Source organism: Platichthys flesus, chromosome 10 (genome assembly GCF_949316205.1).
Source record: "Platichthys flesus chromosome 10, fPlaFle2.1, whole genome shotgun sequence".
In the NCBI taxonomy this organism is placed as follows: Eukaryota; Metazoa; Chordata; class Actinopteri; order Pleuronectiformes; family Pleuronectidae; genus Platichthys; species Platichthys flesus.
In genome coordinates, this window is record NC_084954.1 from 14,123,722 (window position 1) to 14,195,810 (window position 72,089).

The 72,089-nt window shown below is 44.4% G+C and overlaps 1 protein-coding gene across 2 annotated transcripts; it reads left to right on the plus strand.

Moving 5' to 3' along the window:
• Window positions 1-24,075: 24,075 nt before the first annotated feature.
• LOC133961441 (bcl-2-modifying factor-like) lies at window positions 24,076-37,742 on the plus strand. Of its 2 annotated transcripts, none has more exons than XM_062396544.1 (4): window positions 24,076-24,215; window positions 26,317-26,513; window positions 27,120-27,325; window positions 32,262-37,742. In XM_062396544.1, exons 2-4 carry the CDS (start codon window positions 26,342-26,344, stop codon window positions 32,376-32,378), a joined length of 495 nt encoding a protein of 164 aa, XP_062252528.1. In that variant the 5' UTR covers window positions 24,076-24,215; window positions 26,317-26,341; the 3' UTR covers window positions 32,379-37,742. The 2 variants fall into 2 exon arrangements, with proteins under 2 accessions (XP_062252528.1, XP_062252529.1); XM_062396545.1 differs by having other exon boundaries at window positions 26,333-26,513.
• Window positions 37,743-72,089: the final 34,347 nt, after the last annotated feature.

Consider the following 72,089-nt stretch of genomic DNA (forward strand, 5'->3'; position numbering starts at 1 on the left):
TTGTGGAGGAACCGTGGAGGCCGGTGCACGCCTGGAACCAGCTTATGATTGTAATTCAGAGATACACCAGGAGGCTGAATACCAGTGCACATGCATCTGACTTGGGCAATTACATTTTTTTGCAATAATTAGATGAATTAAGCTATTGAGAGCTGGAGAAAACAGCATGTTAACACATCTGGTCCCAATTCAGTGGATGCAGACAGAGTGTGTGGTTGTGTTAATTTACTCTCCTGTGTTAAGTGGACTATCACTAGCTCATCACGACACACAGCAGTGAAGCAGAGGTGTGGGAAAGAATTTGAGTTTTTAAATTGTACTCAACCTATAGTGCTGGTTACAGGGCACACACATTAAGCCCTACACACACCACACACACACACACACACACACACTGACAGATCCTTATGAAAATCATGAGCGTAGACAGAGAAGCAGGGAGCTTCAGCTGATGTCACTTCCCACTAATCCTTTAAGTCTAAGAAGAACCTGGTGAACAGCAGCGAGAGGAGGCCCATGAATCAATCAGGATGTTGGAACAGCAGGAGAACACAGCCTGACATAGTCGCAAGTATGTTCCAGATTAACCTCTGCCACCGCCTCAGTCGATACCTCTGCTGGGATGGAAGCACTTCATGGAGCCGTCTGGCGACTGGATGTGACGCTTTGGCTGTAAACACAGACACTGGTTGTTACAGGAGCCGCTGAGGAACAGGAGGGATCTCACCGCACCTCACTGGTCTCTGGATGACTGAAATTCCCCGCACAGAGTTGCGAAAAGTTCACACAATGATTTTTTTCAGAGACGTTATTACCGACTGTCGGATCCTGCACATGAGTCAAATCCATCTTTCATGGCATGTATCGAATGGGCACATTCAAAGAAGCATACTTGGAAGATTTATGTGCTTCAAATGAACACTCATCAAGCCTGAATCGTGTGGTTTGTCCACTACGCTTTGATGAGGGGCCGGACCGCATATCAGGACAATGCACGAATCGCTTAGAGGAGCCACATCCTCATGTTCTGGGACTTTCACAAATGACAAGCCGGAGACATTAAAATGAGCCATGGTGGAAATGAAAAAAAAAAAAAAAAAAAAAACATCCTGTGCAGTTCCAGGAAACAAATCTTTCTGGTGGTCTCTCACATTAAAGTGCCACTGACCCAAATGCAAACACAGATACAAACAAGATTTGATTAGGCCTGGCACGAGAGTTGGTTCTTCCCACATTTGTCTCCGAATGTATTCGGAGACAAATGAATGTATTCTCACACAGAATGTATTCTCACACTTGAATGTGTCAACGAGAGCCCTGCAGGGTGATTCAGGGCTCCCTGAGGAGTGCCACAGGAAACAGACAGAGACGATCGAGCTTGGGCAACAGTGTAGCCTGACTGAAATCAGATCCCCGTGGGCTGCGTAGCCTACTATATGCATGCCAGAAACATACTGAATACACATGTACACATGTACTGCTGAAACACAAAGGCATACACTCATAGGCTAAACAACACAAGATGACTCTTCCTTTGGGATTTAGCACAAGAGGGGAAAAGGGGCTCATTTTCTCCTCATTAGTCTCATAATGGTTCATGTTAAATAACTCAGAACTAACTATTAAAACATTATAAACTACTTTGAGGCCTTGGTGAACACTTTACTTGGCCACATGGGGCAACAGAAACAAGCTGTAATCACAACAATGGGATGTTTCATCCTGAACTTACTGTTGCTCATTACTTCTGTGAAGATTTTTTCACCCGTTTGATGGATTGTTACGAGGATTACGCAAATACTACTAAAAGGATTAAAGCCAAACTTGGCAGAGGGATGGTGCCTGAGAAATACCTATTATACTATCCTTGTGGATGCAAGTTTATTGGTGGATACAGGATTTGTTTCCACTTTGTTCAACTATGTTTTTAAATAAATTGGCAAATTGGAAAGCAGATCATTTCATTAGGGATTATGCCCTATCTCACCATGTTCAAAACATTCCTCGATCTGCCCGTTTTTCCAGGCCACAAATTTTCTTGAAATTTGGTTGAATCCTTTTTGCTTAATCCTGCTGACTTGGAAATGGACAAACAAGCGCGGTTGAAAACATACATATATATATATATGTATATACATTTTCATAAATTGTCGATTGTTTTAAATAAAAGCTGGATGAATTGGAAAGAAATCCCCAAATCTGGGCTCATGTTTATTCCTCAAGTTTTGGTATCAGACTGGAGATCCTATCTGTTGCCACTATAGACGGTTTACACTGCATATGCTTTTCAACAAACTGAGTTCTTTATTTATTACCTGTGACGATGTCGGTAATTCTGCGGCGTTAAACCAGCGGGTGAATCGGTCTCTGCAGTAAACTCTACATCACTGCGGTGCAGGCCAGCACCATTTGTGTGAAGCAAATACCGCAACTTCATCGAGTGTGAATTTTAAAGGCCACGTTGCAGCCAAGTTGAAAGTTGTAGCAACCTACACTCAGTGTGAATGGATCCAGACGGCTTTAACCTCTTTCATGTCTGTAAAGTGTGGGATCAAGATGGTGGTTATGAGGTTCGTTTAAAGGCTGCTTGAATGAGGAAATACTCCACCATGAGATGCAGTGTCATCTAAGGAAGAAGGCCCATGTAATGAGCATGCATTCCACAGTCTTACTCATAAATTACTGCTGAGAACTTCTAGGAACTGTTAAATCCCACTTTTCTTGCTGCCACTGAAGTCTACTATGCTGGTGTTTTTATTCCAACAGTGCATAGCAACAAACATAATAAATACCTATCTTTTTTTTCTGTTATTATTGAATTTGCGAGTGATTGTGATAAATTCGGACATATTCGGCGGACAGATGTGCGAGGGCTTGTATCAGGCCTTCAGCCTCACATCGCTGAGTGATGACGAGCTCCCGAGGTCATGACGGACGGAGAGAGAACCCCCGTTTCGTGACATGAATGAGAACGATCCGTCCTGCTGTTGGACATGACGTGCGAAGGCGAGACAAGCAACTGCCAGGGAGGAGGATCTCAAATTCCACAGGTCACTTTTCATGACCTCTAATTCTCACCGCATCGTCTACCCACCTGATGAAAGACGTTGTCGAGCAGCGATTGCAGAATTCCAGGCAAGACAGTTCATCTCAGTCAATGGGCCACGTACATGCGCCTGCAGCCATCTGGCTACCCCTCACCAATTACAGTTGTTTGAAGAGTTTCCCAAGTCACGGCCGGTAACCTGAAAGCACCTTGGCTCTGTTTCCCCCCTCTTCACTACCTGTTTCCCTGCAGGAAGGGGGCCTCCCATTCGTGCTCCCTAAAAAAGTAACAGAGTTTGCCTGACACGCTGCAACCGCCCATCATAAATCTGCACACTTAACCACGGGCCCCCGAATCTATCAGCCTGAGTGCTTTGAGTCCGGGGGCCACATCGTGACATGCAAGGAGGTGGAGAGGGGAGTGTGTGTGTGTGTGGGGGGGGGTTGCTCACAGGTGCCCCTGCGCCGAGACTTATGGCCGGTGCACCCCCCCTCTGTAGTCACGCAAACGCTGCCCTGCGCCTGGACCTCAGCCTGGTTTTACTGCAGCCTGCGGGGAAACCAGACGCTACAAAGGCCCCGGGTCCACATCAATTTCACGAGCAAAGTTACTAGGAAATAAATCATTTTGAGTATTTATGAAAAAGGAGACGGGAAAGGGAGCCCCCCCCCCCCCCCCCCCCGAAAAAAGTCAAAACAAGGGAGCAGGGTCCAATTAGAGTTATTTTGCATTGTCACTAAGAAAGGTCAACTTCTGATCCTCATGTTCACTCCATGTTTATAGAATGCAGTTATAGAGAACGCTGTATATTATTATTAAGTCAAATAAAAACCTAGGTGCACGGGTAGTTAAATCTGACTAATCATATTTCTTCCAGACACGCGAGGCTCCGGGAACAAGACCTCAGGCTTTATAGGTCATTTGAGATCAGCAATTTGGCTTTTTACAGGGCAGGATTCAGTCCAGACACTGTTTAGTAAAACACACGCGAACGCCGATGTCTCTTTTCCTGCACCCTAAATATGCTGATCATTAAAACCCAACCTATTCACACTTAACACCGTGATTAGGACCAGTGTTATTATTATTATTAGTGCTGCTCTACTAGAGGCTAATGATCTCCCATCTGGAAACTGAACTTTTGAAGAATGGTTTATTTGCTCAGGCCATAGTTAAATTCTCTTTTGAAAGTATACAGCGTCACAAGGAGCACGAAGTGGTGAAATCCACTCGCCGTCATTACAGTATCACAGAGAGACTTTTCATGACGTTGTTCTGTTTCACAAAATGATGCATGATGTGTCTGTCCAAGCGCTACTTAAAACAAACAAGTGTTTTATCAGGTTACATCCACTAAAGCAAACCAGAGGCGGATCCAGGGGCAAGTTCAGGGGGGGGGGGACTGGCCCCAGCTGAAATTGGATTGGCCGCTGAAATACCCCTATCGTATCAGTATTTTTTATGAGACTAACAGTTATTTCAATACACTTCAAATATTAATCATAATAATACAATTAATTGCGAATTTTCGATTTCTTAAGCTGTTTTGAATTACTCAATGTGTGAAGTTGGACATTTAATTGGCCCCTCTGCATTAAGTGTGGCCCCTTTGTGGCCCCTGATTTATGGCCGCTGAAGCACACATATCTTCACATGTTAAGATTTTATTCTGGTGGCCACATTTCACTCAGGACAGTTTTATTGGACAGAGTTTAAATTCTTCCTCACCCTTCTCATTGTTACTCAAATGTTCCCAGAAGCTTCAACACAATGGCTTCCTTTCATGCAGTTTTTAGAGGTGTCAAGATTCATGACTTTAAAACAGCAAAATGACTTGACCTTATTGATTACTTACTTACCAAAAAAATATTTTTTTAACTATGTGAACATGCGACGTAATACACTATCAAAATAGAGTATTGGGTTCAGATATTTGATAATTTATGTAGTGGAGTAAAAGTAAAAGTTACTCAGGTAAAGTACAGATACATACAAAAATATACTTAAGTAACCCAGATGAATGAATAAAAAGCAGTTATGTTGATCTTAGCTGTAATAAACGTGTGTGTATGTGTGCGTGTGTGTGTGTGTGTGTATGTACCGGCCTCCTGAAATCGACACGTTTTTCTCCACAGTGTATTTCACAATCACTACTCTGATTTGTAATCACAGCTTTTATAGTTTACAGATGAAGTGTCAGCGGCTTACATAGTGCGCTCTTACATACCGACACACTCAGGTATATCATAGCCGCCTGCTGTGCTCTACATGAAGGCCCCTTTTTTCCCCCCCAGATGTGCATGGCAGTAATTACCCCAGTTTTCGACTGGCACGCTTTGGTCATTTGGAAGATTATTCAGACATAGATAAATAAACCGGCCCGGGTCGACATGAGTTCTGCATGAGGGGAGGATACAGTGTGGTGTCCAATTAAGGTGCTGTAAGTTTTAAAAAGCTGTATCACTCCAAAACACACTGCGAGTTATAATCCTGAACACATTTCACCAGAATAACAACTTTGACAACCTTCTATGGTCAGGTGTAACATTTAATTGACAGCACTAGGCCAAATAGTATGAAGTATGAATAAAAATGGTTAATGTGAGATTGAATCTGTTTTGAATTGAGAACATCAAATCAGGTAGAAATGCATATTGCATAGCAACACACACTCAAAAACACATGATTCCAAGTGATTCCTCACTACGAATGTTGGAGAAACGTTTCAGCTTCTATAAATGTGAGTAAAGACTCCAGTCAGATATCAGACTAGTGCCCTCAGGCTTCTTATCTCTTCGGGTAGTCATGAGCTCATTTCTTGTCAGCCAGTTAAGGCGCAGGGGCACAGGGGGTGCTGCTCTGTGTAGGCACGGGATAATGATCTGCAGGCACGCACAGTGCGAGCTGCCGGGTTCGGCCCCCAACGCTGCACAGTGCGTGCGGGGGGACAAGACTTCCTTTCACCTCTTTTTTTTTTTTGCTCTCCGAGTTTTGCCATCTTCGGTTCATATGACAACCACATCAGTCATAACAGCGGCGTGTTTTTCTTCCCAAACATTTACACGCTGCATTCCGGTGCATGACTGCAGCTCGGACTGCCCGAGAGGAGCGTGATGTAGTCCGGGTGAATCACAACATTGTAATCTGGGCTGGTTTTACTGCGAGGGAGACTGAGCCTTTAGTCATCAGCGCAAATGACTTCCAGGACACCGCTCCATCTTCCCCTGGCACAGCTGGACTCGGTTCAGACTTTTGTTTTTCTCAATGAAGACAATTCAGATTAGTGTAGTGATTCAGAGGCACGCGGAGCAGAGGCAGGGAGCTGAATGACCTCAGCTCATTCAGGAGAGGCTTCTTGACTTTGTGAAATGAAATGCTGCCCCCTTGTGGCTGTTGGTTCTGCCTCTGTTATAACGAGCATGCACAATATAAACACCTTTTTAATGAGTATGGTGACGAACTGTGAGGGTTTGTTCTCTTTAACAATTTTGCTGGAATTTTAATAAAAGATAAATAAGGAGAATCCCTGCAGAAATAAAATTGTTTAGTTACCGACATTTTGTTATTAGACCTTTATTTTGTTTTTACTGACTGAAAAGGTGTCAGGCAGCTTAAAAATATTTAAAGAACATTTTTACATGGTACTTTTACCTTTCCATGACCTACAAGAAGCAATCATTCCCTTTACATTAGAATAGAAAAGACAAAAGATGTATTCTTAATTTTAAAGATAGTTGTCCTACTTGTTAATATATCTAATTTAACTTTTCATTTTTATGAATGTTTATGGTATGTGAGATTTCTGTTCCTCTTACGATTCACACACACTGTTGAGAGTGTTTTACCAACTCAGGGTGATCTGTTATGGATTTATAATATTATCTATATTTAAGTAATTTGTTTTAAGGAAAGAAAGAGAGAGCGAGAGAAAGAGAGAGAGACAGAGAGAGAGAGAGAGAGAGAGAGAAATAAAAAGCTGCAATAGATTTTCTGAATAGAATTTGTGTATGAAACAATTTGACAGTGTGATTGAGTTCCACAGCACTGTTTCAGAATAATTCACTTTTCGACCAATAGGGGGCAATCTTTCCCTGCTGTATAACTATGACCTCTTTAATCAGGACAATCTGTGAAACAGTTTTAACTATTTTTGCTTAACAAAGAACAAGAAGAATTCATTGGAGTCAGTCAGACGGTTTGAATTTGACCGTTCCCTATTTTCAGAGTTGACAGAGCAAAGAGTTTGAGGATTATACAAGACCTTGTGAAGTTAGGACCTGGTGCAGTGATCAGCACATTATCTTGCTTTTACACAGTTTATCTCGGTGCTGCAGCTGAAATCTGTCTGAACAACAGGCTATAAACTCATGTTGAGGGTCAAGGACAGGCGATGTCGTACCTCGTTAAACCCTGTGAGACAAACTGTGATTTGATAATATGGGTTATACAATGTGTATGTTTTTTCTCTCAAGGGTTGAAGTCTGGCTTATAATTGAATAACTGCTCCTGCATCTGTTTTGTTTCCCATTCAGGTCCACTGACCTTGTGATGGAAAAATAATGTCAAATCCACACTGACATATTTAAATACATTTAAAGAGCAATCCTTTGAAAACATTTAGAATTTCATTTGACGTGTTTTTTGGAAAACACACATCAAACTCTTTGGCACGGACAAACAGTGTTTTTTTCAGTCTGCAGATCAGCAAATAAAAAAATATATTACCAGAACAAAAATGAAAACTATAACATACATGTCTGTAGAACAGATGTTAAACTATGTTGAGAATTGTTGATTCATAACAAGTTGCTGTTAAACTTAAACACTCAAGCTTTCGGATGTGTGGAACAGATCAGAATCAACGTCTTCACAACAAACATCCAGCGACACTTCATATCAGTTTGTAACATCATTCTAATCTATTCTATTTTTATATGTCACCTAACAGCAGAGTGGCTCCTTCTACCTGATTGAGATTTTATCAATGCAGGCAACAGTGTTAAATAAGAATAACCACACCACTTTCATATCAGTGTGGTTAATATAAGGCTGCTATTATGTTACCTTATCATAAAGAATGGAAACAAGAGGAAGCAGCTAATCTGACAGAAGTGTTTATCAAACCTCTAAAAACAACATTTTAAATTCTAATCCTGAATATGAATCAAGAGTCCTTTAGTCTTCCAAACACATGCAGTAGGTCTCACTTTTCATGCATTTTCAGTGTTGCTTGTTTGTTTCGACTCAAACTCCCCAGAAGCATAATGCTAAATCATCTCGTCGGCTTTTGTAACTCAGATGGTACAAAACATGAATTGGTATATTTTCATTGCTAATACAGTTTGTGTTTATGAACTGATATTATGGATCCAAGAACTTATATTAGGTCAAAGGTCGAATCAGCATCAGTGTTAATAAGAAAAATGAAGGCATGAATGAATTGAATGATATGAACACTGTGGAAAATGTGTAGCTGTGTGATACTGCCCCCTGGTGAAACCCTGATGGTCGCTGCTGCCAGTTTAATTTAACCCAGGTTTATACATCAGGCTCCTTTATTTATTTATTTTACGGTGTTTGTGATCACAAAACCATCATCTGATTGGTTCAAACATTAAAATTCAACCCCCAGAACACGAGAGAGCAGTAAAAAGTAGCAGTGTGGATGAAAAGCCGTACAGCTGACTGTAAATTGACGGATGACAGAGCCTTTCGAGGAATAACTCCAGCTCCTCTGTGGTTGTTAACAGGTTGATAATGCCATTAGGGCCGGCCTGCTTTAGCCGACTGAGGCTATTACCACCCCACCAGCAGCACTAAACACATTTAAGACCTGATCGCAGGCTGGATAGGCCGGGTTTGATTCATTGATGGAGTTTTTATTGACAGATTGGAGTTAACTCAACGTATTGAGCCGTGTGGTCAGCCCGGTGATGTCATACACATCCTCATTAATGCCTGCTCTGCCCCCTTGTTTGTTTTCAACGCTCCATCAAATGGACAAGTGAGAGAACAAGTGCCCCTCTCCATTAGCCAATCACGTGCCTGGTTTATCATGTGCAAATTAGACCGCCATTGAGATAGTGGTGCTTGAGGATCTGTGTGATGCTTTTTAAGCTTTGGAGCTATTCCTCAATAAATAAATCAGTCTGATCCGCCGGAGGGTCAAAGATAATTAAAGGAGTTTCTCCGCTCTGCGCTGTGAGGTTGTTATTGTTGTTTACCGGCACAGTTTTCTTGGCAGTTAGTTGCTGCGGGGACAGTGCCGAGGGCTCGGTGCTGTATGGCGGATGAATATTTGATGGCCCTTAATGGAGCCTTCGCCCCGGTGCCACAGCTTTGTTTTTCCCTCCACGCGCAGCAGAGCACCGCGGTCGGAGCGGTGCGGTTGGCATCCATTTTGGCGCTTCCCTGGTGAATTTGGTTGCCGTGCCACATGACAGCTGCCTGTGATTTCATCAGACCGGTTGGCCGGGGAAAAGATTGCCCGGCAACAACTGCCTGCGATGTTGAAGGTCCACGGTAGAACACGATGTACCAAAAACCCACACCCATGCCCAGCCTCGCGTGCAGCTGCATCCCTCGCCACGGGCGAGAACTTGCCATCGCCAAGGTCGGCAAATCACCTGTCATTAATAACGGAGACAGAGGGCCGAGTGTTACACCTCATCCCACATACATCTGGATACGTGTGTCAATATTTATGTCCGCTGGGTAAAAAACATTGTCTGCGTCAATCCCATTGAGAAGATTAAGATCTTAACTTTCGGAGCGACGTGACCCCGCCTGTCTTTCCAATTAGAAAAGTGACAGTGAGGCTGAGCAGCCACGCGTATTCTCAGTGACCTCATCCGCGATCCATAACTAACTGACAGAGAGTTACCGCCCCCTTATGTTTCAATATTGTCTTGGTAATGTAAATGGATCTTGTAATCAAAGTGTTTTGGAGTCTTGAGACTTTAATGTGCACGGGTGTGAGGAAAAGGAGGAGCGTGCGCGGCCTTCAGCTGGAATGTGGCATATCAGAGGACATGTGTGTGTGTTTGGTGTATGTTCAAGGCACCTGTTTGTGCTGTTTTTGAGCTTGTACACACACACACACACACACATACACACACAGAATCACAGCTGCCCCTCATACTGCACAGCTATTTTTTGCTCCATCAGCCACAGACTTTGGGGGACGGAAGGGTCAACAGCGCACTTTCTCCTTGGGTGAATAACACAAACACACACCGGCAGGAATGTGCAGCGACCACACATCAAAGCAGATCTCTGTTGTGGTATCTGTGTGTGTACACTAAAGTGTCAGTGAGTGTGTGTGACTCTCTCTTCACCTTGATTCACGTCTTGTAAGCCGGCACAACCGTGACTGATGTGGCAGAGCGCTGAGCTCACCGATTGCTTTACAGCCTCGGTATAAAACCTGATCGGCACGCGGCTAAACTATGTCACATCGCAGATATAAATCAGTTAACCGCAGCTTGTCTGGCTCTTCAGTTACCGATCTACAACCACAGCACCTGCCTGTGCTCGCAGCGTGCGATTTGCTCTGCGTCAGATCGAGTGTGAAGACAAAATATGAGAGAGGACGTAAATCACGAACTGTGAACAGCCAAAGAAAAGAAAAGCGCTCGGATTTCTCCCATTAATGTTTCATCACTTCTCTTTAACAAGGTCACAGGTGGTGGCACCTTATACTGGCCAGAGCTGTGCCTCCCCGGACCTCCACCACTCAACCAACCCAACAAACAAAAACATGGACAAGCACTGCGACTGTCTTACGTGGAAGATCTTTGTGGTCACTATCCTAGAATTACAGTTTACTCACTCAAGGTCACCTTGTCCAGTGGAGCCATCTCTGTTATTTAAGATCTTTACAGGCTGCAGTGCTGGATATGACGATAAGAAAAAAACTGAATAAAGATAAATCACATCTTCAATCTTTTTTTAATGACTTGCTCCAGATGAGACGTCTCTCATTGTGTTGACAAGAAACACACAAGAGGGGCAACAGTATCTGGCTAATTTTGAGAACACTCATGAACCCGTCTCTTAGATCACCCAACCACCAGATTTTTAAGCATTATGACATTACTTGTCTGAGGCCTGTCCCCTAGGCGTCTCGCCATGACATCAGCGTCTGCACCAAGGTGGGAGGGGGGTGTCTTTCTCTTTCCCATGACTCACTAACTTACCCCTTCCTGCGGGTCAGCGACCCCAGCACGGTAACCTTATCCTGGACCTCAGGCTCGGCACACAGGCAGGCCGGCCTGAGGGAGGGGGGGGAGCCGGGAGGAGATGCGGTGACACTGAGACAAGGTGAGGAGGGAAAAGAAGAAGAGAGGGGAGAGGGGAGGAGAGTAGGATAATTAGAAGCTAATCTGATATCAGGAGGTCACACTGATGCGTAAAGGGACAAGGAGGAACCAGATTAGAAACCCAGGACTCGATGGGGGGCAACTAGGAGATGAGTGTGAAAAGAGGGGAATAAAGGTGCAGGAATGTGGAAGTGCAGCTGATGATGGGTCATTGGCAGGTCTGTGAGTGGAAGAGAAGTGAGAAAGACAAACAACTTATATTAACATAAATAATTGCTAGGGGCAATAGGTCAACTTTTTGTTTCCTTAAAGTTGTACCTGTATGTGAAAACATCCGATTGGCTTTAAGAAAAATAAAGAGAGTAAAAGGGCACATACCTCGGCCAAGGCTAACGCTCGATCCAACCAAGTTGAATAATGGGATGAAGAAATTCCTGCACCGGCTGATTTGTCTGGATCAAAAATTGCCAATGAACGGATTCTCTCTTGGCTCATGTTCCGTCTTTCTACCAAGTATTGTGAAAAACTGTTCAGTAGTGTTTGCTTAGTCTACAAACAGTAGGTCCCAGCACATCCCCTCATTCTGTCTCTCAAGTCCCCCTGAGGTAAGTCAGAGGATCTCTCTTTGGGAAACGCCAACACTTACTCTTTAATTATGAACTGATGATGTCATCACATAGGCGTCGGGTTACACACGCAGGGTGTGATTGAATTGATGGATTCTTTGCGGTGAGGTGCCTCCTTAAAAAGCCGGCATTATGAGCTCTTTGTGGTTTGTCGCTGTCTTTCAAATGAGCCGTCTCCTCCTGACTGTTATGATAATAGCAGTAACATTGACTGGAGGTGCCACCGCTGCCAGGCAGGAGGTGGCATGACATCATCGTCTTTGTATTGTGGTAACGGTTTGGCAGCCGTCTGCGATCCGTCTGAAAAGCTGCCAGCTTCTCGGTTGGTCTGTCTGCCCATTATTTGACAGGAGCTGTCACACTGTTGTTTCAATATTTTTTCCCTTTTTACTCCAAACTTCATTCACAATACCCACATTACTGATTTCAATACGTACACAGTTATGCAGATGGAGCTTCACGAGGTGCACTCATAGTGTTTAAAAAGGCATTTTAAAACAGGCTAGTTAGCTGTGACTGATGGAGAGCGTAATTAATGGTGACATCAGTCGGAAAAAAGCAACAACAGGAGCTGAAATATGAAATAAATGTGTAAATAATTAATAAATAAAATACAACCGATCCCATTTTGATAGAATTTAAGACTGATTCCAACGAAGTGTGTCTCTTTGTCTCTGTCTCCACCTCTCGCCTGAGTATCACGGAGGATTTGATGCTGTTGTGAACGCGTCTGTGCAGAGAACCTCCAGCTGTGTCGTGCACGTGTTGAAAGGCAGACTACGGGTAAACTCCAGAGCCAATTCTCTGGATTTTACCCGGAGGTCATGTCTGAAAATGGGTTACAAAACCACAAGGGCATTGGGAGAAGGCATACCTCCACCAAGGCTGATCAGCCACTTTATCATCCTATTGCGTATGTAATGTAAAGAGATCAGAAACATATACCATATCCACAGCATCATTTAAAAGACAAACATCCATTCTCTGATACGGTGAAATAATAAAGAATAAAGAGCTTCCCACAGGATCTGTTACTGGTAAAGGACTTTTGAAAGACTTTTAAATTTCCTGTTTGTTTGGGTCCGCCCCCTTTTTAGAATCCTCTCCAAAAGTGAATGGGTTCTTCCACTGCCTATTCCTCACCCAGTTCATTCTTTTTTTGTGTTATCCTGCTGACCAACATAGACAAACAGCAATGAAAACATAACCCCCTTGCTGGAGCTAATTACAGATTTGGTTGATCCTGATGATGATGGTAACGTGACCCTCGCCCCCCCCCTGCCCCCCCACATTGATCACTACTGTATAAAAGCTTTCCTCCCGGTTGATTCCCTGCGGCGAGGGACATTTAAATACTGATCCCAGCTTGACCTCAGAGGGCTCCCTTTGTTCAGGTTGACGTGGTCATTCCTGGGCTGCAGTGTCCTCAGCTGCAGGTGGCCAGGAGCTCCCTGCTGAGAGCTGGAGAATCCCAGAGTCAGCACATTAGCTTGTCAAAAGGAGCAGATTAGGAAGCCAGGAAGGGTAGGAGGGAGAGAGAGGGAGAGAGAGAGAGGGTGAGGGAGGGAGGGAGGGAAAGGGAGCGGGACCCCCCTGCACCCACACTTACCAGCCCCCTGACCGCTCCTGCTTTACGGCTGTGAACATTCATGTTTGTTGTAGCAGCTAATATCATTCCAGATGTTGAACAACACAAACCCAACAAGATTCATTTATACATTAGGCACTAGGTGGTTGAGGCCTGTGGGACCTCCTTGGCTTGTTGTTTCTTATATGCTCTGGCACTTGTCAAAGATTGTTAGCTTTAAGTTAATGTATGCTCAGACCCATGTTTACAGTGGCGCTGCATTTTTTACACTGTATGATTGAGCTCCCAGGAAGTTTAAATTAATATTCAAAGGAAACGTCAAGGAGTTCATAAAGCAGTCTTCAACAAAAAAAAACAGGGGTATTTAGAGACTAATTTCTGAGAGCAGCTGAGTGGAAATAAACAAACATGGCCCTCCATCGAGCTCGCCCAAGCCGCACCAGCAGAGACAGTGGGGGCGAGGCTCGAGGTGGGAGTCGAGAGAAAAGCTTCACAGCTCCATTTGCCTGGTCTGAGAAAATCAATAAATCTGCTTTCATGTGAGCTTCACGGGAAAGAACGACCCAGAAAACACTCGCACAGGTTCATTAGTGATTGTTCTTCATAGCAGGGAGGAGGCTGACAGAAGTTGCCTGTAGGCAAAGTGAAAAGGGCAAAGAAACACAGAGATGATTTTTTTATTGTAGAGCCTATTGGCGCTGTACTGTACATTTCCACGTGGGAAATGCCGACATAAAATATGCATGTTAATCCATAAGTCCTTTCCCATGAATATTTAACAAGCCAGCCACACTGAGGGATATAACATTAGGCTTTACTTCGTTTAATAACAATGTAGAGGTCCTAAGTGCTAAGCCGATGTCTCATTCTCTGATTATCGGAGGCATTCTGATCAATAAATCATAGCGTCTGACAAACTGCAACAAAAGGCATGAATTCTAAGTCAGCTCAGCTGAGACCAAACTTTGTTGGCTACCTGACTCAAAACATGAAAGAATAGAGAGTCCAGGGAGGAGAATATTGATCGAGAGCCACAGAGGTGTAGAGAGTTCAGGTGTGTGTGAATATGGATCTGTGCATCCACAGTTTGTCGGGACAGATGTGGAGGGTTATGTGGAGGTTACAGTTTCAGCCTCACAGCAGCTGTGGAGGAATCTGAAGGTTACAATCCTTTGTTATTTCATGAATGGACCTCTCCAAAACAAACTGGACCTCAGGTTGAAGCAGCAACTGACGGAGGCTTTTGATTAATAAGGCTAGAGAGGAGAATGTCAAAAAGTGAGGATTAGAAAACCTTCAAGTTGCTACATCTGGCCTTCTGTTTGATTTTCATTATCTGAATCCTCTCCCACTTGAAAGGGGACCCTTCCCCTCCATTAATAATTGACATTTTATTACTTATCCCCCACCCCTCATTGTGGCAGGCGTGCGCTTTGATGTGAGCCGCGTTGTTTTTATCAGCGCCGTGCTCCGTATTGATCGCCGGGCAGATAGCAGCGCCATCAAAGGGGTTTCCTCACGGGGCCAGTCAGGACCTGGTCAACTCATACCCCTGGAATGTGGTCCGGCTCGCTCTCAATCGCGTCTCCTCTCGCTTCTCACTCGGTTCCTCCTGTCAGTGCGTCCTGCTTATCTGGGTTAAATATTCACAAAGAATAACAGAGACGCTGAAATGACATCATCTGAAGTGGAACAGGGGGGGTGGGTTCAGTCGGAGGGCTCGTTGCCAAAGGGGGGTTCCACCAAAGGAAGCTGTCACTGCTGCAGACTGGGTCTTCTCCCATTTATCTGTGCATGTCTCTCGTTCTGTATGATGATCTCATTCATAATGCTCATTACGCTTCTCTGGAGACGCTCAAGTGTGGACAGGAGGTAAACAATGTATATTTCAGTACAGTCCCGTAGTGCATGAGAAATTATCCTCTTTAGTGGATTGGGATGCGCTGGGATTAGGTTTATTATCGTACCGCACCAACTCACCCAAGCAACAGCTAGAAAACAAAGCACAGTAGCCAAACGTGAACAGTGCGGTAAAAGTGCTTGGGAGACTGATAAGCACCTTCCCTCTGAGATGGATTATAATTCCAGGGGGATTTAAATAATCCCTTCCATATGGGCAAACACAGAATTACTTTGTTTATTCTGACTCTCTCTCTCACGCGTCTAAATACATTTCATACGTTTATATTCAGTCGCCGCCTTCGAGGCCGCCCGCCATTGATTGTTACTTGACACTCGGAGACCAATCGTCGAAAGCACTTACAATAAAACACAGAGCGCCGCCATAATGAGCATATCCAATTTATTTGAACATGAAATTGCATGGTCCATTTTCACTGGTGAACACTTAGAGACCATTAGCAGCAGCAGCGTAAAAGCCGGGCGTCTTTCCGTCATCAATATCCCATGAGTGGAATGCTACTTGTGCCGCCCCAGCCCGGTGAAACTCTCTGCTGTTGTTGTTGTTGTTGTTGATGACTCGTCCAGGCTGACTGACGGTACCTTTGTTTTCCGCGGATTAGCCAATCTGACCTCATCATGGTCCATGAGGGGGGGTCACGTAATGCTGCCTGGAGGTCACGACGCTCATGTGACCCCCCCTCCCATCTACTGTCTGCTGCCTCGATGACAGGCCATCACGGACCTCCAGACCGAGACTAGAGAGTGGACGTAGTGACCGCACCCTATTCAAACACACACACTCTCCTCGGTAAACGCACAGATACATATACACACACACTCTCAGACCTGTGTAAATTTTTAATGGAACATACATTAAGGAGCTGATAAATGATGTTTCTCCCACAGCTAATATTTCAAGAGGCCGTGTATCAGATCAGGATTGAATGATTGATTTTCTATCAGGCGTCATTTCTTCAATGAATAATTCAGGGTTAGGGCTTGTGACACCTTCAGCATATTCTGTTACACATCTTTTCATCATCGGGTTCAGTTAGATTTTTGAAAAATGTATTAAAAAATGATAAAAACAAGTCTTTGATGGAATGAGAGAGGATTTGAATCTGCTTGCGCGTGCCGTGTTTGTTGTTTCACTACTTTACATGTGTATGTGAGTTGATGTGTATCCACATATGTTTCTGCAACGTGCCGTGGGGATTTGGTGGCGTAAGTGTACGTGCCTGTTGATGACTTTCTCTCTTGGCCTCCTGTCTGTGAGGAGAAATGAGAGACGGCGTGAGTCTGAGGTCACACACCGATTACTTGCCCCCACATGGGGTCAAATTACTCTTAAATGTGTTGTTTACACTTCTACCACCACCTCCAGGCTCTGGACCAAGTGCAGACAACTCTCAGGACTGCGTTTAGCTGTGGACGCCGAGCTCCACAACGTGACATGAGGAGAATGTGATGTAACGACGTGTGATGTAAAGACATGTAATCAACACGCTAAACACCAAGACGTCAATGGAAAAAAAATCCCGCACATGTTTCTTCTGGCAAGCACAAATTGTAAATGTTTGCTAATCACTGGAATCTGATTACCAAAGTTAAGAATTGTAGGAATTATTTAAGATGCTTTGAGAAATGCACATTTTACAGAGATTGTCCAAAGGCACTGTTTGTGAGAAAGCAAATGTCCAAAGCAGTTGCTTGACACAATCTCCCAATAAAACTCTAGAATCTCCAAGTGAGCCCCTTTGAGCAGTAAAACTGAATATTCACACCGAGCGAGTGGAATGCGTCGATGATGTTTCTTACACGTGACAGACGCAAAACATCAATGACTACAAATTTCATCAAAGAAGTCACCTTGGAAATTCAACAAGATTCGATAGCTTTTAACGATAAGGGCCGACGCCGGTGTCAACACACGCAAATTCTTACATCACGACCTGCAGGCGTCCTCACCTCAATGTTCCGAAGATTTTCCTGTTGTTGTGAAGGCGTCTGACCCGTATAACCTCTTGCTGGGAAATCCATATGTGAGAAGCAACCTCTGGAGAAAGTAATTTGCCATGTCATGTCTTTACGGTTTCAATGCTGAGTCATGTGTGGCCCACTGTTTGTGTGGTTTTGAATTAATTAATGTGTCTGAGCTCAGTTTTCACCACCAGATTGATAAAATCATAAAGGGAGAGATCACTCACGAGATATTCGATTTATTTGTCTATTCACAGCTTGATGAAAGAGGAGAGTGTTGTGTTTTTTGCTTAATAGCTCCTGCATCTTTCAGGAGCGTCTCCAGTTTCAGCTGGCCGGCATCCTAGAGCTTGACGAACGAGTGCTGAATAATTATCCGCACCAGCGTTAAGTACAAATTGCACCGACGGGCTCTTGAAAGGAGACGCTGAGGCACATCAGATACAGTAACTCTCTAGTTGGCTGCTAACGTGCACACACTCTGCTTGTGCACACACACACACACACACGAGGGAACACTGAACGCACACATGGAGGCGAAATCAAATGCAAAACTCGACCCTGATTACCCTGAAACTGTCCCCGACTGAGGAGCATGAGTCACCATATTCAAGTTTCACCTGCATGACCATGACATGTGCCGGTGCTTTGGGCAGACCAAAGTCAAATTTGATGTCCGACATCAGACCGCTTATCACCTGAAGAGTGCATGTGACATCATGGTGAGCTGATAACCCAGCAACAAACCGGCGGTTGTTGTGAGGATAAAGGATTAGCCCCTGCTTGCTTTTGCTGCTCTTTGAACCAGAAAACTCTGAAAAGAAAAGGATCTCACATGAAAGGACGCGACACGCTGAGAAAGCACAGAGTTTGGGGCGCTACCGCTCATCAAAGAGGTTGAGTCACTCCAAGGGAAGACGCCCATTGACGGGACGCCGCCGTACGCCTCGCTGCTAAATGTGTCTCTAGCAGGTTTGTTTGGGTGTGAGATTTTCTTTTGTGTCTGCAGCCTATATATTGACTGTGTCTGTCTGGCATATCAGGTGAAGTCTCTCCCTCCCTCCTATATTGTTGACTGATAATGACGTGTGATTAAAAATGAATGCTAAGTGTTTGGTGGCTGGAGCCCAGAGCTGAAACCAGATCCAGCCGAGCTCGTATAGGCAGCATGATTAGTAGCTGATGATAGATGCCATTAGTGGTGCTTCTCCAAAGGCCTCCGAGCTGGACCTCCACGCAGCAGCGGGCGGCCTGTGAGCCATCCACAGTTAATTAAGTCACAAATAAATAAATCCTGATGCAGCCGTGATGATAGTTCTGCGTCTTTTAAAAGCCAGAGCGCTGATTGTAATCTGCTTAATAGTTTCATGATCGGCGGCGATTAAATATTAAGCCATTCTTTGATCTCCTTTTTTATTACCTCTGGGGATTTCGTGCTGAAAGTACGACGAAAAATCCTGCAGAAAACAATATCAGCATTTCAAAGCGCTGCCGCACCAGTGTGACACCTTTAACAGAGCAGAGAAAAGCCCTTTGTGCACGCTGGATGTGCTTCATTGGGTTTCGAAGCCTCTTTGGATTCACAACCCTGGTGTGAGATTGACTCATTCGTGGTGAGTGGTCTCCAAGTCTTCATCCTCCGTGCACAGGCTGTGGACACCGCTGTGCTGCATCACTTCAGAGGGAGAGTCATGTCCACAGCTGTTAGGACATGCCTGCTTTGAGGTGCTGTGTGCTTTAATGTGTGGAGCAGATTAAACAGGGCGCCTTCTTTATTGTGTGTGTTGTGTGTGTGTGTGTGTGTGTGTGAGGGCTTGATAAGTGGTCAGCTCTCCCACACAGTTATCCAATCTAGTGTGTGTGTGACTGTGTGTGTGTGTGTGTGTGTGTGTGTGTGTGTGTTTGTGCATGAGTTTTACTGCCGGAAAACTCCAGCTTGACACTCCGGTCAGTCTCATTAAGTTCTGCCCAGATTCTTCTCCAGACAACTCCTGCCTAAGAGTCGCCGTCGGGCAAAAAAATAATCTGGAAATATATAGAGCCAGGCTTTTTCCATTTTAATTGATTCTTCTCGCTTCACATGAAAGCATTACCTGCTGTCTACGAGGCTTCAATGCATCTCAGTGATTAATATAAACCACAATGCATCAAGCAGCGCTGTGCTACTGAACGTGAGGGCGTCAGTTTGCCTGCAGTGAGGATCAAACGGCGGTTGGTTCAGCAAAGGGTCAGTGTGTATGTGGGGCAGCTACACACACGCCGACAAAACTTTCAAGTCTCAGACTCCCTCGTTTCCCACTGAGAGGAACGAAAGAAACACGTCTAAGCTACATGCACTGTGTCGGCTGAGTCAGCTGCCATGGTTTCCAGGGTTTGACAGTAAATTCACACAAGAACAAGTGACCCCCTTACAGGACTTATGTGAAACAAAATTCATTATCTTGGTCACGGATACGTTTAGTGTCAAAAGGAATTTTCAGGATTAAACAGCTGCATTAAAGGATACGACTGGCAATATGCAACGTAACAATTTTTCAATCTGTTATTGCTTAAACCCAAGGCTACTTCCCTTAATAATTAACCTTTTTTTCTTCACAAATATTTCTGTATATTGTTAGACACAAAACTAATAATTTCACAAATAAAGTGCCTGCGTTGTGAACATGTGATTAGCACTGTCGCCTCACTGCAAGAAGGTTCTCTGTTCAAATCCTGGTTGGTCCAGTGTATTTCTGTGTGGAGTTTGCATGTCCTCCCTAGGTCTGCACAGGGTTTCTCTTCTTCTCTCTTCCTTTCAAAGACATGCAGATTGGGGTCAGGTTAATTTATATATGTTGGCCCTGTAGTAACCTAGTGGCAGTGGTATAGTGGCAACCTGTCCAGGGTGTACCCCACCTCTCACCCTAGCTGCTTTCAGAGATGCTCTGAACTCTGGAGATTCTCCACATCTTCTGTGGAGGAGTTGCACGTGTGAACACAAATGTCCGAGTGAGAGCATCTGGACCTTTTGAATTCGCAGACAGTCAGGAGAATGCAATGTGAGGCCACAGCCGGAGTTCACTCTGCTGGATTCACAGTGAGCAAGTAGGGAGGTTGATGCTGCTTCGTAACAGATGCCGAATCAAAAAAAAAGAAAAGAAATATCTCCAGGTGGAAAAGCGATGAAACAGACAGAAAAGACACAGATGAAGAAGTATGTTAGGGTTTGAAACTGTGATCTCGTTATACGTCACTTCCTGGAAAAGCAACCTGCGGATAAAGTCCGGACACAATTCTCTGGACTTTATCTGTCCATCTTATCCGTCTGAAAACAGACCCAGTGTCAGCTCGGATTGGCTCTAATACAGAGGGGGAATAATGCATATCAGTGTTTGTGTACACAGAGGATCAGCATATTGTCGATCTCTTTAAGTTTTTGTTTTGACAGAAGTAGAAAATATAGCATATAGTGTTATGTTTTCATGACAATCAGAGTGAGGGTGTCAATAACCAGACTCCTGAAAACACAGAGACGACGGTTGTTCCTCAAAGTTACACTCGTGTGATGACCTCATTCGCCCGAAACTAAAATATCATGAATTTTTAAGCCATATTGGAAAACACATCTGACTAGTTCTTTGCATAATTTTTATGAGTGTGAGAACAGCTCAGCAGTCTCTCGTCTCGCCAGACGGGGACGAATGATTCCCAGACACACAAAGGTGGCCGTTTGTGTCAGCGCTCTCTGTTACGACGGTCAGATCAGGTGACATAGCTTCTTAGAAAAAGCCCCACCCATCACAATCTCCAGAAGAGGCCGCATGGGTTCAAGCACACAATTACCCCACTCAACCTCTCCTCGCCTTCTGCATTATTCATTCCGTCATCACCTGAGAGGACCTGCTGGTGGGTTGTAGAAAAATGGACACACTTTCAAAACAGTTGTCTCTTCATTTTACAGTCATGTTCGTGACTGCCGTGTGAATTGTGATAAGAGATGCAAATCAGTAAGAGGAGCGATTCCCCTCATCTGGGTTCTACTGGTAGAATATACATGAGAGTAGAGGCAAAGGTCAGGAATTGCATATATATCATTTGAATTTAAAAAACTAAAAGGTGGCTTTGATGACATGATAAACAAAGACTATTCCCATGGGAGTTTGACTACGAGGATGCACAAGCGTGCGTGTGCGTGTGCGTGTGTGTGTGTGTTTGTGTGTGTGTGTGTGTGTGTGTGTGTGTGTATGTGTTAAACTGATCTTACAACTTCAAATGCTCTTAAATTCATCGGCCCTGACAAGACTCTCTGAATGACAGCGATGTGAAGGACAGCAAATATAACAGTACCGGCTGTTTTCAGAGACTCCTGACTGAATTTGACATGAGGAGCGTTAAAGAGGGGCCAGGACTCCAGCTCCCTTTTGTCACCGCTCCAGTGTGATCTCTGCCATTGGGTCAATGTGCTGCACATGTCTCCTGTAACTGGCTCGCTGTCAGGATGTCGTTGCCATGGAACACGTCCAGTTGGAGCAAATGAAATCAGTCCTTTCTAGTTTCCGGGCAGGATTCACATGCTGAGGGTGTTTTGGATTGTGTGTGTGTGTGTGTGTGAACTTGTACTTATGTATTACTGAGGACCCTTTTGAGCTTAGATTTGACGGACTATTGACATTTTGGGAAAGTGAGGGAATTTCAGCCGGTCCTCAAAGGGTTGTTTGAGTGTTAAGACTTGCTTCTAGGGCTAGGGTTAGTAGGTTTGGCATTGGCTGGTTTATGTAAAAAAACACAGGTTTGCCTATGAGTGTCCTCACTGAGACAGAAGTGCAAGCGTGTGCTGGTGTGTTTTTGTGGTGTGGGTGCGTGAGAGTGTGTGAGAGCACAAGTGTGTGTAATAGATTTATTTCAACATAGAGAATGAGAATGAGATATCAAGAGATAGAATGTGCTTTTGAGGTTACAGAGGAAGTAGGGCATGTGATTGTGCAGCCATGTGTGTTTATGCGCACACACTTTTTAATTGGTGTGTATGAGCGTGCAAGCTTTGCTCTTCAGAAACAGTCTTATCTATTTCTATTGTAACATAAACTGAGGGCTGCCCTCTGTCTCCCAGGGATCTCAGGCGTCAATGAGAACTTGTTTATGAACACTTGCTTCCATGATGACAACACTTGTCATTTACAACGTCGAAGGCGGAGACAAAAAGGAAGCTGTAACCAATGCTCCCACATCTTTGTTGTTTACAGCGCTCGCTCATGCAAGAAGTGATCACGTTTCCGATATAACAGCGTGGGGACAGCGACCCGCCCCTGTTTCCACACTGCATCCCCACCTCTGTGGATGGACCACAGGTGGGACCACGTCCAAACCTAAGAGGTATCTTCGATTCAGGCAGGACAGAGTGAGGCAGAGAGCCGTGACTTCTCACACAGCTCAGTGGTGGGGCGTGATCACAGCTGAAAGGACAGGGAGAGGGCCACTGGAGTTTGGGGGCAGGGTGATGCTCTGTGAGAGAATGCAGGTCGGCCTAAGCTCCAGCTGTCCAAGGGTTGATTGATCAGTGATGGTCCCGAGGGGAGGGGGCAGGTCACCAGCACCTGCCCTGCCTTTCATAACAACAGGCCTGCTACAATCAACCCAGTGTGGACATGGTTAGCTGTCAAATGATCATATGCTCATTGTAAATAACCTAGAAGAAGAATGAATGTGTGTAGACCTAAGACTTAACTGAAAAAGATTTGTGGTTCTTTATTTTCATGGACATTACATTTTAAAAACATATGATAAGAACATGATACATGACAGGGAAATTCACCTGTCACAGCAGAAGATCGTCAGAATAAGGTAGACAAAGGAACATGGGAAAGTATAAAATAGAATAAAAAATTGAGAGAATATAATATACACCTTAGGTACACAAAGAAATATTATTTGAAGAGTAGATATGATGATAAAAGCTGTAGATTTTCATTATTATCTTGCCTGATCAATATTTGTGATTATCAGTAGGACTGTTCAAATTCAATTTCAAGATATCACGTCACGTGATATGTTTTAAAATTCTGCGATATCTCTTTGCAGTGTTGCAAGAGGACAGTCCAAAGAAGAGGGAAATATGAACATTTAAAAATAATAACACATGAAAAATATAAAATATATATAAACGGAATAAAAACGAATGCGTGCAGTGTAAACAGAATATATACAGATATTAAATAATAAACACAGATTCTGCACACTCAGCATTGCAAACCTATTCAAATATGACTGGTAATTGGGATTATAGATATCTAATGCGATGGCTCTGTATGATCTGTGTCTGTATTGTCTGACAGCTCTTCACACTTCCCTGAGCAGATGATCGCGGGCAGAAGCATGAGGGGGGGAATTTCCCTTCCACGTGTCTGAGTGCGCGGCTCAGGAGGCGGGATGAAAACAAACCCTCCGATTGGCTGCTGAGCCCTGGCCCCGGCTCCCTCTTAAAGGCGCGGTCCCCCTCCCGCGCTGATCCGCGGTGCAGCCGGCCGACAGAAACCCGTGCGCCTTTAAGGAGCCTTATTTACCGAGCGGGAGCGCCACGCCCCGGCGGAGGAGTCAGCGCGTGAGGAGCTGACGTCGGCGAAAAGAAACGAGCGCCGCGGCGGAGCTGCTCCACAGAATGGACGCGGACGAGGAGCCGACACGGACTTAACCCACTTCACTGAGCAGGATACTGAGCCCACTGCCCCCTTCCCCCCGAACACTGTCCTCACACAACACCGAGGTCCGGCTGGGTGGTGAGTTTTTCCACAGACACATTTATTTTTTTCGACCTTTTCACGGAGTTTCACCGGCTTCGGTGTTTTTAAAGAGACACCCCGCGTCTGTCTGCGTGAAACAACAACAACAACAAGTGCGTTGTTCGGTGTCAGCGCTGCCTCACGCTTTATCCCCAGTGAACCGCCCGTGTGTCGTTGCGTTAGAGAAGAAATAACAGTAAATGCGCCGTTTAGTTTAAATGTCGGCCTGCCATTCAAACAGCGGAGGTTTGAATTCTACCGGCTTTCCCGGTTCGCGGCTCTCAGATCGGTGAAATGACTTCACGGCGCCGGGACGTGCTTCAGCAGCGAGTGAGTCGGTCGTGTTTCACAGTGTCACTCACACATTAACGAATGGAGCAGACGGTTTAATAGCAATGTTATTATACCGTTAAAAAGTGCTAAGTGAACTTTGTATTTTTTTAAAGATAAAAATTTGTGACGTAATTTACAAAACCTGACCTGATTAGCGTGTGGGTTTTAAATATTAAGACTTTTTGTAATTACAGTTGTCGCAGATAGTTTATTTGATTTTTATGACGAAAGTGTTTTTACTTTACACTTCTACACATTTAAAACACTTTAAAAACATTTGTGAGTATAACTTCTAATACTTAACACTGCACGTGTATTTTTAGCGTGTGTGTTTTATTTTATTTTATTTTGACATTATCTAAGTAATGCAACATATGTTTCTTCAACCTTTGGAGTTTATAATCGAGACTTCTTTCGGATTGGGAACTTGTCATCGAGTCGGTGCTTCGAGCTCGATTAGGTCACCTTTGTGATATACACTTGAAATGCTGTGATGTGACGCTCTCGTATAGAGGATGTGTCAATAACAGCACCACCTCAGTCCACCCCACCTCTCCCTCCTCACCCTTTAGAGTTGAATGTGTTCGGTTTGCAGCAGGGGGAGCCACTGTCTGACAAACCCACAGCTCACTGCCCTGGACTGGGAAGCAGCACACAAAGCAACCCCGGATGTATAGAAGTTGATCTCAGTGTCTTCCCCCCTCCCTGAATCTTCCATGTTCTTACTCTGTGTTTGTCAAAACAAAGCATTAAGTGGTTTTACACACAGGGTTTATCGTGAACGCACACAGCAAATGGTGAGGTCTGGGCATGCTAGAGGCTGAGCTGCTTATGTTGGGTGAAGAAATGAAAACGGCTTCTCAGGGAGCTGGCAGGCCGACAGACCAGGGCAGGGAGAGTGGCTTAGGATTTTCCTCAAACACTGTCATTATGCTTTTGCTGTGGACCCTAATTTGGAAGTGTGGTAGTAGTCTAACCCTGTATTACAACTCAATGGTGACTAGGGGGGTGAGTTGGGAAGGCGACTTGAATTTCACCCATATTTTGATAACTCCCTGACCCACTATGATTCAGGGTTGAGTGGAGTGCATCATTTACATTGGAGAGATTCCCATGTGCTCGTGGGCATTCTGTGGTGGAACTGCCGTAATGAATCATAACATAATATAGTTTTATTATTCTTGATATAAAATGTATGTACTGTGTACATTTCACGTATTACTGGGCACTGATGCTTGCAGTGGTTTGCAGTTAAAGAACCCATTATAAGTTAGGAAATAACGTTTGGTTCAGAGCCAGGTTCCTGTTCGCGAGGCTGCTTAGCACAGACAAGAGTCCACCTCGTATTTAACCTAGTCCGCCAAACCCCCATTAATGTAAATGCAACTCAACTGAGTCTGCTAACCACAGTGAATTGTGTGGTTTCATCACTGAGATGAACAGAGCCATTCATCTTCATAAGCAATGAGCCTCTTTTTTTCCCCTTTTCTCTTCTCCAGCATGCCTACTGAGGTTTTATTGATTTGAGGGCACTCATTATAAACCAGACAGGTTGTCTGTACTGATGATTAATGCTATGGAGGAATGAACAAATAATGAATGTGTCTGAGATCATCTCATCAGCCCTAATGCAGACGTGTTCAAGGTTACGATCATCAGTGAAGGAAACTTGGGGTGGTTTTGATTTATTTAAGGGCTGGAAGACCGATATTCCTGCATTCAGCTGATGTAATAACCTTTATCTCTCTGTTCTGTCACTTTAAAGGTTGCTTTTCTCCTAGTGCCCTCGTATGGACGATGAGGAGGATGATGTCTTTGAGCCAGACCCCCACTGCTGGCGCACCCCCTTCAGGGATATAAAGTGTGAAGACCGGGGCACTCAGACACCTGGCCCGGGCCTGGCACTGCACAACGGCATGCTGCCGTGTGGAGTCGCAGATGAGCCCAGACCACTCTTCTACGGTGAGGATGACGACAAATGCGGAATTTTGAAAGAGAGAAAATGAACTTTGCATAGTGCGTGACAAACGTGTTATAAAACTTAAACACAGAAAGATTACGTGAGACTCACTGTGAGAAACGGATAACAATGTAGCTGTACTGCTGTCACCTCTGGCGCCGGAGTGTCGTGATCGCAGCAGCTTTTATGGTCTGTATGAAGTGTACCCAGCTGCTTTGCCATTCAAAAGGCGCCAGACTGGCATCGCGACTGAAAGGACGTGACAGAAGTGCAACTGCACAGGAAGATGGTTATCAGTGAGAGAAATGTTACATTGGCACCTTCTACAAGTAATCATTCCTCAGTAGCTCTGTAACAACTGACTGACCTCAAATTTGGATCATGCAAAATAGTTGTGTGAGTGAAACTGTGACATGACTCATGTCTGATTAAAAATAAATGACGATTAGAGCCAAGTCAGCTCTAACCACAAAGGGCAGTTTAGCAAGTACAGAAGTAAGCATTTTAAAGAAAGACCTGACAGGTGTCATTGCTGTACCTAGGTTGTTACAACATTGACCATTTTTGTTGTTAACAAATTAATAAACATCAGCCTTGACACTCCACAGGCAACGCAGGTTTTCGATTGCACTTCCCGGCACACTTTGAGCTTTTTGGGGATCAGGAAGCGAGGCGGCAAGAAAGCCAAGAGGAGCGAAACGGGATGGAGCAGCTTCCCCGGCAGCAGCAGCCTGTGGCGCACAGTGTGGAGGCCTGCATAGGCCAGAAACTCCAGCTGATAGGAGACCAGTTTCACCGGGAACACCTACAACTGGTGAGGAGGAAAGATGATTGTACAAATACAAGATGATAGCATTGAATAAGTGTAATTTGTCAATGAACAGTCACTGACTCTCCCTTAGTGGCCTCTATTCTGTGTTGTGTTCAGATAGTCCTGATGTTATTTTGATATGACTATTCCTCTGATAGTTGATTTAGGAATATATTCTTTCTGACAAATTTAACTAAAATAGTGCTCGCTGTTACTGCCAACAAGAACCAGTGCTTGGTTTCCCTGTGTAGGAGCTGCATGTGATAAGTTGGTTGGGGACTGGAGTTTTCTCGGCCTGAAACATAACTTATCTCAAGAACAAGTTGTGTCTAATGAAAGCTCATTATGTGGGTGGTTCAATAGTCCAAAGTCTGCGCTTGTTATTTAGAATTTCCCTTGGCTTTATGATTGTGTCATGCTCCTGATAATTCCCTATCATCTGTGACTGGGACAATGTATGAGTGCAAGTGTATCTGTATCAGGTTAATGGTCAGAAGTGCAGTCCCCATTAGCAACACCTTCCCCAAACTTTTTGTATTAATTTCTGGATCTCATGTCGAGGTAAGTCAAAGGTTTTAGGGGGGTCAAAATTTGGCTCTCTTATTTATTGTGTTTGCTGGGTAATTGTTTCAGAGTGGACCTGCACATGCAGAACTTCTGCCCAGCGTCTCACCCCGCTATCTTCCCTAAAGCCAAAGACTTTGCTGAACCAGGACGGCCCATCCCCCACCTCGCCAACCCCAGGCCCTCCCCCTGCCTCCTCTTCCTGTTTATCTCTCTCTCTCTCTCTCTCTCTCTCTCTCTCTCTCTCTCTCTCTCTCTCTCTCTCTCTCTCTTTTCTCTTTTCTCTTGTCTTCTGTGGAGGACGCCTGGCAGGGTGACACTGTCCATTGAGTGCACGTGCTGCTGCTTAATTTCACTTCAGTGTGGGTGCAACGTAAAAATACGACACACGTGTTGATTCATCCAGAGAACCATCCAGAAATATATAGCAACTATTGCGGGATTTTCTGCGGAGTGCAAATGTCTTGTTGCTCCAGCGTTTAGCAGTCAAACACATGTGCACGTTTAAAACACATGCGTCCACAATGCATACTGTTACGTCCATGAAAAAGCAGAAGCGGCGGGAGTAGGTAAACATGTTGTAACCCGAAGCTCAGCGCGTGAGCCCCAGAGGGAAGCAGCTGTGGTTCCAGGGAGCCCTCACTCAGCCCATTCCCTCGGTAAAGACCGGCCGCAGAAGACACCCAAATAAGATGTGTACGTGGCAGTAAGAAGGGGGGGAGTGTGTGTGTGAGGGGGGGGGGGGGGGGGGGGGGTGATCCAAAATGATGGTATAATCATGTATATGAGGAAGGGATGTTTGGAAATGAACCTCAAATGATCAAGTAACGACCAATCCTGGTTTGTCCAAAGACCTCCCCGTCCTGCACATAATAGACTTATTTGTATAACTTCATACCCTCAAGTGTTAGACAGTTTGATTTTCTCATGCGCTTATCAAACTGAATTTTTTTTTACGCCCCGGCAGAATAGCGTGACTCATGAATTGTGACACTGGCAGACACATACAGACAACTAGACAGTCAGACATGAGGGTGACTGTGTAGTGTGTCTGTGTGTGTGTGTGTGTGTGTGTGTGTGTGTGTGTGTGTGTGTGTGTGTGTGTGTGTGTTTGTGTGTGCATGTGTGGGCGGCCAGGGATCTATTGACGCACAACGGAGGCAAACCTGGGTCAGGGGATGAGGAAGTGGCTTGGGCTCGTTATGCTGGTTGAGTCAACAGCGGCGAGGACAGTCAGAGTTAGAACGGCCTTGTGAAGTCACCTCCTGAAGTCACGCTTGTTATGATACTGAATGACTGCTGATAACGACAATAATATTCCGTCAGTGTGTGGTTACGTCTTCCTGGTATAACTCATGTTGTGGGGACCTAAATCCGTTACACCGGATAAAAAGCAAGTCTCCATAAGAAAATAATTTAATTTTATAGTTAAGATTGGGCTAGGTAAGGTTAAGGTTAAGGGTTAGTGTAAAAACTATTGTTTTAAGTTAAATTAAGTCTCTTGGAAATCAATGTAATACTCTTGAAATCATGGAGACGGGTGTATGCGTGTAGCAGAGGAATGTTTTCACAAGTCAAAGGCTAATGTGTGTTTTGGGATGCATGATTCCTGTGTAAATGTTTTTTTGCCTGGGATTGTGCAATCAATGAAAATCTAAATTTAATGTGCGGGCATGTGTGCATGTGCGTGTGTGTGTGTGTGTCTGTGTGCATGCATGTTCATGCATGAAGATACCCGCTCTTGTTTTTCTGCTTTTCACCGTCTTTCACCTCTCACCATTGCACGGTCTGTCAGTCAGTAAAAAAAAACTCTCACTCAATAATAGAGTTACTGTTCACTGGCTCTCGTTCCTGTCGGCTCCTGTCAGTGGGCGATTGCAGCCAGTCAGTGCAGACACTTGTCCCTGAGCAATACAAGTGCCTTTGACTGCCATCCCCTCCATGGAGTCGGGGGGTTGAATGTGTCTGTGAGTGTTCACTATGGGAGCCCGTGGCCCCCGGCAAAAGAAGGGATTAGGTAGTGAAAGAGTGCTGGTGGATGCTGACAGATAAATTGCTCCTCAGTCGGAGAGGGCTGGAGGGGACTCAGAGGTCCCAAGAGAATGGCTGACATTAGCCGGCCCGCCATTTGAGACGTGGCAATAATGACAGTCACAATGGAAGGAAGACTGCTTCAGCCTGCGCGGGGCAAGGAGCAGAGTTGGGTTTCATCCCCATGTTTTTTTTAAAAGAGACGACTCCTGGTGCTTTCGATAGGAGGTGTTGAAAGCAGGCTTGAATATCGCCTCTGTGTCTGTGTATGTGAGTGTGAGTGTCTGCACGCATGCAGTGTTTGTGGCTTTATCACTTCACTGTTCCAGCGAGGGCATGGCACTCTCTTCTTTCAGCACTTGTTGAAGGGGGGAGGAGTGTAGCTGCACTAGAAATGAAAACACGCAGGCGGCCGGCTCTGGATATTTACTCTTGATTCATCGCTCTGTGATGATTCCTGTTGATAGTGGTGTCGGTTCGTGCTACTCTGCATTATCTAATACTACTGCTCTTTGTTTGTATATTTCCCTGACTCCTTGTCTCTCTCCCTGATGTGACTAATCCACAGTTTCTTGCTATCGAGGCCGGGCCTGTTTGCTCAAGAGATAAGGCAGAGCTTCTGAGCAGCTGCCTTGACAGACAGCCCACATGGGACACTGATAAAGCCGCGGTCGGGATAGTGTCAGACTGATGACACCGAGCATCTGGCTAGACCCTGCCGCTCTATCGCCGGCTAAATTTGGAGCCCGACTCCCATTTTTGACAGTTGGTGACGTGACTCATGACTTAGGTTGCGACAGGACTGTGCACACCTCTTTCTGTTAATCACTCTCTCCCGCTCTGTTTCTCTCCATGGCTATCGAAGGGCAAAAGGTCAGCGTGGAGGAACATTCTGTTTTTGTGTATAAAGATTAATTGCTTCTCATGTAACTTGAAGTAAACACACCAGCTTTGTAAGGTGATAAATCCCTCAGTTAACTAATTTAGCTCCTGTAGCTTTAACTATCTAATGTTGATACCCCGAGCAGTATAAAATAGTAAATATATTGACATACAAAACACATATAATTGCACATATGCAGTCATTCTACCCTCAGGTTTCTGAAACTGCCTGTGGCCTCTTATGTAATTAAGTTTTAAATTAAAGTAGAATTACGGTATGGCAGTATTTTCCATGTCGAGGCACGCTGGCTGCCAACAGAGCCTCAGATGTATCGTGGTGAGCTCTTCCACTCTGTGCTGTGTATAAATATTGACTATGTTTACATGAAGCAGAAGTTAAGCTGTTATAAGGCCCTCACCCTCAAGCAAGAGTCAGATTTTTATCAAGTTTCCCAATAGTCTTTGATGTGATTTTCATTTTTATGTCTTCATTTCTCTGATTTCAACCAAAAGCAAGTAAAGTAAGGGAGTGCCCATGTGAAACTGGAACCTGGCAAAGCTTGTACAACACCCCGCAATGTTCCCCACCAATTGATAAGAGTATAGAAAACCCAGCGGCTTATCAAAATGGCAGTTTCTTGGCTGCTACCTAGGTCAATGTTTGGACACTACCTCAGCAGCAGTCGTGTAAATACAGCATATCTAATCTCTGCCTTCAGTTATTTTGGCCTCCATAAACTACAGTAAAATTTTGTCAAGCGAGTGCGGTACACTTTGCATTGTCACGAAAAGCTAATCTTAAGTCGTACTGTACAACCTTTTTGTTCTGAAAATAGACTAGGTATCATCAGGCGTGCCTCTGGTCTGCAGATGAGCGGTTCCTGGGACTACTGTACCTGCAGTATTTTCCAGAGGCTCCCTGCCTTTTCACAGGCGCTCCCTAATCCCATTTGGTGCAATTATCTTATCTCAGCTTCTCAATGGCAGAGATAGCATTATCCCCCTAATCACACACAATCCATTTGGCTCAGAGAGAGAGAGAGAGAGAGGGGGGGGGGGGGGGGCATTCTCCTCCTGCACCCGCTGGCTGCCGGTCTCTGCCAGGAAGATTTAGAAAAAGTGTGAGCGTATGATGAACGTGTTTATGGCGCTGACTGTCTGTCGGGAAGCCCGGCTATGTGTAGTGATCCTGCACACAAAGAGAGACCTTTCTAATAAGCATTGTTGATGACAGAAGCAGACTGTTGTGAAAATATCACCACGTTCCGTTGTCTGGTTTTGCCTTACCCTCTTCTCGGTTGACCCTGTTCACTGCTCTCACTGTCAATCAGGGCCAACACAAGCTGAAGCTCAAACCCAAGCTAATGACTATTTCTAGCCCTGTGTTTTGTGACATTGTGATTGAGTGTCAATGGCGTGCACCGGCTGACATGCTTTTTTTCGTCTGTGTCTGTTGTTTCAGTATCATCGAAACCAAAGGAATCGGGGGCCGCTGTGGTGGCGCCTTGCCGCGGCTCTGCTCAGCCTTCTGTTTGACAGGGGGCTCTTCGCCGGAGGAGGTGGAGCAGTCCGGAGGTGAGGGGATGTCTTCCTCTTGCGTCCCTTTACTTCATCTCTATGAGGAACTGGACTCCTAATGGCACTGTCGAATCTAACACGGGTCTGTTTTTTGGGGGGCGAAAGAATGGAGACAAAAGGTCACCGCGGGACGGAGACAACCAACTTTTATAAAAGAAAAGGTTGTGTAATTTTTTTTTCTTTCCAAGAAGATGCCATGATTCTCCGAGATTCCTCTACAGGACAATGTTCATATTTTCATATACGTGTGGCGTATTGGTTTTGTACAGTACTTCGTTCTTGTTAAATTTTTTGCACTTCAACATGTATCCATCTTAAATGACCTCCACAGACCCTGGGAAAGCCTTATTCAATGTCTTCTGCCAGAGAGAGTATTGAGCAATTACGACAGGCGAGATGAGATGGTTACGGAATGTGGTGTGAGGTTTATTTTTTTCTTTCTTTTCGAAGATTCCCAGGTGATCAGTCAAGTTGATTTACTAATTTTCCAAAGAGGCAACTTCTCAGAACAAAGCATTTTGCACCCCACCTCAATGGAACATTTTCTCTTTTAATTTTCTTTTACTTTTTTCTTTGTTTTCTTTGTCCCCCATCCACTTCAGAGTAGCGCTAAGTTTGAATATCATCCCTCAGCAACCTTCAAAACATTGGAAACAAAGGAAAGTTTACGCACATGACTAAGTCAGCACACCAGTAACTGTGATCTAAATAATATGTTCAGAGGAAGAATTCATTAGTCATTTGCTACATGTCAAACCATTAGGTCATTAGGTTGTAAAAAAGTTTCGGGGTGGAGTCTCGAACATCACCCACTGGTCTAACAAGCCTGGTGACTGCCAGCAAACCTGTCCACAACAACAGACTCAAAGAAAAGACGCTGTTATCACAATTAGGAAACAGTGGTGGAAAGTAACTGAGTTCAGTTATGAGGTAGATGTACTTTACTTAAGGATTTCAATATTATTCTACTTTAAAAGTTCACTACTTCTTAGTAGTAGAAGTGCTTGTTTCACAGCTTTAGTTTCTGGCTGGTTTTAATATGGAGATGTTACACAATTAATAATATAACATTTAAAATAAAATAAAAAATTTACGTTAAACTGAAATTTTTATTCTGAAGTCTTCAAAAAGTTGATGTGTTGCCACATTTAAGTTATTTTTTAATTTCAACATATGTTCAAATGATCGGTTATCTCACCAAAATAAGATACAAATTAAAAAGTAAAAGTAGAAAATAGGATAAGATAAAACTTTTATGCTACTTCTTTCCTTTCCCATTAACCAGCTGATATAGAGATGTGTGACTTTTAGATTGACCATGTTCATAAAACTGTACATAAAGCTACACCAGTAACATGCGGCTTCAATATTAATACTGTAATGATATCAAACAACATAATATAGACCAAAACCACAATTTCATTTCTTTTACTACACTGTGCTGCTTATTCTGTTTACTTAAGTAGCATTAATGTATTGCATCCAAATAAAGTAGCTGAAAACCTCTTCCACCACTGAGGACTAATGATACTGCAAACAAATATATTTAGTAAAAAACCTGTTGTTAGCTATAATTAATAGGTTTTACATCAATTTATAAGAACTTTATTCCCGTAGGAATCAGACATAGTTCATTTGGTTTTCACATTGATTCCCGGTTTTCAATGGGTGTCTGTTACTGTACAATGCAGAGGTAGGTACATTTAATGCATATGAATTAGCTATCTGTTATTCAGTGATGTCCTGTGGACACTGAACAGATATTTAGATTCAAGTTGAGGTGTGCTGTCTTTTTTGTGCGAAAAACTTTTGAAGCACTGTCCATTAAATTATAATATTAGAGGATTTAGTTGTTTGAGCAAAGTAACATTTGATTTCCCCAAATTAACACAACCGGGATATTTTGACCAAGTCTGCCTTCATGATTTTTTTCCCCCTTTAGTTTTAGCTGTGTTCTTTTCATGTGATTGTTTTCGGACCTCCATGCCCTTGAAGTGGAGCTGTGGATCCACTGTTTTTGCACTAGACTTTTCACCCTTCAAGAGCTCAGATTGTTACCAGGCTAACCTCTGTCTTGCATGAAGGTTTTTCTGTTACGACTCCTCTTCATGCCACAACATTTCAGACTTACTCATTCGCATGTCCAATCAATTTCCGAGATCCGGCTTAACACAGTCTGGAATCTGGATTGGACTCACAAAGTTCACGCACCAACCCTTTCGGGCTACAACATCGCCACCTGCCTCGGTTGAAAGGTTTTCAAAGTTCGGGGTTGCTTTACAACGCCTGTGCGTGTTCTGAACACCAAACAATGCTCCATATTCAATCTGTGAAACAGAATCTCCCCCCTCAGGCAACCTGTACAGGCTTTTTACATCATGTAATATCCTGACGGGTGATCTTATATTGTGTTTGGTGCTTAGAACCAGATTGGGGACATTTTCTTTTAATATACTCAGTATAACCACCACTGACTCAGCAGACAACCAGTCTCTGAAATGAAACAAAAGTGAAAAAGACTGTAATTATTTTTGAATTATGAATATGTTTAAAGACACTGTTGAAGATGCTGTTTGTTGTATGTTTTCCATTGCTGAACCCTGGCCAATGTTTGGACCCGAGGAGCAGTACATATCAGGGGTCTGTAATTACTTGCTCCTTACAATGTGTCAAGTTTATCACTGCATAATTAGGGTTTCCTCTCATTTTCTTAAAGATGTCTCAGGGACAGACTTTGTGGGCTACTGGTAACCTTGAGAATCTGTTACACGTTTGGAAGGAGAGCTGCGTTTTTCACCCGTTTATTTATGGCGAACCCCCTCCCCCCCCGGGCGTTTCGTCAACCCTTCATTTCATTTCAGTTTAAAATGAGCAATGTCGCAGCACACACAATATACAAGGGTACAGTTTGACTTAGGAGTCTGAGGCTGACTTGTTGACTGTGGTGGTGACGGGGGGCTGCTGAGCATGTAGTGAATAGGCGTGTGAGGTGCACTGAATGTGGTTGTGGTTATAGTTTCCTGCGGATCGTGAACGCTGAGCCAGTCCCCGTAGTTCCCCCGTCTCACCACTGGCTCTTGACTTCCTCTGTGCTGCTCCTTCATTACATGGATGTTGTTCATCGGCTCATTTTACTTTGTAATTTATTTCATTTTCTTTCTTATTTATTTTTTTGTATATCCTTGCCCATTTCTACTGTATACACTTGTGTGTGCATTACTTCAAATTTTCTGTTGCTTAGTTGTTTTACTTTGGTCTCTGACTTGTATGTGCTTCATGTGATATGACCCCAAAATCTACTTTTTTTTTGTGATAATCTTCCTGTGTAGGTTTAAGGCTGTAACAAGGTTGTAGCTATGGTCACTTTAAATTCATATTGGTACTTTTGGAAAGCGTAGTACCCACAATGCATTTACAACGACCATAGTTGACAACATCAAGCCTCTTACAGTCACCTGCCAAGCTTGCAGGCCTGCAGAGTGTTGAACAAGCTGCTTTCAGACAGTCACTGAAGTCGGGATGTTCTCCTGAAATGTTCCTGGAGGGTCTACGTGTGAGAATGTGTCTGAGTCAGTCGCTCTGGACATTTTCCTCCCACCAGCCCCCCCACACTCAAATTTCAGGAAAATGTCAGAGTGAGCCGATGTAAGAATACAACAGGAATGTGTCTGGAAAATTCAAAATAAGAGACAAAACTGGACCCGTAGATATATCTCAGGATGAAAAAGAGGTGCAATACACATTAAAAGACATAGACAATGATTTCTTAATTTGACAATGACATTTGAGAGCTTTTGGCGATACTGGCCTGTGCTGTTGTCGCGAGGTAAAAAAAAACGAATGACATCATGCATGCTCTCTCCAGGCGCCACCCCTCGCCAGAACGTTTTGGACATTTTCCTGTTGTTGTAAACGCATCTGACTCAGACAAGGCAAACCACGGAAAATAACCAGACCTGATTTAATGTACATTTTCTGTAAATGTCACGTCTGAAAGCAGCTCTATATTTTTTACTTAAAAAAGAGGATTTTGGGTTCAGTATTGTGATTTCCCAGAGATGAGCCCAACTAATTCGGCCCTTTTGTCATCATCTCCCACAGCTTGATTCACCAGTCGTCATGGTCACATTCACAATATGTTGTTTAGCAAAGCAGCGGCATCAACACAGTTTAACCTCTGAATGAGTCATTCAACCCCCCCCCCCCCCCCTGATAGTGACACAGACGTCATTGGAAGTGCTTCAAATCACACATGTAAAAAACAGGTTGCCTTCATATTCCTCTCAAGTCACAGGGCGTTAATGTTTGTGTTCGATTCTTTAAATCTTGATCATTGTGTTGTAATCAACATGCACTGGAAAGTACTTTGTATCTAGAGATCCCATGGGACCTTTATATGTCGTGTGTTAATGTATAGTATACACTCTGGATTGTTTTCTTGGGCTAATCTTGCCGTGTGTCAGCCGTCTATCTGTGACCAACTGGCTCAGGATCGATGGCCTGTTTGATCTTATTGGAAAGGGATACAAGCCACCGTGGTGCCCTGTATGTTAGGTTGAGGTTCCCAAACTGCACTCACCACATGACATGTGAGTGTGGGGAATCCCTAGAGTGGGATACATATTTTATGGAAACCGCAGTGTCTTGAATTTTTGTAGTCCACTTTATATAAATTTGAAGTTTTTGAGGAAGGTTTTGATTTTGACATTTTTTTTAAATGGTAACATTTCTTCTTCATTGTCTTTCTTAACTTTTTTAAAATGTATTTTCTTAAGAAAAAAAAGGGTCTGCTTTTATAAGAACAGTTCATATGTGTAAGATGATTTTTAATATGAGTAGAATCCTTTTGAAGTTCATGAGATCAAGGGCATTTTTTAATGAAAAAATGAACTTGCAACATTCCTTGCACATCTCATTGCCGTGTATAAACGAAGCCAAGCAAACCAAAATATTTCATGGTTATTGTTGATTTGGCTCAGGAGCTTATAGCTATGAAATATCTGCCCTTCTTACAGAACAGATAATGTGTACATGTATTTCTAAAAACCCTGGAATATGCCTTTAACTGCTCAGTTTCAGAAAAGTCTTGATTATCACACACTCTCTGTACACCAAGAAACGAGACCCAGCGAAAATGTAGCATTTTTGTAAACATTGACTGTGTGTTGTCGAGACTCTACTGTGCACTCATTTTTGTGTGTTTATATATACTTTTGGTTGTTGATATAATATGGAAGTAAAGACAATTTGTTATGTAGTGCAATATGCTGTACATACGGAGCTTTGCTCTACAAATCTTTTTTTCTCCTGGATTTCTTGTTGTTTATTGGTACTTTTTTCAATAAAATTTTATTGAAGGTTTCAAGCTGAATCCTGTTTTTCTTTGGACAACAATGCTACATACGACATCACAGTCGGCTTCATACAAACCACACACTGTAAATTATATGGACATCAAAGAAAACATAGTTTCATTTAGTTTAGGGTTTCTCGCCAAAAAGGGGAATCATTTATTTTTTACTACAATTTCATCTATTAGTAACATGCTGACAGAATGTATAACTATTTCATCCTGAACTCCATAGACTTCCATCAATCAATCATTCAAATTGTATTTGTACATCCCATATTCACAAATCACAATTTGTCTCGCAGGATTAACAAGGTGCAACATTCTCTGCCCTTGCCACGTGTGATAAAACTACAAAAACATCCTTTTGACATGTAATCATCAAAATAACAACATTTTAAACATTCATAAAAAACATAAATAGAGCGGTGTATCAAAGTTTTTATACAAAAGAAAAAGTCTCAGAGATGAAGAAAGCAGCAATGATAATTGTAAGTATAGAGGTATTAACTTTAATGGCAGTATAATGTGAGGAGGCCTATTTTATGTTGACGTGTCAGTTGAGATCCTTGCTCTGCAACGATAAAGCACAAGGGATCAGGGAAGGAAGTCAAGTCAGTGACATGTATTGATGAGACATCAATGTGATGCAGAGGGACAGAACAATTCCATGTGGCATGTGAGCCTATAGCAGCATAACTAAGAGCTGTTCCTAGGCAAACCTGAACCAGCTCTAATTATGAGCTTTGTCAAAAAACAAAAGGTGGAGCAGACTCTTAAAAGTAGAGAGAGTGTCTGCCTCCCGACCTGAAACTAGTAGATGATTCCGCAAGAGAAGATTTACAGACTTCCTGTGATAAAACATCTAAAAGCTCAAATCTTTTAGGATCTGTGGTCTAATTTGTGTCTGTTATGGGGTTCATTGACATGCAGAATTATTGCTTTCTTTCCTAAGAATCTGTGCAAGAGAAACAGAGAAAACAACCATCTAGTACAGACAGTAAAGATGTGGTCAAGTTATCAGATAATCACAATAAACATAAATAATAAATCAATTCCTTTCACACCTGAAAACCTTTGTTTCTCTTTTTATCTTCAAACAAACAACTGGGTTTTGTAGTGTGCTTGTTTTCAGACCCCAAAGAAGAACCACAGTAGATGAATTCATTTGCGCCTCTCTTTTGAGCCTGAGCTTTTTATTCTAAGCAGTTCTCCATTGTGAAGCCACTGGCGGCTTAGCCAAGTGTCTGGGGCTAGCCAGGCAGTTGAAGGCGGCCAGGCGTTTGGCAGAGACGGTGCCTGTCACATCCCTCCTGCTGCTTGGTCATTAGTTTAGTGGGACCAGTGGGGCTTTCAAATACTCTCTAATAACCGCTACTTACACACACACACACACACACACACACACACAGGCCCGCACACCCGCACACACACTAGCAAGTGTTGCCTGACAACTGAATGAGCCCATGTACAGAGCAAAAGAGAAGAGTTACCTCACACTCCATTACTGTCACTTCCTAAAAGGTTAAGGCCAATGCTGCTGAGCAGTGCAGATTAGTTTCACTGCAGCGTGGCTGCCCTCAGGACACGGGAGCGATAGATTACTCTTGACACCATATAAACATCGAGGTAATCTTCTGCCTGAATATGGTACAACGTCTCATCCAGGTGTTAAAAAAAGTTTATATTCAAAACAGCACTAGATAAATCTTCTTCTTTTTTCTAACAGTGTACTTTACGGTCACGCCTAAGATGTTGTTGCTCGATCTGAGTTGACATGATACACAGGGTCCTCCCCCGGGGCTGACGCGTGGCGTTCCTATTGTCCTACCTGGCAGATATAGTTTCACGCTTCACAGGACACCTGACTCACCTGTTTGGCCACCTCCAGCAAAAACTCTGTCTGTGCACTTGTACCCCCCCCCCCCCCCTCCCGCTCACCCTCCCGACACAAACACATGCACGCAGCGAGTATGTCTCAGAGGATGTGGTGGTTGAAACAGAACAACAGCTCCGACCCCTGTCACAGCTGGTTTAGCTTTACGTAACTGTTAAGTGCCCCCCCCCCCCCAGCTTTTTGAGAAACAGTGTATGTTGCATTATCTGCAATGATGATGTTCAAGTCAGTGGTCGTCAAAAAAATAAATCTGCGCTCTCTTTATAATTGTTCACATGTGTGGCCTGGTCTATAAGTTTGAACGATTGACTGAAACATATTTCGTAAGTTGACTGACGGGCTAATTCAGAGTTCAGGGGCAGTCGGCACGAACTTGACCTTGACCCAAGCTCAAAACTTTTCGAAATGATGATGTAAGGATCTTGATATCTCTTGATATAAAGCCTCTCTGCCACAAAACAAAAGTTGTTCCTTTGCCTTGCATGAAAATTAACTAAAGAGGAAGTGGCCCTGTGAATCACTATGAATCAGCACATGTGACACCTGCGAATGTCTGCGGCTGACCGATATGGTGAAATAAAAACGATCAAAATGAACTGGCGGGACATATATTTTTGGCCACGGATGTAGAAGAAGATTAAACTCGGTCCACAGACTGCAGGCCCATTGCCCCCCCCCCCCCCCCCCCCCACTGACAGCTAAAGCACGCCTGTTAATTACATATTTATTATTTGTTAATATTTGTTTTATATTTAATCTGGTGCCTAGTAGGGTTAGGGTTAGGGCACCAACCCTAACCCTAACCCTAGGCAATTTACAATGTACAAGATGAACGGTTGGCGAGGTTTGCTTTCCACAAACAGACAGACCCTTTGTGGAACTGGTAGGTAGATTATCATAAATGTCAACCTGCAGGCAGCAGTGTGCCAAGGATGTCCGCCGTCGCCCTGCCTGTCTACCTCAGCCTCCTGGCCACTGTGGTCCTCTCCTCTGGGCTCAGCACTTTAATGGTTTGAGCATTGGCTTCTTCCTGTGCCCAAAACAATGGCTCCTCTGTTCCCCTGGCCTGGCCGCCTGCTGAAAGAGACACCCATTAGAGAAGCGTCTATCTCTGGGGTCAGGCCCACGGGTCACGCACAAGTAAGGCTCTTGTTTATGTCTGCCAAGCCAATCAAAACACTGCAGCCTACGTCGTTAACTCCTACTCATCTGCATGGCTCACTGGCAGTGAGGAGCTGCTTCTTAGACTTGAGCCGCAGAGCGCAGCAGATTCAACCACAGCTTTCATTTGTCCCTCAAAGTCTCAGCTAAAGTGAAGCGTGGTGTCACTGAGTGAATCAAGTAGACGCGTGAGAGAGAATCCCAGCATGTTAGCATTGACAGGCAACTCAGCACCTGCTCTGCGCCACCAGCCGCAGATTCTCCCACCAGCTCGGACAATGCTTCACATGGCTCCTCAAGGCAATTACCAAACTATCACCTGTGAGCTGTAATTTCATGTGGCCCCTTTTTGAGGAAAGGAAAAGAAGTTAAATGTGCCCCAACATCTGGAATATGTACGCTGCCATTTTACACATTTGGAGTCTGCACAGTAGCGATTGGTGGAGCGAGCTCCTAGCGATGCATTTTCAAAGAACTAACAGAAAATGACAGAGACTATCTTTGAGATAAATGCATTTGACAAGTACTTTTAATGTTTTGATTTGTCCACGTCCCATCCACTAACATGGAGGAGGCTGGATCTATGACCTACACAGCTGTGTAGGGAAGTTGAGACGCCTTGTGTGCACTTTTGGGTAGAAGTCATGTCGTCCATCTTTATAAACATTATAGTGTCACCTCTTCAGTTCGTGTCCAACTTAAAAGGATGTAATTACATTACATTTTTACATGTCATTTAGCTAACGCTTTTGTCCAAAGCGATTTACATTCTTAGAACACTCAACATTTATGAGGGGCCACTTAGGGGTTCAGTATCTTGCCAAGGACACTTCGGCATGCAGATGGGAAAGAGAGAGGTTTGAACCGGCAACCTTCATGTTGGAGAACGTCCGCTCTACCCCCTTGGCAACACCGCCCATCTCTCTGCTCAACAGAGTGTTTTCTGTTCTTACCCCATGTGAGAATACTCAAAAAAAATATGTGGGAAAATGGTGATGTTGATGGCGCTTCTCACACGCAGCAGAAGGGAAACTGAATAGTTAAGGAAAGTAATTGACGCCTGTGAGCCACACGCTCTCCCACCACTTATACCTCCCCCACCCAAAACTCACACCTACCCCAAATTGTCAGTGATTTCCGTAGAATAATAGAGACAAGAAACTTAACTTTATTTTGTCCCAGTTATTGGATGAATTGTGATAACCTTGATGATCACCTGACCTTTCATCTAGTGCCATGAGGTCAAGTTCTGAATAATTGCTATTTTGTATTTAGGCCTAATTAGCCACTGTTAGCATGATAACACTCTAAACTAACGTGGTTAACATAGAAACCATTCCCTGCTAATCATCGTCGTGTTGCCGCACTCCTGTTATTTTTGTGGAGCTGTACATGATAAGTCGGTTTCCCCCGGATATTCCCGAGAACTTTTTCGGCCTGCCCCCAAGTAAAAACTCCAAAAGTCAGAGTGAGAACACAGCCGGGAAATTCCCCAAAAAAATTCACAGCCGAGCAATTGGGTGTGTCACTAATAGCAACCGACGTGAAACTGAAAGAATATAAATATCTCAGGATGGAAAAGAGGCTCCATGTGCGAGGAAGACGGCGACGAAGATTCCCACTTGCTGATGAGGTGTCTAAGCCTGCGTTGATGTGCTGTAAACTAATATACGGTGCTTTCCGGAGCAGAAATCCCGTCCCATGCGTGTTCTTCCTAGAAACCATCTCTCTCCTCAACAGAGTGTTTTCTGTTGTTACCCCATGTGAGAACACACAAGAAAAGATGTGGGAGAATGGTGATGTTGATGGCACTTCTCACGCGCAGCAGAAGGGGAACTGAATAGTCAAGGAAAGTAATTGCCGCCTGTGAGCCACACGCTCTCCCACCACTTATACCTCCCCCACCCAAAACTCACACCTACCCCTCTTCATTAAAACTGACATCACCAAAACACTGCAGGCAGAGAAGTCCATGCTGAATGGTCCTTCACGAAACAGTGAAATGTGATTGAGCAAAAAATGCAAAGCTCTATTTTATCTTTCTTACTTTGCAGATACCAACCGTCCTGATGAAAAACACACTGCACTCTGCTGCCGGCTCTTTGTTTTTGACAACTGTAATTGTGCATTTGTCAGACATCTGTAGTGTCACCTACTCCTGCTGCACTCTCTCAGTCACGGCAAAGGAACGCCGGCGCCTCATCCCTCGGTATATTTGCACACTTTCCGTTCTCGTCTTTCCCGTCTTCGCGCACATCTGGCGCTCAGGCGGCCGGTTGCCATGGCAGCTAAGCCAACAGTGTTGCATGTCGCCGTGTGCAGGGAGAGCAGGGCCGACCAGGGTTCAGCTGGGCATGCCGCGGGCGCAGCAACCAACCCCCCCCCCACCCCCCCTCTGCTGGGACCGAACACAGCTGACCTCCTCTGGAAATGACCCCAGCCCCCAAACACTCCCCCACCTCCCCCAGCCTGCCCGGCTCGGCTCAGCCACCCTTTCACAGCTGGAAGAGCGTGCAGAAACGTATCTGTTAACACCTGATAGGTGATAATCATATAAATAATCCTGTTGTCTTTTTTGCTATTGCAGCTGGCTCATTTTCTCAGTTTGAAATCTCCCTGCTCATGTGCTTTTTCCCCCGCTAACTCGTCTTTTTAATCTGCTTTGCTCCAGCGGCTCTTTTCTTTACTTTCTCCATTAAAGGAGAGGTTGGGCAATCACTATACAGCACTGTGAGTTCCCTTTGTTTACCAAGAGCAACCCAGCAGAGCGCAGTGCTTTGTTGAGCAGCAGTCACTCCCGGCCTCACAGCTGTGACACACACACACGCACACACATGCACACACACACACACACACACACACACACACACACACACACACACACACACACACACAGAACAGAAATCTGACTCACAAACACTAGCAGTATCCTGTGGTCACGGGGAGGGATTTAAATCCTCCGAGCACAGCGCATGAACCTGCTGAACTTGTCTTCCCCATCTCCTGCTGGCCATTGTTTGCCCCCCCCCCCAGCCCTCCCTTCCTCCACTCCCCCAACTTTATTTATCACTTCTTCAAAATCTTCATACTTATGCACCACCATTTGGCGCCAATTAAAAGATACACCCTGTGAGCCTGCACGCAGCGGGCAGCCGTCTCTCCCCATGTGTGAAAGTCGGCTACATGCACTCGGCGTGCAGCTGAGAGAGGCACAAGCCCGGCCTAATTATGAGGGGGGATGTCACTCAATCGATGGACAGTGCATAAACGAGCGAGGTCATTGTCGGGAACTAATTGGCAGGAAAAGAGGTTCCTGTTTCGGCAAGATGAAAATAAGAAGTCACTGTGGTTTCCTGAGGACGCACCGTGAGTCCTCTGCGCGGGAAGGGCCTGAGGTGTGCAGTAATGAGAGGAGGCGCTCGCTTCGTGCCCAGTTTCCAGACGCTGTGTCTTCGCAAACATGCAGCGTGCACAAAAAAAGCAGGGCAAGGGCCTCCGAGCTACAGAACCGGGGCCAGTTCAGTGGGTGCGTTTCTCTCCTTTTTTTTGTTTGGTTGTTGTTTTACGCAGCAGGTTGGCAGGGCGCCAGAGACGTCAGGCAGGCTGCCTGTCTTGTTAGCGCGCCTCACCTTGATAAGAGGAGTGTGGAGAGAGGGATGAGGCCGAGGAAGAAAAACAACCAGCGCACCAGGGGTGGGGCTGTGGGACAATCGTGTGTGTGTGAGTGTGTGTTTAGGTCTCAATGCGTGTGTCAGCTCACGCAATGGACCTCCTCCAAACAGTAACAACTGCAAAAACACTGGGCAGAGTGTTAAACTCGGAGCAGTTTTTCCGAGCTCATGTTTCACAACACAGCACCACAGTCCTCCCTCCCTCTCTCTCCCTCCCTCTCTCTCCCTCTCGCTCCCCTTGTCCTCTCTCTCTAACTTTGTTCTCTCGCTTCCCATCCCCCCACTTTCCTGGTACTCCTTCTCTCCTTTTTTTGCACTTATTGGACCTGTTTTTCTGCACTCCTTTGCTATCTGTACGTCCATCACACTCACACACACACACACACACACACACACACACACACACACAAACCCTCCACCCCCCCTATCCTTTCGTGCTGCTCTTGCTGGCTGTTGTTGCTGACTGACAGTGCTGATTTACTCCAGGTTTGGCCGGCTGCCAGCTCATCGCAAACAATTGCATGAGCTACAGGGCCGACTGGTGGAGCCAAGTTTGGATGGCAATAAACAAAGTCCCAGATTGGCTCCTCTACTCCTCCTCTCCTCTCCCAGGCCGACAACAATCTTTATCAGCGCTTAAAATCTTTAGAACCTCATCTTTTCGACTTAATCATTTCCAAAGGGTTTCAGACCTCACCTCTAAAGCGTAAGGTCCGCGATCTACTTGCTCTTTAGCCACCCGTTCTAATAGGTAACCAGCTGGGTCATGCACATTATTGTTCATGTACTTGCTAAGGCCCTATCACACCACAGAACTGAGGTTATGCTCTGCTTTATGATCTCTGACTCAGACCGTTCCTTCTGCCACTGGAGCATTCGCGTGCAGTCAACACAGACAAAGATGGCGACACTTGAGGAGCTCAACATTTGGCTGTATGTTAAGATCAATACAAAATAAGTTATGATCACACATTGGTAGGTGGTATGTCAGACACGTCATGAAAACAGTTCTGTGGCTGGTGACATGCCCATAATGACACAGCCACTGACCCTTTCCAGGACTCTCCACTGCCCGACCTTTATGTGGTTATTGCATCTAGCGTACGGGTTGCACTAAACGTAGACAGGGTCCGCGAAGCAGCCTGTAAGCCTACGTGTAGTTAACAGCAAGTTTATTGCTGGCCTAATAGTGACTGACCACTTTTTGAACTGGTTTCCGGAAACGTATTTCCCATTTACTTTCTCCAGTGATATTTCAGAAAGAGTTTAAAGTCTGGAACCAGTGAATTTGTGACCATAAAACATTTGATTTAGAGCAAAACATGAATAAAATGTATATACATAATTAAAATAAAATAGAATAAAGGAACTACACTTCCCACGATCCATTGCGAAAGACAACTTCCAGTGTTTTTTCTTGAATTTAACTCTGCTGTAGTCATTGTCTTTTCTTTTCTACATATCCACGGAAACACTGAGCACATCCAATCAGAGCTGACACCATTACACCTGAGTAGTATAGCACTTCTCCTTGACATTGCAGATAAAAGTTTTTCCCAAAATGCAGTTGATATATGAACTTGTGTTTTCATTACATAATCTCAAAGTTTGTTGTAAGTCTACATTGGATTGTTACAGTATTATGACTGAATCTAAATCTCTATTCAGAAAATGAAATGGATTTATACTTCTGAAACAAAGCTGTTGAGCTCTATCGTCATATTCAAATCATCTCCATTACTATCTCTTCCAAACCGGTCTCTAAATTTCTCTCACACTTGATAATCCCAACAATGACCAACCAGTTCACCTCACCTCCCCGTCCCAGCAGTGGTCACCTCCAGCCCGACTGTCGCTATCCCTGCAAACCGATTTACCAAGAGGAATGTGGGTAAACTCCCGACCCTCTGCTTCTCAAAGAGAGAGCCTGAGACATCTGGAATAGGGAGCCACCTGGGACCGAGGCTCAGAGAACAAAACACACTCCAATTGTCTCCATTCTGGCTGCTCAGCATTAACCTGTGGTCACCTCCGTTCCCACAAGGCGGGGGACATGAAAACCCTGTTCGAGATAAATAAAACAACAGCTACACAGAATCTCCCTAATAACTTTGGGGAAATGGGACATTGGATATTTTGTGCAGGGATTTTGTCAAATCTGTAATGAAGCTCTAATTATACTTTTTGGTTTTACAAAAAAACAGCTCACTGTTTTTTGTTTCTGGTGTTTTGGCGCAGTGACTCCATTAACAAACAAAAAAAAGCTGTGATTCTGACAGGCGGTCCCAGCAGAACCCGCATCAGGGGAACACGGTAGAGCAAAAACAAGACAAGCCATTCCAGTGAACAGATTTGCTCATAAATAATTCCCTTCCAAGACAGCTGAATGAATTTCCAATGCAGACAGAGACGAGGGTGGGCTGGAAAATAAATCAACAACATAATGTGTCCTCGTGTGCAGCATTTGTCCAGCACAACGGCTAAACTTTAAATACTATGGCGTAGACCTGCTCTATATCATAAGCGCCCTGAGGTAACTTCTGTTAGCATTTGATGCCATGTAATTAAAATTGACTTGATTTGACTTGAACTGATTTTAAATGTTAGCCAGTGTTTCTTTTCTAAAGCTGTTTGTTGTCGTACGATCATTCCCCTGCAAATACTATTATGGCCAAAAGGTTTGACCTTAATTTCCTTGGTATTTTACTTTGTGCTTCATGTGGAGCTTTGAGCCGCTGCATGCTAACTCCATGTGATGTGGCTGTGTTGAACCTGTGATGTCTGTGTCTTCTCTTGTTGTGCTTTCCCAGCACCCTCCTGTTCAGAGAAGGTAGCATTGTGGTCCCGGTTAGAGCCCCGAGCCTGACACCACACAGCACCTCAGCATCACGGCGGTGTCCTTTGCAGCGTGCACAGTGTGCCCCTCTGCGCGCTGACAACAGAGCAGGCAGAGTGAGCGTGCTCTGCAGACTCGGAGGGGTGTGAGGGGTTTCATGTGACTGTGGCTGCAAGCTGTGTTGTGGTGCGGTGAGGTGTGGTGAGGATGGGCCCTTGCCTACCGAACGGCTGCGACGCCGGAGAGAGACGGTGGTGAGACCTGTGGTCGCAGCAGACGGAGCGTGGCCTGCCGAAATACACAACGGCGGGCAGAAGCAGGCGGGAGCCCTCCGACTGCTGCCCGACCACTCTGAAAGCCACCAGCGTACTGTGTTATTACATCTTATTGAACACGGCTGATCGTTTTGACATCGGTTTGACGTGCACGGACCTGCCAGCTTGGCACAATTGCAGTGTAGAGCTTTCTGCAAACCATGAGATCCCTCCTATCTCACTGGCACAATGTTTGTATAAACCCAGGTTCATATAAACCTCCTGATTCGGTTTTTCAAGGTTTTCTGGGGAAAACAGCGAGCAGTGATCTCGCTCAAAGCAGATAACATGGATGTAAATAACTCTTTGTGTCCAGCCTCAGTGATAACATGAGGCCTAACACCATTGTTTTTGGCACACCCTGACCTGTGACAGTTGTCTGCACTTGACAAGATCACAGTCTGCCTGATAAGCGCACACTACTGGAAAACAGGGAGAGTTCCCTCTCCTCTCCCCTGTTGTTATCGTGCCTCCAGCATGTCCCCTAATGGGTTTAAACTGAAAATTGAGCAGATTAACAGCATTAGACTTAATAAATCCAGTCATAGGCGTGATAAGGACGGGGCTGAGGGAACCTAAGCTGGAGCCGGACCCTCCCTGCTGGGCTCTAACACGGGAGCACTGCTCTAATCTGGTTACCAGCGTGGGGATTTCACGCCGGGAAAAAATGACATCAGCTCTTACACTCTATAGTAAAGGTGAAAAACAGATGCAATAATGGACCTGGTGAGTATTTATATCATTCAGAGCAGAGTCTTGCACGGAGAGAGTTTGCAATAAAATGCAATGCTGGTGAAATGGAAATTTGTCTGACATTGAAGTAGCCTCTGGGGGCAATGGTCAATAATTTTTGGTGCTTCGGGTATAGACAGCGGATATTTGGGCAGCATGTCAAGCAATTATCCAAAACCTAAACCACTGTAAAAGTTTGAAACCCTGAAAACCTCTGACCTTTAAAACCTTTGTTATTCAGCAGATAGAAAGATGGAATGAAAACCATTTAAAATAGTAAACTTTAGCCTTTATTTTAGATCATTGCTTTTCTCTTGGAAACTGGATGGGACTGGAAGTAGGAACTTTTGGCTAGACATACTTTTCTATTTGCATCAATGATAACACAATATAAAGCCCGGGCACATCTCAACTGAATCTAGGGTAATGAACCCAGACACTGCGTCCACTCTTAGATGCTGATTCAGGCATATCTTGTATCCGGCCTTAATGGGTTGACAGCTATCTGCATTATGAATGCAAATAAATGAATAAGCCGATAGCTGATGCATTCTGGTCCGAGTGTTCTCTCTCTTTTTCTCTCCACATGGACTGTTGACCTGCGAGCCACCATATTCTGCTCCAACATGATTGGTCAAACTCGAAAACTGAAACCAGAGGACTGCCAGCCGTCTGTTTATAGAGATTGAACCACCTGTGATGGTGTGTGTGCAAAACCATGTATTACTTTTCCTTCTGACTCTTCTTGGAAAGTCTGTGTTCCCAGCGACTTTGTGTGGAGCTGCAGTCCGTCTCATTTAGCCTGGTTTGCCCAATTCATTGCACCGACACTGTCACACTGTATCATTTAGCGGGGCCGGTTTCAGACGACTCATTCAAACATGTTGCTCCCTCGAAAACAGATTTCTTGTAAAGGCCGTTCCACCTCAGTAAATAGAGGGCACCGGGGGATGAATGGTGACTGCTCTCATGGCCCCCACACAATACTGACTCCTACAATGCCTTTAGATGGCACACAGATTTCAGTAATTAGACTGTGACTGTTGCTGGCAGGGGGCCAAGGTCAGAACTAGAGGAAGGGGTTAAAGGCATCATTCCCTTACACACACACACACACACGTATACAATCACACATGCATGCACACACACATGCATGCACACACACACACACGCACTGAATGCCCAATGCCTTCTCCTCCTGCTGCCCTGCCATGTTTGCCCCTATAAGCTACTATCCCACAACCCCTTCAACACCCCTTCCTCTATTCTCTTGTGTTTTTATGGGTCTGAGTCAGGGTCCTGGGGTTTGTTGGGTATGTTTACCACTGCCTAGTTTGGGCCTTTTAGGGGGGGAGGGGTAATTACAATGGTGGGGAAAACAAACAGAGGATGGAACGAAAATGGGACTTGGCCCGTGGTCACGTGGGAGCTATTTATTCATTATTGGTCCAATGGGAGGCTTTGTTTTCTTTGCTCTAGGATGTTAAGATTGGGAGGCGGAGACAACAAATATACTGTAGATCTGTTTGTCTGCTGATTCATCAGTGCACCACGGAGAAAGAGTGGCATCGACTTATGATGTAGATGTCATTTCCATGCACCTTTTCCACTTGTTGTTTCAAGTTCTAAAAACAGATCTGTGATCCAGCGGAGGTGGAGTCAAGCAGGCGTCAGCTTCTCTCTTCTTCCTTCTGCGCTCTCAGACTTCCTCCATGAACTCCGGCTGAACCGTCCCTTACTGCTGAGGTTTTACGATCTACGTATCACGGTCAGTCAACCCGAACCGGCGCTGGTTGGCAGAGTGGCGTCGAGTGGTTAGCAACACAAGACAAACTATCCAGATACAATCTTGAACTCCTGAACTTATTACAAATATACAGCGGCGGGCGCGGGGCAATCAGTCTCACTCTCTGTCTCTCTTTCTCTCTATCTCTCTTCTTGTCTTTCAGGATCATGGCAATTAAACTTGGCAGAGAATGTCCTGGAACAGGCGGCAAAAGAAAAGAAAAAAAAATCAGGAACCTGTATGTCTATGTTGTCACAATGATGTTTCGTGGCAAATGACTGCCTCTCCTGATGGTTGTTTTTATGACTTTGAGTGGGCTAGAGTCTGGACATCGTCTCCAGCCTAGCGTGGCTGCAAGTTTTCCCCCGGGGAGGGGGGAGCTCGGAACGGTGGGTGGGGGGGAGGGTTGCAATCCGCTGCTCTCACGAACCCCCTAGATTAGAACATTAGAAATCACAAGTACGCAACGAGACAGAAATACAAGCCACAAGCCCCTCCTCCACCTCCCCCCTCGTGACCCCTGGGGTCATCTGCTTGATAGTGACCTCTGCTCAGCCAGCAGCTCGGCTTGCGGGGATCTCGGCGTCTCATGTCAGCAGCGGTTGTTTGCGTTTGGATGCGATGATGCAGAGTTTGCAGAAAAATCTGAGCGAAGGAAATCAGAAAGAAAATGAAATTAACAAAGAGGACTGCGAGCCCTGAGAAGCGTGATTTGTCTTCTGAAAAAACGATTTTCTTAAAAAATACTACACTGTACAATAAATAGATGTGATAGTCAGACTTAGATTTTCATATTAAGACCCTCATTAGACACAGGTTGGCGTCCAACAGAAGCTCCATTTGACAAGCAATTCAATAGGGAGTCTTTACTCGATTTGATTCGTCTGTATAAACAAACAAGTGTCTCATTATTGCTGTGTGTATTTAATGCGCTGGAAAGAATAATCAAATGTTATCACATTATCTCCTCCTCCAATCTGTCTTCCCTATTTCTCACAGCCGATCACTTAATTCGCCTATTTGCCTTGGCAGCACTGGCCAAGTGAATGTTTACGGCGCAGGCCCTCTCGTGTAGCACTGTTTACCAATGCTTGTATTAATTCAGTGTCATGCTGCAGCATTTGAATAATGAAAGCTGCAGCAGCAGCTGGGCCTCTGAGAGCAAGAAACAAGAGACCTTGTCTCCCTCTTTCTCCGACTCTCCCTTTCTGTTTTTGTCCTCTCGACAACTTCTCTCACGTGGTTCTCACACCCTGAAACCTCACGCTTTCAATCATGCCCATGAGGTTTGAGTGCGATACAATGGCTCGCACCAATTCCCTGGAGACTACAGAGCCAAGTCATGCTCATGTCGCTGCGTGGGACAAGGAGGTTTGTGTTTGAATTAATGCAATAATCAGCACAGAGAATGCACTTTGCTGTAATTTTTATACAGCATGCACCCTGTGACCATGGCAGTGTTCGTAAACAAGGCCTCACGTGCACACACACAACCACACACAACCGCACACAACCACACACAACCACACACAACCACACACAACCACACACAACCACACACAAGACCACACATATATATGGTCATTAACTCATTTTGATGCGCTTAAATTGTCTGATGTGTGGTTCACAAACACCCTGATTTGTTTACATGTGACACATGGCCGGCCTGATCCAACATAGTAAGCCTGTTTATTAGGAGTGCATGACTGTTTGGCAAAGTGTTGATGCCGAAGGGCTCTACTTCTACAAATTATCAATAAAGGGTTAATGAGTTGACCTTCGGCGACTCGCTGGGTAAATCGTGCTTGGAAATCCCCCCCGCAAAGAGTGCCACTTCATCTGCACAGCTTACACTTGTCCCCCCTTCCCCCATTAACTTTCAGCCGGCGTCTTTATCGGCTGCAGTGCTACAAACACCTTTATGTTGGTCCATAAGGTGACCTCAATCCCTCAATGCCCAAAGGCCTGCGAGGATGTGTCAGGCAGAGTTCAATCTCTTGCTTAAGCTCTGATGGTTTACATTTCATAGCAAGAGGCCGCTATTAAACATCTACCATGTGTTATGTTATCTTTCTTCAAGCAAAAACCACCGAGGGCCAATTTTCACAAATGAGTCTTCTTTGCTTATTTATTTGGCAGTTTTGAAAGTCCTGCAGAACTTGTGGGTGCACATGGAGATTTTGTGTAAATGCATCACATCTCAGTGTTCAGGTCACACATTTAGCAGCATGGCCCCCAGAACTCAAACTGCAACTTGTGCTAACGTCGCCAACGGTCTAAAAAAGCTGTTTTCAGAGATATGCTGAACAATGGAGATTTTCCTTAAATTTTCCTGGAGGGGGTGTATATGATAACGCAAAAGTCTGAGTCAGTTGCCCCAGATATTTTCTGGAACTTCTCCTGCCATCCACTTTTTGTAAAATGTCTGAATAATGTTTGAATGAGACCATGGGAGAATGGAGCTGAAAAATGCCTGGAGACACAGAATGAGTGAGTGGGCGTGTTGATGATGTTTCTTACATCCATTGGACGCAAAACTCAAAAACTCGAAGACCAGGACGAGAACTTTGAATGATGATTTTCTAGAGCTTTTGGCGATAACCAAGTGATTTCCGTAGGGGACTTCCTTCGCCATGTCCTGCCTCCTGCATGTTCTACCCAGACACAGCCCTTCATCTGAATGTTACGGACATGTTTTCTATTGTTGTGAACTCATCTGACTCGGACAATCTGCTTGTGCTCTGTCAGTATGTGAAAGGCAAACACTGAAAAATATCCAGACCCAATTTTGAAAGACATTTTCTAGAGTTTATGTCTGAATACAGCGCTAATTACTGAGTGGTGCGATTGCGCTGGAGGGACCACGACAAGTTCCCAAAATCAATTGTTAGCAATGAGGGGGAAAAAAAGGAAAACAGGGAAATCTGCTTGAGGGGTTGTTTTCCCTTTGAGGTGATTACTGGCAAAAGTGATCCAGAGATGGATTAGCAATATGTGATGTTGTTGGTTTGGACTATAGAGAGCCACTGGATACTGATTGTTCATACTGGAGCCGTGCCTGCTGCTCATCTGTTTGCGCAGCGAAGAGATCAGCAGATTGGACTCACTTCTGATAGCAGCTCCGTACGCAAGTCGACAGGGTTTTCATAGCGATTACAGACTTAAATGTGTGCGCTGACCTTTCGCCTAAAGCCTCGTCTTCATTGCCTCTATATTAAATCAGAGCAACTGCTTAGTAGAATTACAGCAAAATGCATTTAAGTCTCTCAGTCTTGTCTGCCGCTCTCCGTCTTTCGTTGTTATCCGCCTCTTCCGCGTCCAAGCCTCGATCTGCGGAGTTAAGCTGAACAAGCTGATGTCTTCCTGGCCAGCTATTACTGCTGGAGGAAGCCAGCGGAGGCTCCGGTCTGAGGTAATCACGCCACCAGGATAATTGCACTCTGTAAAACACTAACTGGATGTTTATACCCAGGGCCCAGGGGGAAGTCATTAATGCCATTTTAATTAAGGGTAATAAAGTTGCTTTTCTGCCTTTTGGGATGGAACGACCTTGACTTGATCCTCTGCGCGCCGTACGGATCAATTAAGAGACTTTATCGTTTTCGCCAAATGTGTTTTCACAGCTACACAAGGCGTCAGGTTTCACCATCACCTCTGTGTCTTGATCCTTGGTACAGAGGAAATAAGATGATGGGTTTGATCCGCTCCATGTGTGTATGACTGTGAGTAAGCACATGTGCCTGCTCTGGCATTGTGGCATCATTGTGTGTGTTTTGTTATGGTGGTTATGTTAAAACTGTAACTCCACGCACCTACTCACACACAATAACAACCATGCAATCAAGATCACATACACACTGACACATACGTACATATTTCCTCTCTTGACAAACTTGTTTCACCGTGGCAACAACAAAGTTGAGGACAATGAATAACTCATCGACAGCTCCTCTGCAAATATTCCCTCTGCACAGTTTTTTACGATAAATTATTCCGGGCACAATGGGAAATGATTAAACTGGACAAGCATTTCAAATTTGTTGCTTCAACTGGGACGGCAGGAATAACGGGCTGCCAGGGTTAGGCCAACACAGCCGCACAGTGACTGTAGCTCCAGTGGCTCAGAAAGAAAAACACACCGGGTCACAGAGGGAGAGAAGGAGCACACACACCGAAATGACTAATGGCAAACAGCTGCTCGGGGCGGTCCGCTAAAAATACACACACACACACACATGTGTGACAGGTGTGCATGTGCCTGTATAAACTATACAGTGCACGCTTCATTTCATAGATGAGAAGATATGTTGCATTAAATAGATGGGAAAATGTGCAGGATTAGCACCACAGAGTAATCATGAGAGATTGCTGTTATTTCCCAGTGGTGGTTGAAGTAATGACTCAATTTGGTTGAAATACCCCATTACAAGTGAATGTAAACCTTTAGCGTCCTGTGGTGTTTTCACCTAAATAAGCAGTTAGGCTGAAATTCAGTGTTGGTAACTAAAATGCATTGTTTCATTTAGGTAGGACAGGCATGTTTATTATTGTTGTTGCACTTCCTTCCTCATTAACTTTTGCTGAGCCCAATTGTTTAATTATGTAATCCTACAGAGCTTCCATGTTCACTTTGCTACCATTCCCTGTCTCGACGGCCTTTGTTGTTGTCGAATGTTGTTCAGTTGAAATGCTGAAACCATCAGAAAATAATTTAATTTATGCATTTATTAGTCCCAAACACATGCACAGACATGCACAGGCACACTCGTGCAGGTAGGGAAATGTAACCTCTGCTTTTGACCCATCTGGTGCAGGACACACAGAGCAGTGAGCGACCATGTACGGCGCACGGGGAGCAGATGTTGGGGGAGTAAAGTGCCTTGCTCAGGGGCACTAGACAGGGTAGGGACAATCCTGTTCGATTTTTGAACAGATCAACCCAGGTTCGTCTTTTTGTTGTTTCTCCGTGGAGTCAAACCAGAGACGAACCAGAGACCTTCTCTGCCCATAGTCCAAGTTTCTGCCACTAGACCACTCTCCATTGCCCTGCCAGTAGTAAAAGTAGAAGTGCTTCCTAGGATGTTCTCGAGCTTTTTCTCACAAGGGATCTGATCCCAAGTGGACAGCTCTCAGTTTGTCGGTTCACACCTGGCACTAGAGTGTATCTCAATGTGTGCAAAAACACAAATGCAAATACATGCGTACGTCATTTCTGTTCACGGAGTCCAAGTTTTTACCCAGTCCAACTAAACCTATGGGTTTGTTCCTCAATGTGTGGTGGATGTGTTCAAACCTGTGCTTGACCTAGAGCTGTCCCTTTGTGATTAGATCCCCTGAGAAACATGTGACACCTTATATTTGGACTTTTAATCCATCTTTGACTTCATTCTTTGACCTTCTCCCAAAACGATCAAGGCTTAAAGGTCACTTATTCACTTATTCAACCCTAATGAAAGAGTATAGAATAATGTAAAGTTTGCACATCGGAAGTTTCATGTTAAAAAAGTTAAACTTCTGATAGAAACTGTGTCAGATGAGCTAAAAAAGGGTAAGAAGACCTAATTTACTTTTCGTTTACGTACTGTTGAGAAGTTTCATGTAGAACAATGAATTTAACAATGATCACATTTTTTTTTTTTTTTTTATTTAAAACTTTAAGGTATCCTATGGCGTGGTTGATTCCTAACAGTACTGTGACACAACAAGGACACACATGTACACACACTTATAAGCAGGTGATTTAATCTTTGTCACATTTAATGCGATGGAAGAAAAATAGAATGTATCCCTCTTGAACGGGTGGAGTGGAAGTCTTAATAGCATAAAATGGAAAACAGTCAACGTACAAGAATTGAAATACTTTCCACCAAGTGCTATTTTCATCCACACCCGCACTGCTGCAGCTCAACACAAATAAAAAGACAATCCATCTGAAATGGCTGCAAACCATTTAAGTCCTGGGGTTTGAGATGGAGTTTCATCTCACATCCTCCCTCCATGTCCAACTGTTGGCGGGAACCCTGTGGAAAGGTCCACAGACCCAGTAACAGGATCTGGAGAGGTAGGGTCTGGACCCCGGGAAGCAAAAACAATCATCTGGCTTCTATTGGGACTTCGGAGTGGGCTCGCCGCCAATAATAACAACTCTCTCATCGACCGGGAGAGAGAGAGAGAGAGAGAGCGGGGGGGGGGGGGGGGGTGTAAAGTGTTCAGCTCTTGTGAGTTGTGTAGGTGGCTACGAGCGTTCTCGATGATGTTGCACTTGGGAGAACGAAATGTCGGAGGGACTCATGTGCAACCACAGAGGCAGCCTCATGACCTTTTGTTCTGTCAGACCCCCCCACACACACACACACACACAAACACACAGACACACACACAAACACACAAACTGTCAAACAGTAAAAGTTGCAACAGGAGGTACTTCTCACTGCCTCTATCACCATCCTACACACACACATACACACAGGTCTGCATCAACTTAAACATAATCTCCTATCAAGGTCATTGCCAGCCGTCTATCTGGAATCATAAAACTGATAATACGTGCGAGCATCATGAAAAGCTATAAACAGTTATAAATACACGTCTCTTTTCTAAATGTAATGAGACCTCCCCCCCTCCTGTTTTTTTCTCCACTGTTTGACTGTTTTGTAAATTCTTAAGTAGAAATATAATGAAAGGATAAACAAGAAAGCACAAACAAACACAGATGTAAGCAAGAGAACACATTTAGCCATATCCTGTTTTCTTTTGTATGTTTGATTGTGTGTGTGTTTGTGGGGGGAGTGTGTGTGTGTATGTGTGTGTGTGTGTTGGATTTCAATCTAACTAAAAGGATTAGGGAGACCTGTCTTAAATATTCTGTCTGGTTTCCCCTGAGGCCTTCTGGTGAGGACAGATCCCTGCTGGAGACTGACTGCATGATTCACAGCATGAGTGTTTGTATGTATGTGTGTGTGCGCATGTTTGTGTGTGTGTGTGTGTGTGTGTGTGTGTGTGTGTGAGATTTGGGACTTTGTTTGTGCCTGCATGGTTTCTTTTTCTGCTCATCTCCTCCCTGCTGCCCTGATATTCCCACTCTCTCTTATCTTCTGACTCTGCCCATAACACCACCCATAGGTGCCCAGACAGGGTCACGTACACATATTATAAAAAGCCTATTTCTGGTCCACACTTCTGATTGGATGAGTCACATTCCAAGCCGCTGTAAAACACCCCATAAATGCACACCTGTGACCACATAACAGCCACCCACGGCAGTACTTATGTGTCATTTAGCAGCCAGTGTTCAGCTACTGTTCAAGAATCACATTGGAAGCACTTGGTGGTTCGTGGTGCTGCTGCCTGAGAAGTTTCACAAGAAAGGACGTGATCACCCAGAAATCAGTAAAGTCAACACTGCTGGTTCTCAGACGCCTCCTCTGTTAGCTGGGAGTGGAGCTGGGAGTGGGGAAGGCAGAAGGTCTTTCAGCAGCGTGTTCACATGTTGTCAAGTCCAGTGTTCTCTGGACAGGTTCCAGCTCCATGTTCTGATGTTCGGTCACTTTGTGTAGTAGACTCACTGTTGCCAGAATAGTAAATGCATTTAAGTCACACTCTTCCAACAACAAGTGTCAGTAGGAGATTAAATGTAGACTGAGACAGGAGGGACTTTTCCAATAAATATCTTACAGAGTAAATATCGACATTTTTTATTTGTTTTATTCTTGAGGCTGTTTTTCTTAAAACAGTCATTCAATTATTTTGAAACTGCCAAAAATGGATATGACTGAAACTGAGGGCGTTTTCACACCTGAAAGTATGAATCACGGTTTGGGTCTTACACACATCCTGTCGACAATGTTGAGATTTTTTTTCACCATCGTCACACATTACTGTATAGGCCCCTATATTTATTGTATATTACACATTATATCTGTACAGGAGAATAGTGCCTGTCTGATTCCACAGATACTCCCTTCTCTGTCTAAGCAGTACCCAAGGTCAGGTTATAGATAAAGGGCTAACCAACGGTACATTGTAGCGTCTACGCTTAGCGACTTTCATGTCTAAGTCAAATGCGTCAGACAGAGAGGCACCGACTTCAACTCTCAGCAACTGTAACTCTTTTGCATATTTTATCAGTGGCAAGATGTAAAGACACAACATGATGTAGGAATGCATATTTAGGCTTAACTATCCAATAGGATGCGAACACCTACATGTAACATAGAGAGTGACAGCAATGCTAGCCATTCAGTTCAGGGAGATATATGGGGATGCTGTGGAAGCCATCTTCAGACTTGGGGGGGACAATTGTTCATTTTGCTCTGCTACCGTTTGTATATTGTTTCACCTTCTGGTCTTCTTGATACATCAAGTCTACATTTAAACCTTCTGCTGCTGCTCGACTTCTCCTTTCACCAGCTTCCAGAAAATGTCCATAACAATCATCACCTACCTGAAAATGTTGGTCCCTTTGTCTGAGGCTCCTTCACACCTGTTATTTTGGTTTGGAAAGTCCGAAAGCCTAAACAAGGTGGATGGGAAAGCGCCCATGGCCTGTACATAAAGATTGTATACAGCTGAATACAATATATGCTGGATAATTGTGCTGCCATCTTGTGCTTTTAATGTCATTTGGAGCAAGAGTCTGTGCAGTAGAGGTCGGGGGATGGAGCCGTTGTATAAGTTTCTCAAGATACACACACTCGACCAACCACGAGAGACTCAGCTGTCAATCATGGCATAACACCCCGTTTTTATAGCATGAAATAAGCAATACAATTGTATCACTTATCAGAAACATGATAAGTGTACATCAGTGTTATAATAACTACCTGAAAAGACAGAGACAATGTTTGATAAATAATTTATTTAACTTTTTGGTTTGGACTATGTCCCAACCATTAACATGGAGGAGGCAGGGTTTATAAGCTATGCTACACTCATTCGCCACAGGGCATCAACCAGAAGATTTGGCTTCACTTTTGGGGGGTTGCTAAGTCGTCCATCTTCTTACACAGTCAAAGGTGTGATCTAACAGATCTCTGTCGCCCTCAGACAAAATACAACCTCTGAAGTGTCGCCGGGTAAAGAAATCCTGACGCTTGTCCTGTTGAGAGAGGAGAGAAGTACTCTACTTGAGACAAAGCTGGGACGTTTGTGTGGACATTGTCAGGGTTGAAAAGTTCAGCAGTCAGACAGATATGAGAGGTAAGAGAGGGGCATGTGTGAAAAAGCGAAACAACATTTGGGCCAACGAGCCTGTGAGTGTTCCTGAATATTAGATGTGTGTGTCAGCATGTGCACGTCCTTTGCAGAGGCAAGTGTGACCCAGTTAACAAGCATCCACCTGCAGCAGACACTTTGAAAGACTCCTCCGTGAGCATCTGAGCAGGGCCTGTGGGTAGGGGGGGGAAGAGTCTGCGGTTGTTTCCGCTGTTCGTAGCGGTGCCGCCTTTAACACCACTGATCCAATGACCTGACGCTGACTTGTAAAGGCCGGCGCATGCTTCTGCAACTGCGTCTGCTGCTTTTCACGCAGCTGTGACGAAGGACTCGTCGTCATTCATGTCTTCCAAGCATTGCGCGTGTTACAAAGCAATTCACCGCAAGAACACTAGGTGGAGTAACGTTTTTTAGTTGAAGATGACCTTAGAGACGCCTTCTTTGTGTGTGGCAGTTGTCGTCGAGTGTTTATTTACATCGCCACTGCGGCACCTCAGAGCCTTTTTCTGGCAGACAAACTTCGCTTCACTTAGCAGAGCCATTCAAAATTAGCTCACTTTCAAATGAGTCTGGCGTTCTGTGTGCAGCTGGAAATTCAGGAGGCCGGGAAGCCCTTTGTGGATCTCGCTGCAGATCTGCAAATCAGACCTTTCCTGTACAAACCCTGGGGTCTGTCTCTGGTTGTTTTGGCGAATGTCAGGTCACAGTGTTCCCGACAGCTGAGAGGGTTTTTCTCCACAGCAGGGACACATCCTGTTGACTGAGGACTCAGGAGGAAAGAGAAGAGTAGATTTAATTTGACTGCGTCTCTCAAATAACTCTCATAATATCACAATCATTTAGGAATAAAGGTGGGTGCCACTAGGTTGCAAATTTGATGAATTCGACACGAACGTGATTTTACTTTAAACTTCTGCTTATTGCACCACTTCACCTCTGGAGGTTCATTTAAAACAGAGCAAGTGTGCATCTGTTACAGGTTGTTTTTTCTTCTTCTTCTTCTTCTCTCCTCCGCCTTGTCCTTCCTCCTACTTCCTCCTTCCTCCTGCAGGCTCTGCCCAGGCTGTTTTGATTTTGCTGCGGATGAGTGGCAGCCTCGACCCCACCTGACCCCTCCCCCCCCCCCCATCCCAGCTTCTGCTGATGTCAGCATCTTGCAGCAGATTGGAGCGTGCGGTTTTTAAACAAAGCCCCAGTCTCGGCCCCTCGATGGGGGCTCATCCACTCGGTTGCTTAAAGGGGCCGTGCATCAATTCAACTAGTGGCTGTGTTTGGATCCCACAGCTGTTTTTTGTTGTCCACACGGTATACACTGCTCCTCTCTTGTTCCTTTCTCTTTCACATGGTTGATCCTGTGCTTTTAGAGGCAACTAATGAAAACAATGAGAGTGTACGGTTGGATGCTCGGCCTGGTCAGGATATCCTGCCCTCCTGCTGTCTGAATGAGCTCTCTGTGGAGCAGAAGCAGTGAATTATGAGAACTTCTCATAACTCGTCTGCTTATCGCCACAGTCTAACCCGCACTCATCAAAGTCAGCTGATTTAAGAGAATTTCTTTTCATTTTCTTCATCCTGCCTGTGTGCACTCTTGGCCAGGACCATCTTAGATATTCATTTTAAAAAGGTTCTCCTGGTTAATTAGAGGATAAATTGTTAAGACCTGTCAGGAGCCTGCAGAGGAACAGGTTAGTGACCATGTCTTGATTGAATTGCAGAAATGTTGATATGTCTCAATAGTTAATGCAACACAAATGTGCAAGTTTGAGGCTGTTTTTAAGTCTGTGTTGCTCGTGGCTTTTATGGGCTGCACATTGAGCCTGTGGTCAGCTCGCAGTTGGAACAAATAAAGCAGACACACAAGCACTGTCATGTTGATTCATGACAGATATTAGTACATCAGCTTTTGCAACAAACCAAAAGAGGTATATGAGACATAGGAACATAACACAGAAGAGCGACTACACAAAGAGATCAGCTTGGTTAGACCAATGTAAACATCCCAAACAAAGCACGCTATGCGTTCATCCACTGCACACACACACACTCACACACACTGAAGTCAAAGTACTGGCATGTCGCCTGCACCTGACCCAACTTCATTGCCCCTGCGTGCCCTTATAGGCTGAATGTGCTGTGTGTAGAGGTTTTGTGTGAACAGCTGGAGCCGAGACTCCAGGCTCCGGAGCCCGGTCATCTAATATCTCCGGCCTGGCCCTGAAGTCTCCCGTCCTGAGGAAACACCATAAAAAACCTCTTATCTGCACAGGGCCCCTTTACATTGTGCTGCAAATAAAACACCACAGAGACTCTTTGACTGTATTCTAAATCCCTGACATATTTCAGATAACACTTCCAGATCAAAAGAGGGAATCATGGAGGATTTCGCCGCAATCCACGTGTGATTTGTTTGGTCCAGGCTAACTCTCGTTCCTCCAAATGAAATTTCACTTGAAGAAGAACTTGTTTCATAGACAGTTGCTTCATCACTTTCCTTTATAATTACACTGGCTACAAACTCTGACGCGATCGAGCCCGAATTATTTCAGGCTCCTCAAAATAGCAGAATGAAGCACACAAGTCAAATTAACCTCCACTTACTGTTTCAATCCAGACAATCACACAGGATAATTTAAGGAGTCACCACTTAACTTGAATGTTACGATTCTACAGATCTCGGTGAATCACACAAGAAGTCATCATCTAACTCTGGCGCCATTGTGTATCAGGCCATGCAACACTGCTGACCATCTCGTCATGGGATTCACATTAGTTCGTGATTAGAACACTGGGTTAGTGCACATAGTAAAAGGGAGGAAAGTCAGCAAGCAAGGTAGAGATTGAAAGTGACATATCAATGTTACAACACTTAGGATTCATGGTGTCAAACCCAGTTTTTATACCATTAATGAACATTTGCATTCTGAATGATTTTATTTCTGTTATCTCTATACTTATCAAGGGGATCTGTGGAAGCCAATTTTCTGCAAGTAGATCATCCATGCACAAAAAGCTTCCACAGAAAGTGATGCCTCCACATACTGGATGTGCACGGGCAAGACTTCACATTTGCATCACACATTAATCTTCTAAGCTTTTGGCTCTTTGAATTGTGCTGTTAAAAAATGCAAGAGTTGCGCTTCCCCTTGATGCGTGTCCCATTTCCAAAGGATTCTATATTATTTCAAAGAAAGTTGCAATTACCACCAATAATCACAGGTGTCACTAAACAAACCAAGGGTTAGAAATGTTTAAAACTTGAATGCAATCAATATTTCATTCGCTTGTAGCAACTAACCCACATAGAATTATTACCCAACACTGCAGTTCTCCTCAGGTCTACAGAGGTTTTAGTTTGTTTCAGAGGACTGTTCCGGTTTTACAGCCAACAACTTTATGGTTTTGATTCAACGCTCTCGTAGTAAAATTTTTGGTCAGAGCAGTTAGATGATCTCAGCGTTAAAGTAAAAAAAAACTAAACAGGACTTTACTTGCCATGGATCAAGTGCCATTTTTAGTCGTAAACTAATCTCAACGTAAGAGAGATGTGACAAAAACAGACATTAATCTATATACCCTGAATCAAACAGAAGTTTCTACCACCTAGCTAGCGCACAAGACAGTGGACCATTTAAGAATGGAAGTGCAAGATTTGAGTGTGTTAATACAAAGAAGACGGAGCTAACAGGAGAGTAAATATTGGACGATGTCAGTGTTGTGTTTAAAGCTTGTCTCTGCTGCCCCTAGTGGAAAAAAAATCTGTTATTGCTTCTTTAAAGAAAGAGAAACTCCTATGCAATGCAGAGTTACATTTTGGGGTTGCTCAGCGCTGCCTCTGCTGTGCTGACCACTGAGCTCCTCCACTGGAGAAGTCGGGGCTGACGTGCCTCTCACAGCTATGGAGTGAGGGGAGTGACACTCAACCTTGTGGTCTCCGACTTGTTTTTATAGCCTCCAGGCCACCACTGCCTCATATACAATACATAACTCTTTTCTTCTGTCTAGTCTGCCTGTCTTCCTCCTGGCATCTCTCCAGTGCCCTAAAGCCATCTGAGCAGTCACAGGAGATGACTCTGTCATGCAGACGAATCTCAGAGGAGGCTGTTTAAGATCCTAATGAGCTGCTTATAAAAGCAACGCTTCCTGTTGCAGCTTCCCACATTTTTACAACTGCGCAGAGGCAAAAATCAGTTCCACCACACAATATCAAGAAAACACTGGAAAGTGAATGCTTTCCCTCAACATGAATAATGTTTTTCTATTAGGATCAATCAGGAGAGAAGAGAAAGGAGGTTGAAGTAGTTAAACCAGGTGAGGGCCATGTGGTGGGGGAGGGTAACTGCTGTTGGCACTGACTAGAGCAATCTGATTCATGGTTTCTAAAATGGACATGACAATCACAGAGATCCATTGTGTCTTTTTAAAAATGGGCCAATTTAAGTGTCAATGTGCACTTTGACTTAACCATTTCTTCACATGTATTCCTCTTATTGAAGTTCTGGCCGGGTCACGTTCTCTCGGCTGTGGTTAACATGCAGGGCAAAGTTTCTCTCGCGCTAATTTATTTATTTTAATACTTAATTTTGGTTCTCTCAACTGCACCACAGTGTCACCTTTTAATTGTCCCCCTGTAAGCACAGTAGGAACTAAAAACATGGGTAATGTAAATAAGAAACCCAAATACACATATGAATATATATTTAAAAAAAATGACATGCAGTATATATATATTGTTACAGTATTGAGTTGTACTCTCCAATGATTTTATTAGTCCTTGTCTTGTTACATGAAGACAAGGACTTGATGTTTTGTCTTAAACACACTGAGCCTAAACCAGCCTGTCACAGTCTGAGCACAGTTAACATAATAAGCATCTAATACTGGGGGTCATTACGAGGGGGCTGTTAAATTGCAGAGGTGCTTATCACTCAGCATACATAGATTAAGTTCATACACACATGCACGCATCCATGCACACACAAACACACGCACGCACGCACACAGACAGACACACGCACCACACACACACAGGAGTAATTAAATTTCCCAGCACAATAGAGTGAGCAGTCCTGTAGCTGGATTCATGTCCTGACATGAATCCTGACCTGAGCAGGGAGGGGAGCAGCCTGAGGCATGAATCCACACTTTAATAAGTTGTAACTCTGACATGCTGCATTAGCTACAACCTGCTGCTGTCTGCCATTATTTGAGTTTGACTTAACAAAAAGAATAAAACATAATCCCTCATTGTTTTTTTCAGAGGTATCCACCTGTGCTGACGTCACAAACTGCCGTGAATCATTCGGAGTTGCGTGCGACTGACGTCCACATTGCTTTCCAATGAAATCCGTCTCTTGGACTTGTGTTGCCCTCTCCTCCAGCTCCAGCACAATGTGCACCATGAAAGCCACTTCAGAGAGCTTGTTGAGCTTTCAACTCCACCATGCGCCTCCCGAGACCTCCACTCACTGTCAGAGAGCGCTTGGAACAAGGCACCCCAGCCACACGGCAGACGCTGGAAACATTAGTCTGCAGAGTGTGTTTTGTGTGTCTGTGGAAGACAGTGCGGAGGGGATGCTGCCTTAATGCCTGGAGATGCGTCTCATTAGGTTGCTGTTTATCCTTGTTTGGTTTCTAAGATGACTGAAGTGGATTGGAGGTGCAAACTGTGTCTTTGTCATGGCTGTTCATCAGATTCAAAATGACATTTATTCATTTGGCACAGACTCAATGCTTGTGGCATGCATATTATTATAACTTGCAATAAAAAAACAATGACAGTAACAAACAATCGGATTTAATAAACATACACTGCCTAATAGATATTAAAACCGGATTATAGCATAAGAATAGGAGGCATGCTAGATTAATGGAACATAGTTTTCTTTGTAACAACAAAGAGCATGTAGTGTGTCGTAAGTAATGGATTATTTGCCCCATAACACCAGTGAGCCCCTCCTAACCCACACCAACACACACATGGACAATGTAATGTGTGCTGAATATACATATATAAAGAAATGTCTTTTGTTGCCTCCCCCCCCCCCCCCCCCACATCACACACACTGCCTGTACATTGTTTACACAGACTGTTAATCACACAGTGAAAGCCCAAACAGCTGGAGAAGCAAAAATAACTGTGGCAATGCTTGAAAGTACAAATGACTAAGACGACTGTAAGCACACCTGACGAACTGCGATCCCTGCTCGCTCGACCTGATTTGTCCCTTTCTTTTATGTTGTCCTTGGCCTGGACGCAAACACGTCTTCAAAGGAAGGATTTGACCCACATTCATGCACCCAACACATCCTCCCACACACAAACACACACATATATACACTATACTCCTCGCCAACACGCCCTTTGGTTTTTAAACCCCCTTGAAGATGGACACATCAAAGCCGACAGTTGGCAAGAGTGACCTGTTCTGACCACGATGACTGGAACCGAGTTTCCTAAAACAAGCACCACTGCGAGCGATGAGTCCGCAGGTCACCTGTCTCACCACAGTGTAGGGGTGGGGGGAGGGGGGTTGAGAGGGTGAGGAGGAGCGGGGGCTGGAGGGGTGGACCACATTTTACTCTTCTTCTTGCACACCTGCTCGGTGCGACTTCCTTCAACCCGCTGGTGTTCCTGTTCTCCTGTCTCTTCAGAAACAGATTTATTGCTTTGAAGATTTTCAAACACAATTCATTTAGTTTGGTGTTGTGGAGCAAAGTGGTAAACATAATGAATAGAAAAATATATAAGTCAATAAGGGAGGTCAGGGTGCATAAGCAGATTGATACCTCTGTCAAGGACTAAAAGTCCCTTTATGTTCAAATCAAGCTTCACCAAATTACACAACTCATTAAAGTCGCTGATCTAAATGTGGCTAATTCTTTTTATCAAGATTCATTAATGATTCTCTGAGAAAATAATACAAATGTTGAAAAATGTCATATCTCTCAATGGTAAAGAAAATGAATAAAAAACCTGGATTCTCCCCGGGACCCCAATCTGTGCCAAAATTGTACAATGGCATCCTTCCACCAGGTTCTGTGGTAAACCCTGCAGTTGTTTTTGTTTAACTTTGTTCACAATAAAACAAACAAACAAACCGACCGACAAACAGACTAACGTAAAAAATAAGATATGAAAATAAAAGGTTTATACAATTAAATCAAAACAACTTATTGTTAAAAGAATTTACTCCTCTTCACATGTAACCATCCTCTCAACTCCCCTTCTATTTCCATCAGTCTCTCCTCGCCTCATCTGGGCAGCATTAACACAGGCTGCTGACACGCATGGCCCTGATCGGCGAGCAGCAGCGTGGAGACATACTGCGTGTGCCTGTGGAAAATTCTACCCTCAACCAAAAACAGCAAGCCCCGAAGCCAGGCCACAACAATACGTGCCACCTGGCCCGGCTTGTCGTTTGGAGCTGCAGTGGAAGAGCTCTCCCAGAGGGGCGATGAGTTTGCTTGTGAAGACAGGAGAAAGATGCACGAACAGAGAGAGCAGTGAGCGGTGGGCTGAGCTGACAGGGTGGGTGGGTCCTGGTCCCGTCATTCAGGCTGATGCATGAATCTGTTGACAAGCCCAGCTGCTCCCACAGCTCAGGCTCTTCTCACAGAGCCTGAGCTCGGAGCAAATTGGCCGTCGTCTCCAGTCAGAGCTGCCTGACTCAGATCTATGGGCTTAGCTGTTACCTGAGGCGAGTCGGGCCAAGAGGCCACCTCCTTCCCAGCCTGCTCTCCTAAATTATAGCCTTGCTCGCTTCATAGCGCCTGAGGCCAAGTGTGTGTACAAGCGCGGTGGCTAACTCATCGCTGTACACATAAACACAAGTACAAGCACCAGCAGACACAGAGAAAACCTGAATGAGGAATACGGCTCCCTTTTTTGGTCCACTTATGTTTGAACACAGTGTTCCAGATCATCAGCTTCAGGGGCCTCCAAACAACAAACCTATGCTGTATTTATCCTTTACTATGGCTGCAAGCTGCAAATGCTCAACTGTCCTTGAGGAAAAAGCCTCAGGCCTTTCCACAACCTGCACACTCGCACCTCTCTCGCAGTTGCACAACACAGATTATGCTGTTCATAGCCTTTTTAGTAATTAGGCTCCACACAAACAGGACAACAACTGAACATCCGGCTCCACATTTCAGATGACTGAGTAAACTTTACACAGAGCACAAAAGCCAGACAAAAGCACAGAGATTTAAAAAAACACAAAATCTCTGTGTGTTAACTTTCATGACTTTGGCCTGCTTCACTTTTTTTCGCTAACTGAAATATCCAAAAGTAGAATGGCACCTTTTGGTTGCATTTACCTACGTAGACCAACGCCAAGGCCCAACAGCCCCTTTGCGAAACCTCACTGGATTGAGATTGATATTTGGATCTGCACCAAAGTGCACGCAATCATAAAGAGCAATCCCTAGTCATATCAGATTTTTTGGGGAAAGATTCATAAATGATTCTCTGAAAAATCAACGATCAACTATCTCACAATGTTTAAGAAAGTGAAAAGAAATCCCTGAATCAGATCCGCACCAAAGTGTTATTTCCTGACCCATAACACATTCTTCCTAGCCTGGATGCCAGACGAATTTAGCCCCGCCCACAACATTTGAGGTCGGGAAGTTCGGTCTGGCATCGCTCCGTTGGGGAGAAACTATGCCTGAACAGAAGCTGTTCAGACCAATCAAATTGTCAGGGCGGGGTTTATACGATGATGGAAAGATGATCAACAGTAACGTAATCAACCACGTCACCAAAGAGCGCTTTCTCTTCTCTGATGCCTCAGATGAACACGCTTCTTCAACCTGGTCTCCTTCGTCGTCTGTCCACACGTGAATGTCGCGTTCCAACCGTGTTATGAAGTTCTTACAGGGCCGACAAATGCGATACGATTTGTTTGATATGTTGTGGAGTTGTAATCCTAAACGGAGAACTTGTTTGTACGTGCATTCACCTTTACACCGGGTTCACACCGGACGCTGAAGCTACGCCAAAGCGACCCGTAAGTGCAGCGCCAAGCCTTAAATAACAGCTGGCTCCCATCCACTCCCATGTTAGACCTTTGTGTGGATCACACCGGAGGCTGAAGCGCCGCGCCACTACAGCCACACAAGCAGTCATAAAGATAAAAAGAGGGGGGGGGGGCTATGTATTCTCCTCGGGATTAGCGTGGCGCGGCACTTTGGCGTCGCCTCCGCATCCGGTTTGAACCCGGCGTTACTGCTTCTCTCAAAAATGCTGATCGTGTGGGTAAGTTCTCTGTGTATCCTTAAATTATTTTTACAACACCGGCAAAAATCGTTTTTACTGATCTTCTTCTTCTACTTCTTCCAGCGTGCGTGCAGTTGAGTTCTGTTGACAACAACTATACATCGCTAAACATACGTCACATACTTGTGCTCTGATTGGTTGTAGGTCTATCCAATTTAACGAAGAGGCATTTTTTTCCTGGTTCGGTTGAAACACGCCCCATAATCACAGCCCAATGGGGCGGTATCAGACTCTCATTCTGACTAGAATTATGAGTATGACAACGTCAGGCTACATCCTTCCACCAAGTTTTTAACAAGTTTTTATTTTTTGCGGAATCCTGCGAACTAAAAGAAGAACAAATGATTCAGAAAAAAATACAAGTAAATAATGTTATATAGTCTTGTAATTTAGTTCACATGTTACTGAATATCTTCATAAAGTGAATTTAACTGGACTGAAACTAAATTGCATGTGGTTTTGCTGATTGTCATCTATGCTCTACCATTTGATTTAGTTCTTATGGGAAGCCAGGAAACCACCAGATGTCTCTGCTGCCAGTCATAAACAGACTCAGAGCATATTACACAGGTACTCCAAAACAACTGTTAGATAACTCAACAACAATTTATTGTAGACCAGAGGATGTCATGTAAGATCAGGAGTAAAGTTCATAAATACAACATACTACATTTGCTGGTTACTTAACTCCTCGTATCATCTATTCCTCTTCTTATAATCAGAAGAGAACTGAATCTTATCCTAAGACCATAGCTCCTCGTCTACAGTTAGTGGCCTGGCCGACCCCTGTTCCAGTTCCTGCCACTCGTTTGGGGTCAGCTGACTCCTGTTCCATCTCCACAATTGGCGGTCCATCCAACTCCTGTTCCCACTCAACCGTCCTGTGCCACCTTCGGTACCCGTGCCTGAGCTTCCGCCGCGAAGGCCTGTGCTGCAGCAGTTTCTGGAGCCCAAGCTGCAGCAGTTCCAAATCAACGTGTTCCCCTAGTTCACCTGTCAGTCCACCGACAACCCTTGCTGCCCCATTAATGGAATTGGTTATTTTCTCCAGTTATCTCGGCAGTATCCAGCCCGGCCTCCATAAGGGTTCCGTCTTTGCCGTCTGCCCGGCCTCTGGGCCGTCCCTCTAAAGCCTGAAACATGCTTCTGCGACTGCGTCTGCATCTATTCACGCCGCTGTGGCGCAAGACTCATTTTCATTCATGCTTCACCAACCGTTACGCGTCTTACAAAGCAATTCCGCGCCAGAACACTAGGCGGAGTAATGCTTTTTGTCAAAGACGACCTGAGAGACGCCTTCTTTGTGGGTGTGGCAATCGTTGTTGACTGTTTATTTACCTTCTACCAGTCGTGTTCTCCATTACAAACACACGGTGAACCATGACAGAGAGTGTATTCACGATTCCAACCGAACAACAATTGATTGAGATGGAGCTGCTGGACATTGAAGAGCAACTTCTTATAATTAGACTGTTTATTTACATCGCCACTCCGGCTCCTCATAGCCTATTTCTGGCAGACAAATCGGCCAGTCAGTGACGGGTTATACAAGTGGTCAAACTTTCGGATCTCTTCTGCCAAGTGCTCTTCTATTTGGTCCATATTCGTTCTTCTAAATCTTCTTTGATTTCCGCGTATTGTGGGGCATGAAACCGGAAACTAGACACCGGACGGGATGTAGAGCAGACCAATCACAGCCTTGCGGGCTGAGTGAGCTTGCGGAGCTTTGCCGTAAATTTTAGAAAAGGGGGTCGACACCCGTCAGCACGTAAGGAGGGATACATAAGCACGTAAGGGACCCGGAAGGGCTCTTGCGCTTACGGGCCCGTGAAAACGCAGAAGCATGTTTCAGGCTTAAGTGGCTACTCTGATCTGCATCCAGGCCATTCACCAGAGCTACCTGGCTTGCATTATATTATTATTAACTTTGTTATCATTATTAATAATAAAAATATTATTAACTTGCATTATACGATTATTAACTTAACTTTGAAGTTTTTACCCTCCTCCAGACCCACTCCGCTCTCCTGGTCTTATTTGGACATTTGTTTTGGGACATTTTGGGGACATCTGGGAGCTGTCTATCATGGTTCTCTGTTTAAGTTTGGTGTTACCTGTTTTATTTTGTAGTTCTGATCTCCCTCATGTGTTCCTGTTCAGTTTACCTCCCACCTTTGTGTGTTTTCCTCCAGTTTTGATAGTTTGCCTGCCTAGATTAGTGACATCTGTTTGTCCTGTGCCTCGCTCCTGCATTTGGGTCCACCTGCATCTTGTAACAATTATCTGAGTAAAGCACTTCTGTCTTTAATTTCGGATAAAGTCATTGCAGGCAACATTTTGTTTTAATTTGAAAAGTAAAAAAATCCACTCAGACTCTCCATGACCCAACATGACTCCTCCGAGGAACAGTTTCATCATCTCTCATCTTTCCTCAGGGCTTATTTATAATCATGTGAGTCAGGTTAACTACAGTGTTTCTAATGAACACGAGTAAAAATAATAAGCCTCCTTCCGATTCGACAGAGAAACAAATCCACAGTGACACTGACATTCAGTCATGGCTGTTGTGAATTACGGAGATCACAGACCATCACACCTCTGCACATAATACATTCACCAGTTGCATTCATCATGTTTAGCAACTCTTTGCACTGCCTGTACAGCACATGATGATGACTTCAAAGCTTTGCACTGATTACTGACTTTTAATAAAAGCCATGATGTGGTTTAATACGTGGATACCAGTAGACTGATATTACATTACATGTCATTTGGCATGTAATGTAATTATGAGGGGCCATTTAGGGGTTAAGGACACTTCGTCATCGAGTGGGGAAGAGTGGGGACTGAACCGGCAACCTCTTATTGGCAAACGACCACTCTACCCCCTAGGCCACACCGCCCCGGTCATATGTCTCATATGTCATATGTCTCCGTTGTTAAATTCCTCTCCTCTGCAATGCTTTTCTCTTGCATCCATCTTATAAGTGTGTGACTGATTCTGCAGATATGTGATCGGAGGTCATGACAGGGGGTAGCGTAAAAAAAAAACTGTTTCAATAATTCTTACGACTTGTAGAATCATGTTAAAGCCCTATGTGACGAATTGTGATTTGTGAATATGGGCTATACAAATAAAATTTGATTGATTGACTGATCATCTATTATTAGTCATAATGATTCATTCTCACTCTTGCTGAAATGTCTTGGAAAGTATTGAGGCCTGCAAATCCAAGTGGTTTGTGTGCACTTAATTTTGGCACCTGGTTAAAGATGCTTCCCAAAGCTACAGCTCAGTAAAGATCTTGACATCTTTACAGTTGAATTAATTGTATAAAGTAAAGTAATCAGTTCAAAGAGGAAATGTTTCCAGCAAAAGTCACTTTGTTTCATGTCAGATAATACTTGTGTTGCATTAACAAACTTAGACACCTGAACAGGCCTAACAGACAAACATATAAACTGTGAATCT

What these genes read in the sequence shown, in the direction of transcription:
- LOC133961441 (XM_062396544.1), top strand. Translation starts at nt 26,342, where the DNA reads ATGGACGATGAGGAGGATGATGTCTTTGAGCCAGACCCCCACTGCTGG. An exon ending in GCCCAGACCACTCTTCTACG is followed by an intron (nt 26,514 to 27,119) that starts GTGAGGATGACG and finishes GACACTCCACAG; the next exon opens with GCAACGCAGGTTTTCGATTG. An exon ending in ACCGGGAACACCTACAACTG is followed by an intron (nt 27,326 to 32,261) that starts GTGAGGAGGAAA and finishes CTGTTGTTTCAG; the next exon opens with TATCATCGAAACCAAAGGAA.